We start from the raw sequence: 71,505 nt of genomic DNA, 5'->3' as shown, positions 1-71,505 counted from the left end.
CTCTCTCCAGTGCTTGTTTTGTTCTGAGACAAAATCTTGTCAGCAGTGGGAAATGTTGTTAGCTGTACTGGAGTCCTTAAGTCTCAGCTGGTGGGAGACTTTAGCCAGGCCCTGGGGGAGGGGCTCTCCTCTCTTCCCAAGTCTCCTAATTTCTCCTGTCTTACAATCCTGCTTTACCCTCATGTAGCCCAGGCTTTCCCTAAACAGAAAGGCACATCTGCTTCTCTAGAACTGGAATTATAGTCAGTTGTTACATGGAAGCTGGGAACCAAACACAGGTCCTCTGAAAGAACTCTACGCAGTCTTCCCCTCTAAGCTACATTTCCAGACCTAATAGGAGTCGATGTGGAATACTCATTAGGGTGAGCTGTCTTGTCAAGCGAAAGGAGTCGGGTGTAGAACAGAACACACAGTCATTTGTGTGTCTAGGGTGTACAGAAGGTATATCGGGTTGGGGACTGCCGGGAGAGATGGATACAGCTGGATAGGAGGACAGTTCAGGAGCGACAGAAGATGTAGGTTGGTCTACGTTGCCTTCTTTTGATAGCTTGTTTTTGAGACATGTCTCTCTGCTGTGCAGCCTTGGCTGGCCTGATGCTTCCTATGTTTACCGGACTGACCTCAGTTTATAGAGATCTTCCCATCCCTCCCTCCTGAACACTAGGATTAAAGATATGTCCCACCACATTCTGCTTTTATTTTTAATCTTAATTCTTTGCAAGCTCCCATACTTTAACGGAAAAAGGTCTTGAATTGAGTTTTTAAATGAAAATACTGAGAACTTAAACTCAATGATTCCTCTTCACCCTGGGCTCAGTCCCTGGAGGGACAGCTGATAACTATTAAATAAATGCTCTGGGATTCCAGACTAAGCTTAGGGCCTTCAGTTTGAGGTCTAGTGAGAAAAAAAAGAAGAGCATCGTACTCGGAGCCGGAGAACTGAGCATAGACCGTGGCTCAGCTGAGGATTTGCGCTTGACCTGGGAGTCTGTCTTAGCCTCCATTTTCTGATCTCTAAGTGGGTATATTGGTCTCAGGAGGTGGAGAAAGCGCAGTGCCCGGTAAATGGGCATCTCTGCCCCAGACTATGGTCATAGAGGTTATTTACCCTGGGATAAACTCATGGTCTTTCCTTCATCAGGTTTGGGATGAACAGCTGGCCAGGTCTGCTGAAGCCTGGGCCACCCAGTGTATTTGGGCCCATGGACCCTCACAGCTGATGAAGTACGTGGGCCAGAATCTCTCCATCCATTCTGGCCGGTGAGTGAACCTCTACCCTCTCTCTTCATTTAGTCACTGGACGAATGTACCCTGAGTGCCTACTCGGGGCCCAGGCACTATGCATGGAGGTGGATACTGTGATTAACCGGGCAGACAAACTCCGCATACATGGAACCCGTTCTAGTTAGGAAACACAGGCAGCACAGGGTGGACGAATCAGAGCTCTTGCTACTTCAGAGAGTGTGGATGGATTGAAAGACTCATGTGCACAATGAGGTGATGAGGGGTTCTGGGAGTGGAGGGCTAGGGAGAGGCTCAGCTGGATAAAGTGTTGTCTTGCAACCTCAACGATCTATGTTCAATTCTCAAAACCCATGTGAGAAAGAGGAGCACAATGGTGCGTTTCTGCAATCCCTGCACTGGGGAAATCGAGGCAGAAGGGTCCCTGGGGATCACTGGCTAGGCAGACTAGCATAATCATCGAATTTTAGGCCAATGAGAGACCCTGTCTCAAAGGTAGATTGCATCTAAGAAATGATACCTGGGGTTGACGTCTGGCCTCCAAAAGGACATGCATGCCCCACGTGGACATATGTGTCTGCACCTGTGCACACAAACATACGAAGCAACATTTAAGAGATGCCCATAGGGTGCATTTTTATTCAACAGAGTAAGGACACTAGGAAAGCATGACCTTCCCTATCCTACCAGTTTGCCAGAACCTGAGCAGGGTCAATGGTGGTCCTGACAGCTCCTCGGACCACTGGGTGCATCCTCACCTTTGCATGTCAGCAGCTGGTTGGAGGCAGTGCTAGGCCCTGGTCCCTCAGAGCCCTGCAGAGCTGATTTGATGACCATGGCCTTCCCCTGGCTCACGCACCCTCTTTTCCTGCTATGAAATTCTCCCCGTCTGACTCAAATTGCCTGATGGCCGGCCCTTCTGGAGCTTACAGAGAAATTACGTTGACAATCAGAGGCACTGTCACATATTGCCAGTGAGTGCTCCTGGGCCCACTTACTGCTCTTTTGGTTTTATACCTACCCGCTAAATACAGTCATGAAGAGTAAGACAGAACACTAATGGGCCGTCTGGGAAAGGAAGGCTGACACACAATCCCCTTCAGAAAATACAGCTTATTTGGAGAGAGTGGTTGAGTCAGCGGTTAGGAGTGAGTACTGCTTTGGGAAGAACCCAAATCGGATGGCTCACAGTTAGCTGCGACTTCAGCTCCGAGAAATCCAACACTCTTTATTGGCATCCCTGGACGCTGCACTCATGTGCACACACACACACACACACACACACACACACACACACACACACACAATTTAAAATAAGAATAAAATCTTTTAAAGATCATTTTACATTTAAGTGTATATGTGTATATATGCCACAGGTGTTCTCCTGCCCTGAACTTGGATCCTCTCCAGCTCCAAAATGTAGTCTTTTTTAAAGCAGGGGAATAAGAGAGCCAGGGAGAGCCAGCTGTGGTGGCAACATCTTTAACTGAGGCAGAGGGGCAGAGGGGCAGAGAGGCCAAGGCCGATGCTGGCTGATTTCTGTGAGTTCAAAGACATCAAGAGTTAAGTAGCTGATGCCATTGAGAGAATTGGTGAGGAGAGGCCGGAGACAGTCTGCAGAGAAGTCACCAGAGAAACACCCCAGAACAGTCCCAAGAACAAAAGGAACATCATGCTCTTTTAAGTCTGGGGGGACTGGGCCGGAAGTGTCCTGTCACGTGATTTAGCTCCGTACACCATCAAGCTACAGCATTAAACTGCTTCTAAACTCCATCCCAGGGAGAGCTGCTTGGGAGGTGGCCTGATCTCTTCAGGCTGTGGACATTGTCAGCTTTAGCTGATGGGGAAAGTCCTCAGACCCCATCAGGTACTTTAGCCTTCAGAGAGCTTCCTGGGTTGGTCTGATGAGCCAGCATGTCTCTCCTTCCCTGGAAACATGAGCTCTGAGATGCCCCCACAACCTGGCTCTTTGCATAGCTTTACTGAGCACTTATTATGTGCCAGGGACAGGAGAGCTCTCCATAGCTCTTCAGAACAGAACCGTGAGGTAAGTTTGACGGTCTACAGTCTATTGTTTTACAGATAGGGACTATGGTGGAGAAATGAAGTGACTCACAAAACCAGCTGGTGACGCAGTGACTTTTCCATCCTCCCTCACCTTCTTCCATGTCCTCGGCCTCCCTAGGTACCGCTCTGTGGTAGATCTTGTGAAGTCTTGGTCTGAGGAAAAGCGCCATTACTCCTTCCCAGCTCCAAGGGACTGCACCCCACACTGCCCGTGGCTGTGCAGTGGTCCTGTCTGCTCCCACTACACCCAGGTACCTTCTTGTCTGCTGGGAGTGCTACTGAGTAGACAGAGAATGATGGGGGGAGGCGGGATGGGAACTTCTGCTCTGGGCCCCATGGGCTTTCTTTTGTTTCTCTTTTTGTAGACAAGCTCACTACCTACTTTAAGTTGGTCCCTACCTAACTCTCCATCCTCCTGCCTCAGCCTCCTGAGTGCTGGGACCGCAGGTACTGCCTCCATCCCCTGTGTGTGCATTTTTCCTTTACATGAGGTGTGCGGTCCTGGAAAGTTGTATGGACAATGAATTGAGATAAACGCTATTGAAACACACTCTCTCGGGGCCCCGGAAGTCACTACAGACGCTCTATCCTGCCACTGTTTTGTCTGAAATATTTGGGGGGAATTTTCTGTTTCCCAAGACTTCTACTGTCTGTTTTGTTCTAAGGCAGAGCTACGTGTCAGCTCGTTCCAACTATCTTAATAGATAAAATTAGCTGGGTGTGGTGACTCATGTCTCTAGGCCCAGCACTTGGGAGGCAGAGGTAGGCAGATCTCTGTGAGTTCAAACTCAGCCTTGTTTACATATTCCAGACTATCCAAGGATACATAGTGAGGCACAGTCTCAGAAAACAAAAAACAAACAACAACAACAACAAAAACCCAACAAAGTCATGGGGGAATTATTACCCCCTTCTTCCCAATGAAGCGCAGTGGTACAGAGAGGGTTAGAGGCTCAGTCAAAATCCCACAGCAGGCAAAGCCGATTCAAGTGAGTGTGACTCAAAGGTTTGTGCTTAACCTCTTGTAGTAGTGTTGTGGGCTCCTATTTCACTGTGTAACCATGTGAAATATATCCCTTACTGTTGGTTTCAGTAAAATGTGATTTTTTTTGAAAGACATATTTCATCACAGAATAAATACCTCAAGCCATCTCCCACAGCATGAGGATGCAGACCTGGCCTCTTCCCTGGTCCTCCAGTCCCCAACCATAAGACTTCATATAATATAGTCAACTAGAATGGGGTCCGGTAACCATGCTGCCCAGGGTTCCAAGTCTCAGCTTGCCTGTCTCTGTGCTTCTACAGATGGTATGGGCTTCCTCCAGTCGGCTGGGATGCGCTGTTCACACCTGTAGCAGCATCAGTGTGTGGGGCAGTACCTGGCAGCAGGCTGTGTACCTGGTCTGCAACTACGCCATTAAGTACGTACTCCCCTGGGTTCCTTCTATTCAATTCTATGGTGGTTTTAAATCTTTAAGAGAGTCACCTGATAAGGCGGTTAGTTGGTTGGTTGGTGCAGGGACTAGGTCTTGCACAAGCTAGGCAAATGTTCTACCATTTAGCCACAGCCTTCGACAATAATCCTTCTTCTGAACCCGAGGAGAGAGAAAGAGACCAGAGAGAGAGAGAGAGAGAGAGAGAGAGAGAGAGAGAGAGAGAGAGAGAGAGAGAGAGAAGAGAAAACCAAAAGGCAGGGCAGGGGGTTGTGGCCTGAATTGGCCCATTTGTCACCGCCCTGAATGTCTGTGCTAATACTTCACCAAGAAGCTAGTCTTTCACACCAATGCCAGCCATTATGAGGCATATGCAAGTCTCTCATGGGTGCAGTGCCAGTCCCCTGTGCTCACCCCAAGAAACAGACAACTAAGAAGCCCTGCCCCCATAGGAGGGTACACTGGGTGGAAGAGCATGCTCAACTCTCTCTCTGACTCAGTAGTAGACCAGGAGCCATCTTTATGAGGGAAATGGCAATAGAGTTTCCCTCCAGTAGCAGTGTTCAGGCTCGTGAACATTACAGATTTTCATTTCAGAAGGAGGAGAAAGGACCTGCTTTGGTGCTTTGAGACAGATCTCATTCTGTATCCCAGACCGGCCTGGAACTCGATGCTTAGCCAAGAGTGGCCTCGGACTTGCAGATTAGATTCTGCCTCAGATTCCCCAGTGCTGGGATTAGGAAGCATGGCGGCCCAGTTTTGCCATCATTTTTTTTTTTTTTTTTTTTTTTTTTTTTTTTTTTTTTGGAAGCAGGACTTGTCCTCAGATGGTTAAACAAACAAACAAACAAAACAAAACAAAGTCCCAAAGAGCTGCACATGTGGAGGTCAGAGGAAAATTTCTTGGAGTTGGTTCTCTCCTTTTACCTGTGGGTCCTGGGGACTGAACGCAGATCACCTGGCTTGGCAGCTGCTTTTACCTACTGAGCCATCTTGCTCTCTCTATTCTTCTTTGAGACTCCTCTTGTCCAGACCGGCTTTTAACTCATTAATTAGCTAAGGATGATCTAATCCTCCTGCCCCCACCTTCAAGTGCTAGAATTATAAGCGTGTACCTCCCAACCCGTTACATGTGGTGCTAGGAACTGAACCCAGGGCCCTGTGCATGCTAGGCAAGATCTCTACTAACTGAGCCACATTCATCCCCATCCCTTTTAAACTTTTTTCATTTTTCATCAGCCTATAGGAAACTTTGTAACCATTAGACAATGAGTCCCGATTCCCAGTTCAGAGCACCTAGTCTCCAGGGAGACTGGGAGGAACAAGAGAATACCAAAACTTAGATGATGTCACTGTTTGCCAAGCACAATGCTATGCACATATGCACAGGCTGCATTTTTGCTCTTCTCTGCATCCTTCTGGGGAAGAGATCTTCCCCTGGGTTTGCAGAGAAAGACACCAGGACTTCCAGAGATGCCACACTCAAGGTCACATATGCAGCTAATCCTAGGGGCTGAAACATGAAAATCTGTGAAAGCTATTTGTCATAAACTCTTCTGTTTCCTAACTCTTCTGTTCTCTTTTAGGGGCAACTGGATTGGGGAGGCACCCTACAAGACTGGGAAGCCATGTTCTGCCTGTCCTCCCAGTTACCAAGGCAACTGCAACAGTAACATGTGCTTCTCTGGACTCAAATCCAACAGGCTCCCATGGGTCTGAACTGGCTCAAAGTTATGTCGCCTCCAGCTGTGCCTGACCCTTGAAAGATTCCTCTCCAACACTGAGAAGGAGAACTGGAATTGGCCAGCCCCAAAGTTCTTTATAAATTCCTTTACTTTAATGTTCTGTATATACTAAAGAAGTCTCCTCTTCCTTAGAAACTCTTTGTTCTCTCAGCGACCTGGAGAGATCTGCATTTTTGTTTGTTTTCTTTTGTTTTTCAAGACAGCATTTCTTTGTGTAGAGCACGTTGGCCTTGAACTCAAGAGACCTACCTGCCTCTGCCTCCAGAGTGTTGGGATTAAAGGCTCGCACCACCAGGCTTGGCAAGTTTTCATTTGTCTGATTATCTTGAGCTGGGAACAGAACAGGAAGCTCAGTTTGTGACTCTCAGACTTCTAACCCAAGACTTTCCACCTAGTGAAAGGCATTTACTGAACATTTACCAACCTGTATGTAGCTCAACATTTGAGTACATGCCCGAGAAACACCACACTAGCCAGGTGGGGCGGTGTACACCTATGATCCCAAGGTTCAGGAAGGAGAATCAAGAAGTTTAGCAGCTGAAGGTCACCCTCTGCTGCATAACACAAGTCCTAACTGATTTATTTTTTAAAATACTGTGCACATCACATCCCTACCCTTGGTACATTTTCTAGAACAACCATAGAACTCAGGCTTGTTTCCTAGAGGAGGACACGGAGGGCTAAATTCACCCTTCTTTGACCTTTCCTGGAATCTCTCCAAAGACACAGCCGCAAGCTGACCAAGGAACTATACCTCTGCCTTTCTTCCCCCCAGCATTCCATCTGCCCCAGTCTATCTTCTGATCGTTCCCCACTGCACTCCATTGTCTTCTCCATCTTCCCTGGTTCACCTGCCCTGCTCCATCTTCCCTCGTTTGATCTTCTTGGTCTGTCTTCCTTCTGTCCTGTTCTGTCTTACCTCTATCCATCTGTCCTACTCCATCTTCACTCGATCCACCTCCCCTCACTCCACCTGTCCCAGTTTTCCCTTGCTTGACTGCTGCCCTCTCTCTGCCCCATCTGTAGTAGTTTTCCATCCGAGGCTCTACAGGCAAGTTCTCTCTTCATTCTCCCTTGCAATGTCATTTTCATCCCAATAAACCATTTCCCCTCTCCCCACCCCATCTCACCCATAGATCATAAAACACAAAAGTCCTTTTGTCTCTAGAGACAGTAAAAAATCTCCCCCTTCAGACCTTGCCCTCATGCTGGGGCCCACTCCCTTTAGGCTAGAGAAGGCCCCATTCACAGAAAGTGCCCAGACTGGATAGAAAACCCACCCCTTCCCCCTGAGCCTCTCTGGAATCCTGAGTCTTCTCTCTGGTCATTTCCACCCAGGCCGTGATTGGTGCTGGACACTCTTCCCACTTCCTGCTACCGACACAGTCCTTTGATCCTGGGCTGTGGCTCTTGTTGGTTCTCTTTAGCTTCCAGAGGGTCAAAAAAACAAGAGAAGAAAATTGAGTTGGGTGAAAAGGGGTGAGGGTAATGGGGTTCCCCTGGGAGCAGGAAAGGGGGGTGAACATAGTAGAGCAACACAGGCATAGATATTTTTACTACTCCACTTGGCAGAAGAGAAAGGGTGAGTGTTGATTTCCAAATTCTGGAAGTGAGTGAAAGAAGAAAGCCAAGGAAGGATACAGCTGCAAGTTTGTTATTCCAGATCAATATCCTACCTGGGATGGCGGTATTAAAAGTCCCTCCTGGGCTGGGGATGTAGTTCAGCTAGCAGAGTACTTGCCTAGAATGCAGAAAGTCTTAGGTTCTATTGCTAGCAACACATAAACCCCCTACCTCTGATCCTAGCACTCTGGAGATGTAGGTGGGAGAATCAGAAGGTCAGGGTCATCCTTGGCTACAGAGAAGTTTCAAGATTTCCTATAGATACTGCTCACACATATAAAAGCATCCTCCCATTACCTATATCAAAGCAAATTTTTGTTTAATTTACTTTTTTATTTTATGTACACATGTATGTACATATGTACATAGCTTGGGAGCCTGGCACCTACAGGCCAGAAGAGAATGTCAGATCCCCTGGAACTGAAGTTATAGTTATGAGCTGCCTGCCATGTGCTAGAACCAAACCTGAGTCATCTGCAAAAGCAATAAGTGTACTTAACTATCGATCCATCTCCCCAGGCTCTTTCTCCGAAGGGATGGTTGAGTCCCAGAGAAATGAGTTAGAGGAAAGGGTGTCTGGCAATGCCAAGACTCAAAAAAAAAAAAAAAAGCCTTTTGTGTGTGTGTGTGTGTGTGTGTGTGTGTGTGTGTGTGTGTGAGTGAGTGAGTGAGTGAGAGAGAGAGAGAGAGAGAGAGAGAGAGAGATGGCCCACATCAAGGTATGGAGGGGGGCGGGGACAATCTTGGGGATCCATCAGGAGCACACTAAGATTCTATCACTGGAGCCAATTGATGGCACATGCTTTTCCTTAATCCCAGCACTCAGGAGATAGGCAAGAAGATCTCTGTAAATTCAAGAACAGTCTGATCTACATAGCAAATCTCAGGCCAGCCAAGACTATATAGAGACCCTGTCTCAAAAAAACAAACAAACAAACGCAACACCAAGATCCCATCAAGGAATGACACCATCAGGTTTCACTGGAGAAGACAACAGGGGCTACGATGATGAGAACCAGATTTGTTGAGGGCCACACTGAATTCTGGGAAAGAGCAAACAGCTATTTAGGTAAAAGAAGTTAAAAAAGGAAATCGAGTGAACTCCCAAGAAGAGATTAAGGGACTGTCGACACCGGGCCCATGATGAAAGTCCATGAGAAGTCAGATTGAGAGTTTACTAATAGGCCTCTGAGGGCTGACCCTAGCTCTGCTTTCCCTGAGGAAGGCCAAGCTCTTCCTGTTGAGGAGGAAAATGGGAAATGTTCAAGGAAAGGAAAGCCTGGAATAGGAGAGGAGGGAGACCCAAAAGAGGATTCGAGGCAGTCCAAGGGAATGTGCTGAATGGTTGGCTGGGTGTAGACAGGAAGGAAACAAAATCCTCAGATCCTTCCTGGCTTTGAGTTTGAACATCGACGGGGATTGGGAGAGAAACAGAGAAGCTAACATAAGAGTCTTGGAGATAACCTGGATGAGAAATTAAATGTAGGCAGGAAGACACTGTCATAGGTGGGAGAACTCAGGAAGCAGAGAGCCGGAGACAGCTGGTGCCCCTCACTAACAACTGGGGGTCTCCTGGAATTGGCTGGAAGAGTGCCCTGGAAGGAGAGGCTGGGGGAGACTTCAGCTCGTTTTGGAGGTGGGAAACCCACCATGGGAAAATGACTGTAGGGAAACAGGAAGAACTTAGCAAAAGGATCACCAAGAAAATCTCAGAGCTGGGGTCGCTCACTCCTCTGAGTATCAAGTTTGTCACGTGAACCTGCTGTGATCTAGATGGGCCACCAACAATGGTTGGGAGATCCAACCATTGGCCAAATGGAATGGTTATCAGCAAAAAAACAAAACAAAACAAAACAAAAAAACAAACAAACAAACAAACAAACAAAAAAACCAAAACGGAGAACCAGGTGGTAGGTTGCCACGTGTGAGAGAAGGTTCAGACCAAACTCCAGGGGTCCACAGTGGGTCTCCCACAGGAACGAGAGCAGGGCCAGCAGAAGGCTGTACCACTAGGTGGTCCATCTCAAATAGCACCCACCCTTGACTGATAATGTGACTAAGGTTCATCTCTGCCATTAGTCCACAAGTTCCGTGTATAGAGGGTGACATCTGCTTGGCCCATTTCTGTCACTGGAGTTTAACACAGGACACCACACATAGTAGGTACTCAGTTGACCCGTGAGATGAACGGTGGACCAGCGCTGTGACCCCCAGATCTTTCTCTGCACCCAGTGAGACTCCAGGCAAGCAAGGTCTCTCTCTCTATGCCTCAATGTTCTTCATTTATTTTAGATCTATTTTAGTCTATGTGTATTATGTGTATGGGTGTTTTACCTGAGTGTATGCCTGTATATTACATGTGTGCCGGTTGCCTATGAAAGCCAAAAGAAGGTTCTGGATGTCCTGGAACTGGAGTTAAAGATGGCTATGAGCTGCCATGTGGATGCTGGTAATCAAACCTAGGGTCCTCAGAAAGAGTAGCCGGTGATTTTGACCACTGAGTTCTCTTTCGAAACCCCTCAAATGCCTTTATCTCAAGGCTTAGTTAACCCAAGCAATGCCTATGTCCAACTCCCAGCATCCAGTCTGGTATGCAATAAACTTAGCTCTCCACCCTCCCTCCCTCCTTTACCCCTCCCTCGACTTCCCCACTTTTTCAAGCACTTACCGCACCCATAGTCCAGAGCCATAAAACTCCACCCATCACGGACTCTTGCCAACTCCCTAGGCCCTCTGCTCAGCCTTCTCTCTCAAGTTGGAGGGCTGATGTTTCCAACATCTGGCTTTAGGTTCCCCTAACCCTAGAATCCAAGATTGGGGCTGAGTGGACTTCAGGTCTAGCCAGGTTGCTGTTGCCATGACAAAAGCGACAATCCCCAGCCACAGGTTCCCTAAGTGACTGGTTACTCTTTAACGTATCCACCCACCTTAGGTGATTAGAAGAATCAATAAGATAACCGGGCGGTGGCAGCTGGCTGTGCTCACTGCCTTCCTGGTGGACCGGCTCCTGGTGGCCCCGCTCCTGGTGGCCCCTTTGCTGCCGTGTGTGGGCCCCAGTTCCTCCATGCCCCCCAGTGTCCAGCTGGATACACTTGGTCATGGTCAGTATGAACGCGCCCCTCGGGGCTCCAGTGGCAAGTCCTTATGGTAAGTAAAGGCAATATCTGGGGCTGGGAGATGGCTGGACAGGGTAGGACCACGGTCGGGCTATGGACGCTACAGGACAGCAGTATGTTTCTGATGGGCTCCCAGACCCGCTGTGGGTCCTTTTAGAATAACTGGAAGCTCAGAAGATGCTGGGCCTTGCTCCGGTCCCTGACAAAGGGATGGCTGTGTGGGAAGGGCTGGAAAGGGCTGCAGGAGTCTGCAGCAAGGGTTTGGCTCTTTTTGAGGGGGAAGAGATTTTTGAGAACCTACAGCCAGGGAGTCTTTTCATAATTCTATGGAAAGGAAGGGTTCCCCATAGAGATGTTCAAAATCCTCTGAAAGTGGTGCTGAGCCTGTTGATGTAGCTAGCTGGGGTGGAACCTCAGTGGATGAACCACAGGGACAGCATGTTGGTTCCTCCTGCCAATGAAGTCGAAATCATAATCCTGCAGGGTCTAAGGGAATTGAATGTGATCTTGCACTGGGTGTGTGAAGCTGGGAAAATGTGCTGTCCACTGACTACAAAGGCTTCAGTGACCAGCAGACTGGCAATATATAATGAAATAGGAATATGTAAATCAGAATTTTTAATGCAGTGATGATGTGTACACAGATAGAAAGTCTCAGTTGCAGAAAAAAAAAAAAAAAAACCACGGATGTTTCTGATAACAAAACGGATGTAGTCCTATATATGTACACACATTTGTATTTGCATAGAAAATTCCGTGGGAGGACACAGAGAGACTGGTGACGGTTTTGTTTCTGGGGAGAGAGATCCAAGAGAATGTTTTTCCTCTTGAGACAAATTCTAAATCGAAAAAATAATAAGTTGGACTGTTTCATGGGGCTAAATTACACGTGCACACACAGAAATAGAGCTTGGCCTCTGGAATGCTGTGCATGTTGGCTGTGTTTCTGGTTGTGGGATGATCATCTGAGGCAGTTAATGTTTCTGTGCCTCCACTGTTTTTATTGACATGAAGACAAAGTTAGAGTTGTGGATCTATAAGGGGTATAGGTAGGACATAAGGCTCATGACATCACGAAGACTGTGTGGACTCCACAAATACTGCATAACAGCATTCTTTTTAAAAGTGTACATTTATTTGTTTATAAACTTGCTTGCATCATGATGAGCTCATGGAGGCCAGCACACCACCCTCAGGAGTTGGTCAGTCCTCTTCTTCCATCACATGGGTCCCAGGGATTGAACTCGGGTCATCGGCCTCATCAGCTAAGTACGTTTAGCCACTGGACTGTGTCTTCAGCCCCTTGATATAATTCTTAGCTGAGGCTATATGGCCAGTGACTTGTTAGAGACTAGTCTTCTGACTGGGCTGGGGATTCTTTGCTTTGACTCACCAGTAAGCAAGAGAATGTGACACAGAGGACACCTAAATGTGCTAATCAAATGGCCTGGGACTCATCCCATATATCAGTGGTGTGACCTTGGAAGAGTCACTTCCCCCTCTCAACCTACTTCCTCTTTTGTAAACTGGAGTTGATTTCACTGGATTAGAGATTACAGGAGCACGCTTAAAGGACTAGATATACTTCCATTTGTAGCTGTAAGACTTGGTTGAACCTATGGCCTGAGGAATTGGCTCTCCAGGGGCGCAGCACATGGCTTCTGCAAACTCTAACCTTTCTATTAGCATAGGCTAGAGTGGAAAAAGAAGCTCCTAAAGGATAATGTAGTAAGAGCATCACTCAACAGTATCTCTGTCTCCCAGGTCTGTACTTAGGAAGATGTTCATGTGTCCCTTCTCTTTAAATCCTTTGCAGTATTTAACAAGTGCTGGTATCAAATATAGGGTTGCTGGCATATACATATGGGTGGTTGGTTGGATGGATAGATGGTTGAATGAATGAATGTAGGTATAGATCAATGTTTGCATGAATGGATAGTTAAATGTATGTATAGACAGAAGAATAGAAGAATGATAGACGGATAAATGGATGGATAAGTGAATACATGGATGGTGGAGTAAGTTGCTATATGAACAACTGGATGGTTATATAGATAAATAAATGGATGTATGGACAAATGCATGGTTGAGGAATGGATGATTGGATGAATGGATATATGGTCAGATGGATGGGTAGAGGGTTGAATGAATGGGTGGATTACTTTATAATAATTGGATAGAAGGAAGGATGGAAGGATGATGGATGAAGGAATGGATGGATGGCTGAATAGTTGAGGGGATAGTTGGATGATGTGTGGTTGGGTGAATGGCTATATGAACAGTTTAATGGTTAGTTAAACAGGTGGATGCATGGATGGCTGATGGAATGTTGGATGTGTGTTTTGATGGTTGGATGAATGGGTGGGTGTCTTAGGGTTTTATCGCTGTGAACTGACATCATGACCAATGCAAAGTCTTATAAATGGCAACATTTAATTGAGACTGGCTTACAGCTTCAGAGGTGCAGTCCATTATCATCAAGACAAGAGCATGGCAGCTTCCAGGCAGAGATGGTGCAGGAGGAGCTGAGAGTTCTACATCTTCATCCAAAGGAAGCCAGGAACAGACTGAGCATCCTCAGGCAGCTAGGAGGAGTGTCTCCAAGCCCACCCCCCGAGTGACACACTTCCTTCAACAAGGCCACACCCTGGGCCAAGCATATGCAAACCATCACATTCCACTCCCTGGCCCCTATTGGCTTGTTCAAACACATGAGTCTATGGGGGCCATACCTAAACATAGCATAATAAAAAGTACATTTAGAACCAACTTCCAAAGTCCCCATAGTCTGTAGCAGTATCAACAATGTTAAAAGTCCAAAGTTCAAAGTCTCTTCTGAGATCCATCCAATCAAATAACTGTAATCCTTGAATTAAGTCAGGCAACCAGTTAGGCAAACTCCAAATTCTGCCATCTCTATGCCTGATGTCAAAGCAGTCTTCAGATCTTCAACTCCTTTTTCATCTTTGTTGATGGCAACAAACTTTTTTCTCCTGGGCTGGTTCCACTCCCTGGTAGCAGCTTTCCTTGGTACATATCCCACCGCTCAGGCATCTTTAACATTTTTGGGTCTCCAAGGCAATTTCAATGTTACAGCTTCTCGTTTCAATGTCTGGGATCCACACATGACATTCTGGGCTCCTCCAAGGGCTGACTTCACTTCTCCAGCTCTGCCCGCTGTAGCACTTCAACCTCAGATCGATCCACTACGTCTTTGCTGTTGTTCTTGGTGATCATCCCATGGTACTGGCATCTCTAATATACTGGGGTCTTCCACTGAAACTAGGCTTCACCAATAGCCTCTCATAGGCTCACTTCATGGTGCCAAGCCTCAAATCCTTTGCATGATCCCTTCAATCCTGGATTGTCAACTACAACTGCGGCTGAACTTTCACCAATGGCCTTCCATGGTCTCTCACAGTCCCAAGCCTCAGCTGTTCTTCATGACGCCTTCATGCCTTCAAAACCAGTACCACCTGGGTGATTCTTACACATTACCAAGTACAGCTGCAGCATGAGGTACAACCTTGGCTATCTCTGGAACACAGTTTTTTATCCTCCCAGAAAACACTTCCCAGAAGATTTCACCTCAGTGATGTTGGTCTCTTCTTAATCACCACTAATTTCTTAGCTCCAGCTAATCAACATCAATTGTCCCAGTGGTCTCCTTCTCCTCTTAAATATAAGGCCAGAGTCACATGGCTGAAGCTGCCAAGTTCTGCTGCTTGCAGGAGTTGGAACATGCCCCCTTGTTCTATTACATTATCACTAGATTCCTCTTTTCTAACTCCTTCACTACCTAAGCTTGGCTGTCCTGGATCTTTCTCTGTAGATTGACCTGGAATTTAGAGATCTGTATGCCAGTCTCCTGGGATTAAAGGTGTGTACCATCACACCTGAATTTCTTTGACTCCTAGGATTAAAGGTTTGTACTAAGTTGCCTGGAGCTAATTTAGCTGGGTGGGGTCTTGCTTAATTCAATTTGAAATTCTTGAACACAGGATTTAGCTCCATTTCTCCTCCTGATGTCCCTTTAATACTCAAACCATATATTTTGTATCTTTCCTTTCTCAACTTGCTCCATTTCATTAAAATGCTCTTCATAAGGGTGAGCTTTAATAACCACACAACAGAATTTATACCAGGCTGTTTTGGGGCCTCTTTTTCAAAGCAATTAATCTACATCTCTTCATCTTAAACTCAGGCAGACTCTTTGGAGAAGGGCAAAAAGTAGCCATGTTCTTCACCAAAATACTACAAAAACACTCTCTTGGCCACATACTGAAATTTCCACTGAAACTGCTTGATCCAAGTCAGCACATTACAAATCACTCTCAGTAACAAAGTCTTCCATATTCTTACTAGGATAGCCCATTAAGCCCCATTTAAAGCCTTCCACAGCTTTCCTAATGCAAAGTCCCAAAATCCACATTCTTCCAAACAAAAGCATAGTGAGGCCTATCACAGCAATACCCCAGTCTCTGGTACAAACTTCTTAGTTAGGGTTTTATTGCTGTAAACAAACATCATGACCCAGGCAAGTCTTATAAAGGACAACATTTAATTGGGGCTGGCTTACAGGTTCAGAGGTTCAGTCCATTATCATCAAGACAAGAGCATGGCAGCTTCCAGGCTGGGATGGTGCAGGAGGAGCTGAGAGTTCTACATCTTCACCCAAAGGAAGCCAGGAACAGACTGAGCATCCTCAGGCAGCTGGGAGGAGGGTCTCCAAGCCCACCCCAAAGTGACACACTTCCTCCAACAAGGCCACACCTTCTAATAGTGCCACTCCCTGGGCCAAGCTTATGCAAACCATCACATTGGGTAAATGTCTATATGGACAGATGGTTGGATGTATAGTTAGATAGTTAAATTTAAGGATGTATGGAAAAATGGTTGGTTGGATGGATGGATGGATTGAATGTTTATGAATATATGTATGTGTATATATAACATATATGTAGATGGATAGTTGAATGTGTATATGCATGTGTGTATGAGTGGATATATATATATATATATATATATATGTATGAGTGGATATTCTGTATCTATTGTCCCATTTAATGGACACAAAAGTTATATGAATCAATATTGTTATCTCTGTGGGGGGGAAGAACAACAACAAAAGTCATATGTTTATATGACATGAGATATGATGTAGACAGCTGTTGTCAGTCCTCATGCCATGCCACATATGTGACTGACTGGTCAGAGAAAGGGGGCTCCAGTGGCTAGAGTCACGCACCTCCAACAACAACAACAACAACAACTGAACTGTCCCAGGACAGTGGAACATTTTCAGTGGTGTGTGTGTATGTGTGTGTGTGTGTGTGTGTGTGTGTGTGCACTCGAGCATGCGTGTGTGAGTGCATGTAGGGGTGGTGGTTAAAGCACTCCATTTTATGATAAAATAAGTCTCAGTTTGCCCAGTTTTGCCCTTTCTTCAAGCTGTACCATTAACTTCCCAGAACTTCTGAGAGTCCATCTGTAAAGCAAACCAGGGAAACTTGCTGAGCAACTCCAGGAAAAGTTCTTATTCTGACAAAAGAAAAAAAAAATACTTAAAGGAAAAAAGTGAATTTTCTCTTGAGGACAACAGTAGCCATTCCTGAGGTTAACACAGCAGAGGGTGGCCCTTGGGTGAAGGCTGGAAACAAGAGACAGTGAAGGGCAGGGGCTCCTGGATCAATGAAGGAGCACTCGAGGGCTTAGACTTCTGCCAGTCCAGTCTATCCACAGTGCCTTTGCTTTTAACCTCACACTTACTGCCTCTTGGATCAGATGTGAATTGTAACATCTGTCCCCTGACTAGACTATGAACTCCAAGAGGTCAGGGACGATGATGGCTTGCTTGGTCTTCTTTGTCTCATAAAGTCTCATGCAATTGACAAGACACACGGATGCATGTGTTGGATGACTCTATCAGGACAATCTTAGCAAACAGCCACAGAACAGTGACCCTCAAGGCCAGTCAGCTCTCAGTATTTCCTGTCCTTTCTATCATCCTCTGATGGGCTTTTGTACCTTGTGCCTGTCCAATCTAGAACCAAAGTGGCCCAGCATCAGGCACCACTTCCCTGTTAGATGTCCGAGACTGCAGGAGACTGGAAGAGTTCCCCTCAGCACACTTGGGGTCCCCTTCTTTTTTTTTTTTTTAACTAACACTTTTCAATTTAAAAATTCAAGTTCACCCAGAAATCTCCCAACACACTTTCCTCAATTAAGGAAAGCTCCCAGTCAATATGGGAAGCACCAGAAACCTGAGGCTGCTGGGCTCTGCTCCTCTCTTGGGCTCAGCACACTATTGCTCCACACTGTTTCATTACAGGTTTCTGACCTCATCACTGTCATCATTACTTTGGCTTGACAACTGTCACAGAGGGCTATCCTGCATGCTGTAGGATGTTAAGCACCAACCCCGAACTCTGCTCTACTCAATAGAGGCAAACAATGCCTCTCCCCATCAGCTGTGGCCATTAAAGTCTCTAGATTCTAAACAGATGTCCCTCAGGACACGTTACATCCATGTGTTACATGAGATCAGGAATAGCTGCCGGGCAATGTCTGGGACAGGGGAGAGTACTGGGACTCATGGGTTGGTGTTTGTTTTTAGGTGCCAGGGTCTAGCTCCTAGCTGTCTTTGAGGTTGTTCTGGCAACTGTGAGGATAAGATGCTGTGGTTGCACACATTGTGTGCTAATCTGGCTCCTGGCTTTGTTTATTTCCTGTCTTTGTTTACCTTGATTCTTACTGTGTCCCCTTGGTAGTAATCTTTTCTGTTGCTAATCTGATCTCTTTGAGGGCCAAGTCTGTCTGGTCTGATACTTTTTCTTGTATTTGCAAGATTTATACAAGATATTTCTATAGGGTAGACTTCTATGTAGTCTTTGGGGAGGCTAACTGAATGAATGAGTCAGTGGAAAGTTGGATGGATGGATGGATGGATGGATGGATGGATGGATGGATGGATGGAAGGAAGGAAGGTGGGATGGAGGGATGGATAGATGGATGGATAGAAGGAAGGTGGGATGGAGGGAAGAAGGAAAGGAGGGATGAGCAGTATAGTATGCAAGTGCTTAGGTCAGGAAAGGCAAGGAGAGTGGAGTCATTTTGCCACTAGACAACAGGCCTCCATCAGGGTAACATACCTGTTTCTCAGTGTCAAATGAGCCTCATTAAGTTCATGGGATAAAAGCCCCATCTTTTTGACCATTAGCAGCAACCCTGGCTCACAGGCCATTGTCAGAGGCACCTGCAAACGTGGCTTTCTCACGTAAAGTCATGCAAAGATGGGCTCTTTCCTTCATCCCTCCGACTGCCACTCCGGGATCATGTGGAAGATCTCATCCTACCCTGTAGCCCTAGTTGGCCTGGACTTGATATGTAGAGCAGGCTGGTCTCCAACTCACAGAGACCCACTTGCCTCTCTCGAGTGTGCTGGATCAAAGGTGTGTATCACCATACTCAATTTGGGATTTTCCTTTGTAGCCCAGGCTATCCTGGAATTCTATAGCCCAGGCGGGCTTTAAACCTGCAGCAAGTATCCTGCCTTGGGGGTGCTAACAGGTGTGTGCCACCATGTCCAGCTTAGATTTCTTTATCTATCAAGTAAACCTTGGGTTGAGCTAATGAAGCGAGATAGGTTCAAACTATAGCAATGTTTTGTGGCTTTAAAGAGTAATAGGCCCAAAGTTAAATAGAACCTCAAATGCTAGCCAAGGATGGGGCCACCATGTCCAGTATCTAGAATGTTTTAACCCCTCATTTCCCAAGTATAGTCTTTCCCACCACTCTCCCAACCTCCTGCGGACATCTTTCCACCTTACCTCAAAGCCTCTGAGATTCAGGTTCACAAACTTGACTGCACATGGGAAGCTCTCGTTTTTCATTTTAAATGTGTGTGAATGCACGAGTCCGTGTGTGCATGAATGCATACGAGTGCTCCTGCACATCCGTGTGTACATGTACGTGTGTGTGTGTGTGTATGTGTGTGTGTGTGTGTGCTTGAGTACCACAGATCACTGAAGGGGTCAAGGGACAATCTTGGGTCAGTCCTTCTGCCTTGTTTGATACAGGGTCTCTGTTATTCACCACTATTTGCACCAGAAGACCCAGAGCCCCCGGTGAGTCTTCTGTGTCTCCTGTAAGTGTGCTGGAGTCACTGCTGCATGCTGCTGGCTTCACATGGGTTCTGGGGACTCAAACCCCAATCCATTGTATAATTAAACGCTTTATCCACTGAACCATCTCTCCAGGCCGAGGGAGACTTTCTTAAAGCTCTACACCTGGAAGTTGAGGGCCTCCTGGGATGAGTCCTATGCATCTGACTTATTTTTATTGATGTCTGTGTGTGACTTTAGACATGTGAGTCAGCTGGGATTTGGAGGCTCTTGCTTCATTTCCTCCCATGTAGCAAATCGAGGAATGAGTTCCCAGAGTGCATCCTGCTTCCGCCATAAAACCTGTACCGCCATCACTTCTGTGCTCCTTTTCCTTCCTGTCTTCATTGACTAGTCAATGAGGAAGAGTGTGCCAGACACGGCTAGCCTCCGGGAACACAGGAGGCAAAACGTGGTGTCAGAGCTTGGCTCCATGGGTGGTGGACAAGCCAACTGGGGCGGAAGAGGGGGAACCTGCTGTGGACAGAAATCTCTAGAAAGGAACACGGAGCTCTTAGAGGAGAGGGTCCTGGACCTCTTGTCTCTGGGAGAGCAGACTGATAACTTATCCAGACCGGTTAGCAGGAGTCTTGGGGGAGGGGAGAGGAGAGGAGAGAGGGTTCCAGCTGAGGAGACAGCCCATACAAAGGTCCAGAGCCTCGCTGCCCACTGCGCAGTCTTTATCGGCGGCGCTTGGCCATGATGGATTCTAGTGTTTATAAAGAATATCTTGGCTCCGTCTGTTCTGTGGCTGGTTTATTGTTCCCAGAAGCAACCTGGGGTACTGAAGTGCAGAAGTTGGGCCTTCTATGTTTGTTTGTTTGTGACTCAGGCGTTTCTAGCATGAGAATGGACCTCCAAAAAGGAGAGAAATGTTCCCCCTTGGGCTGTGATGAGGGTGGGATCCAATTCACCTATGGTGGATTTTTGTAATTGGTTAATTACAAGGTTCATTTTAACATTGATTTTTGTTGTGCATGCTAGACAAGTGCTCTACCACTGGGCCGAAGCCATAACCTGCATTGTTGCTGGAAGGGGCTGCCTGGTAGCCCGTGGAAAGGGTCGTGTGCATCTCAACCACTTCTGTTATTCCTGTAGCTACAGAGAGTGCACCTTACACCTGCGAGGGACAGCGGACCTGCTTTGAGTTAAACATCTTTTATCTGTCACGGAGTAAACAGAGGGTAGGGGGGAGAGGTGACAAGGTTCCAGGAAGCAAGTGTTGGAAGGGAGTGTATGCTTGTATCATACTGGTCTAGCTATGCACAATTGTAATCTCCAATTATGTACTACCAAGTATGGTTGATTTCAAAGCCAGCCCCTGAGACATAATGAGTTCAAGGCCACCCTTGAGACTCGGCCTTAAACATAAAACAAAGACACCTATGGTATGTATGATATACTGTAGTATACTATAGTATAGTAAGAGTGAGGGCTCAAAATTCTCAAAAGTAACCCTTCAAGGTAAACGGTACTGCTGACCATTTTACAGATGAGGAAATGGAGGCACGGTCTAATCAGGTCACTCAGCTAGAGTGACCAAAGGACGCCAGGTTTGTGTTTTATCCTGACTCAAATGTCCCTGGCATCTGCACAGTATATACTTCATGCACTGTGTCTCCGCAGTATATAAAGTATATACAGCGCAATGTGCTCCGAATAGAGGCCGGTAATCAAAGGAGTTTTAGAGCCACAGGACAGAATGTGCAAAAAGGTTCACGACCACACTTCCAAGTAGCGCCGCTTTCATGGTGTCCACGGGCAACAGGGCTGGTTGTATCAGGACATGGATAAACACTTTAAAATCTTTCTGAATTTGCTTTACATCGTGTTAGGAAGATTTATAATGGGTATATTAAGACATCAATAGAAAAGCTTCTGAGAGGGCTGGCGAGAGGGTTCAGTGGGTGAAGGCACTCGCTGCCAAGCCTGGTGACCTGAGTTTGACCCCCCACCCAAATCTGTAGGATGGAGAGAGAGCCGACTCCAGCGAGTTGTCCTCTGACCTTCACACATACACAGGTGCACACAAAATAAATAGAAAGCTCCCAGGTAATTCATATTGGGGCTCCCTCCCTGCTGCTGCTGCTTCCCCCTCAATTACCTTTGCTTGCTCTTCAGAAACAAATTTCCTTGTAAATTAGCGTGTGTCCTGCTTGGTTCAGTGGCGCATGCGCTGAAGTTGGACCAACACAGTGAGGATGATACGCGAATTCATGAAGCGTCTTTTAAAAGTCTTTAAAGTTCTATATCATGCTCCTCCTCCTCCTCCTCTTCCTCCTCTGCTCCTCTTCCTCCTCCTCCCCCTCTTCTCTGGAGTCCTGTACACCAGGCTAGATTCAAACTCAGAGATCCCGCCTGCCTCTGCCTCACAAGTGCTGGGATTAAAGGTGTGCGCCACCACTGCCAGGCCTTTATTCCTTTTCAAAGATTAACATGTACCTTCAAAGAAAGACAAATACTTTCTCGCATGTAGAGAAAGTACAGCCAGTAGGCTACTGAGTGAAGGGCTGGGGCAAGGACCGATGCAGGGCGGATGCAGGGCGGATGCTGGGCGGATGCAGGGTGGATGCTGGGCACCTGAGGCTGACTCTGGCGGCCAAGGCCGCATCCAGCCCCCAATCATCCATTTCCTAGCTGCTTATTTCATGACTCCTTCGGGACTTCCTACTGTTTAAAGCACTTTGTAAAACTCCAGTCTTTCGTACCTCTTAACCACCCAATGAGGCAGGCGCCATAATGATACTATTTCTCAGACAAGATAGCAAGGCTGAGGTTAAATCACACAGCCAAAGTGAAGGGACTTGAACTCCAACCCAGTGTGTATGAGGGAGCAGAGCTAGCTGACCGTAACAACCAAGACTAGAGAACGTACTTCCTTTGCACAGCCATCCAGGGACCACCAGTGTGCCGTCTCTCTCTCTCTCTCTCTCTCTCTCTCTCTCTCTCTCTCTCTCTCTCCTTTCTTAGTACTTGGAAGGTGCTTCTCCACCCACTCCTCCTCCTTCTCCTCCAACCCCATCATGCTACCGAAACTGGTAAACTGGCTGCACCCCGCCACCCCCCCCATCTGATGGCTCTGCGGACAGAGGGAATTCTTCTCTGATTCTCCAGATTCGTTTGTGGACTGAAGAACTGTTCTGTGTGGAAAGGTGTTATATAGGGGTTGATGCAGATGACGCACAGAAGGCCATGGCTGGCACCTGACAGCTTCTGTGAAGAACAGTCACACCAGTGAGTGTTCCTTCAAAGCTGGTGGACTTGCAGCTGGGTGGGGGTAGCTCACATCTGTAATCCTAGCTCCTGGGACAGTGAGGCAGGAAGATCACAAGCGTGTGGTTAGCCTGGGTGACAGGGACACCCTGACCCAAAACAACAACAACAACAGTCACAACAAACCCAAACTAAAGTCACCCTGAAGAGTGGTTGTGCACCTCTGTAATACCACCTTCCCCCACCAGGGGCGCAACAGGGAAGGAGAGGCGGAGTCTCTTGTTCTGATGGCGTTTGCCCTGCGGTGAAGACTGGGGGCAAACTGCTCTTGAGTAATTTCACACAGCCTTAGTGGAGAATGGGATTGATGGTGGTGGACGGGGGTGAGATGGTCTGAGATTTGATGGTCAAGAAGAGCTCTGAGTGGAGGGCATATGATCCATATTATGAGACGAGCTGCGAAGAGCTTGGGGGGGGGGGGAAGGGATCCTTGGCGGAGGGAGGAATGGATGGATGAGTCCAGCACAGGGTGGCGGTGGGGGTGGGGTGCAGTCAGGGTAATAGGAAAGCCAGTGTGTCTGGAAAGAGCTTAGAGCCAGGGGGAAAGAAAGCCTGAGTGCAAGCCCAGATCTTGTGAGGTCTTTCTGACCACAACAAAGACCTGGGATTTAGTATCTGTGTAATACCGAGTCCCCGACGGGGTTCAACAGGAACAGGCCTGCAGCCATGATGACCAAAGACTTCTCTAAGGCTGGTCTTTACCCCATAGCCTGCTCACATCTGTTCCAGCCCCCCTTTCTTTCTTTCTTTTTCTCATTCCTTTTTTTTTTTTTTTTTTGCTTTTAAATGTATTTAGAAACAAGTTCTGAGGGTGCCCGGGCTTGTGGCTGAAGCTGGTTTTGAACTCTGCTCTCCCCATCACCTCGCACCTCTTAAGCGTGGGATTCTAGGTGCAAACGACCAAGCCCAGCCTTTTCTGTTTACCTTTGAGACTGAGTCTTGTGTAGTCCAGGATGGCCTTGAATTTCATGTCCTCCACCCTCAGCCAGAATTACCGGCACGCTCCACCCTGCTGGCCTGATTCTTGTTCTCAGATGTCAGTGGGGTTTGAAACCGTGTGTACCACACATAGTAGGTGCTCCATAGACATGTGCGGACTGTGTAAACGAAGACGGGAACAGTGGAGCCTATGTACTGAGCAACTGGCTGGACTCATGGTGTGGGAAGGAAGCCACTGCCCCTGCCTCGGCTCTGCCCTAGGTAAACATGCCTCTCTCTGCCCAGACAGCTGCTGTTTGACAAGTGTCTGTTGTGGGATTGGCCAAGGCTGGCCAAGGCCCCAGGATTTCCCAGGACAGCAGCAAAGGCAACCACACCTCAGGCAGGGCCTGGGGGAACCACACAGAGATCTTTGAACAGGCCTGAGAAAGGCTGAGAAGGTAGAAAGAACCTGGGAGTAAGTCGGAGGAAGGCCTGTGCCCCTGCAGGGCTTAGCCACACGAGGAACCAAGAATCAGTCCCCGTGCCTCAGGCATCTGCCTTGTCTGAGGCTCAGTCTCCCCGCCTGTAGTTTGAAGGGCCGTGTGTGGGTTTCTTTATTTGACACAGGGCTTCATTCTGTAGCCCTGCTACAGAAATACAGAACTCAGTATGTAATTCACTGCAATCCTCCTGCCTCTGCCTCCTGAGTGCTGGGATAAAAGGTGTGCACCACCCCCCACCCAGCTAACCTCAGTATTATCTTTAATTCCAACACTAGGGGGAATCTGATGCCTCTGGCCTTTGCTTGGCAACAGTGTGTGTGTGTACATGTATGCATTCATGTGTGTGTGTGTGTGTGTGTGTATGTATATGTGTGTGTGCATGTATATGTGTGTGTGTATGTATATGTGTGTGTGCATGTATATGTGTGTGTATGTATATGTGTGTGTGCATGTATATGTGTGTGTATATGTATATGTGTGTGTATGTATATGTGTGTATGCTTTAAAAATATAAAATTTAGAGTTAACTAAGGTAACAAGAATAACATTAATAGTTTCCCTCTTCTTCTCTCCCTCTCTCCCTCCTTCCTCGGCCAGTCAGGGTCTGTCCCAGCCCAGGCTAAAATGATGTCTGGTGGAACCTTGGAGGAGCCTTTAAGGTCGCCTGTTACCTGCCACTGTAACAGCAAAGAGCCTGTTGTCGGGCTTGTGAAAAATGTCCCACTGCAGAAGCTGGGACTTAACGAGAACGCAGAGCCCCTTACACACGGTCACGTGTCAGGCAGGCTGTGCATAGGCGCCCGGGTGAGTTATCCCCTCCCTCGGAGCTCCTGTGGAGCCAGTGCAGACCCCTGCCCCCGGCTTTCCCTGGGAGTGCTCTCTCTGTTCTTAGATATGTTGTCACATACGTAAAACCTATTTTTAAAAAATATTTATTTATCTATTTAACGTATATAAGTACACTGTCTTCAGACACACCAGAAGAGGGCATCAGAACCTACCACGGATGGTTGTGAGCCACCATGTGGTTGCTGGGATTTGAACTCATGACCTCTGGAAGAGCAGTCAGTGCTCTAACCACTGAGCCATCTCTCCAGCCCCCTAAAACCTGTTTTTAAGAACTAGTTTTCACTTTGGTTTGGTTTTCTCTCTCAGGGTCTCATGTAACCCAGGGTGGCCTTGAACGCACTATGTAGCCAAGGATAACCTTGAACTTCTGATCCTTCTATCTCCACCTTCCAAGTGCTAGCAAGTGTGCTGAATACAGTTATGTGGTACCGTGAGCGCTGATGAGGATCCAGGCCTCTTTCCTGCCTCTTAGACAAATAACTGGAAACCAGGGATCACACAGATATGGAGAAGTGGCGAGAGAACTTTATTTGAAGCAAAACAACAGTGTAGGTTATCCAGGGAGACATTTGTCAGGATGGACAGTGGGCTGCATGAATGAAAACACTCAAGAACCCTGAGTGTTTATTGTTCCAGGCTTCCTGGGGCTCAGGAGGAGGAGGAGCTTGTTCCTAACATGCACACTGGGGTGGCTCGCTATTTTGATTGATAGATTGGGTTATATAATCACTACTTTGCATGTCCCTTCCCATAATGCACCTTGTTTTAATCCTATGCCACCCAACTATACAGAGATGAGGTGGGGAGTGAGGGGATTCTCCATCAGAGATTAATAGAGGATAGTGTTTGCCTTCCTGCCGTATACCCAAAACCACCGCAGGCCAGATCAGCCCTTCTCCCTGATGTGCAGAAATACACTTGCACAGAAGCTGTCTAAATCCAAACGTTACCAGGGGTGGGAAACACACAGAGGTGGGGTGCATGTAACCTGACACAGTTGGAGACCCTCGGGTGTTCCAAAGTTGCTGGATGCATTTCTGAGGAGTGTGTGTGCTTGTGGTGCGTACAAGCAAAGGAACTGCCGGGTGCGTTATTACACTGGGGTTCTGTACAACTCTAATCCAAAATGGACCCCAAGCCAATCTCTCTCCTATGGTTGCTGGCCTCCCTGGTTTATGTAAGGCCGAAATGGAATTCACGGCCTCATTCACGTATGCCAGGCAAACCCTCTACCAACTGAGCAACATTCCCACCCCAGTTTTCTAGACATTTTAAACAATAGGGTTATTAAAATGGAGTCACGTATGATGTCACACTTCTGTGATACGAGTAATTGGGAGGTGGAGACAGGGAAACCAGGAATTCAAGGCCATCCTTGGGTGTATAATGAATCTGAGGTCAGCCTGGGCTACACAAGACCCTGTCTCAAACAAGATTATATTGCTGAACTGTATGTTGATTGCTGATGCACATTAAGTCGGTAGATCAACCTTCCGCCAAGAGGCTCTTTCTTTTCCTAAGCAGAAACTGTTTCAAATGTGGAGGAATTCCCGGAAGGTAATATTTTGTGAACAAGGATATACACCCACCTCACTCTTAGCAAATCGACGATGTGGCTCTGTCTTCCTTCCTTGAGCTTAGTTATGTTTGTTTTATTATTTTATTGATATTACTAGTGATGTGTGTGCGTGCATGTGTGTGTGTGTGTGTGTGTGTGTGTGTGTGTAGGCACACATGTGCCACAACACAAATGTGGATGTCCTGGGATAATCCTCAGGAGTTGATTCTCTCCCATGGGCTTTTGAACACATGTGTAAGTGTTTTTAGCTGTTGAATTACCTTAGTGGACCTATTTATGTCTGTTATAATCCAGGCTCATGGACCTGATGTCCTATGCAGATCTCTTTAGGTATCAGGCACACATGGTGCACGGACATATATTCGTGTAAAACGTGTATACACATAAAATAATAAAATTTTACAAGGGCCAGAGAGACAACTCTGGTTGCAAGCACTTGAGGCTAGGACTCAGCTCCCAGAGCCTGTTCTGACTTCCAGACACCCATAAAGTATACATGTACATACACACAAAATACACAATAAAATGAAATTTAAACACCTAGAAAAATCTATCTGTCTGTCTGTCCATCTTATGTGAATGGAGTGAGGGAAACACATGCATGTGGAGGTCAAAGGACAACTTGTGAGAATTGGTTTTCTCCCTCTCCTGTGTGGGATGAAACTCATATCATCAGGCTTGGCAGCAAGCTCCTTTACCCGCTGAGCTGCCTTGCCACCTTGTGGTCATTGTTGAAAGTTTGTTTTGTCTGTTGTCCCTTTGAGACGGGTCTGTCTAGATAACCCAGGCTGGCCTTAAGCTTCCATTCTCTTCCAAGTTCTGGAATGTAGACTGAGCTACCGCATCCAAGCTAAGAACTGTGGTCCAGTTGGCCCGAGGTTCTGAGGTGGGAAGTCTGTGGTACTGGCGTCTCCGGAGGACCGTTCAGGTGTCTTATCTTCATGACCCGGTCAAAAGCTAAGTAGCTCCCGGAGGCTCTTCCTCCAGAATATCATTAACATAGATATTGGTGATTAGGTTTCCGGTACCTGGACCCCCGAGGACGGATTCAAGCCCTCACTGACGTCCTTACACTTTTTTGTCATGTGGATGAACATTGGTCCAACTTGAGTCTGAGACAGGCTATGCCTTTTTGACTGGTTATAATGTCACACTTTTTTTGTTTGTTTGTTTGTTTGTTTTCAAATATAGGAAGATCTGCCTGCCTTAGGTTCCTATTGCTCTAACAGAACACTCTGACCAAAGCAAAAGGAGGAAGAAAGGGTTTACCTCATCTTATAACTCACAGATCACATCCATCACTGAGGGAAGTCGGGGCAGGAACTAAAGAAGGGACTTGAGGCAGGAGCCATGGAGGAGCACAGTACAGCTCAACCTGCTTCTTCTTACACCATTTAGGCAACTGCCCAGGGGTGGTACCAACCACACTGAACCGGGCCCCACACATTTGCCAACAAGCAACAAGAGGGTTTTCTCAATTAAAACTCCCTCTTCCCAGTCATGTCTAGGTTTGCGCCAAGTTGACAAAAACCAACCAATGCACTGTGCTAGGCTCAGTAGCCATATTTAAAAATTCTTGAAAGGCCCAAATGAGGTTGGACATGGAAGTATGTGTCTGTAATTCCAGCACGTGGGAGCTGGAGGCAGGAGGATCTGGAGTGGATTATTAGTCAGGAGTCTCAATCAGAGCAGAACTGATAAGAGAAAAATATGTGTAATGGTTTAAATCGTTTTACATAGAAATAGTAACACCCAAGGGACTGGGACCCTGGGAGTGGCTCTGTCCTAGAGGTGGGTGCCTCCACTGTCAGGGTGGTTCCACAGTGGCTGTCTCACACTAAAGAGGCCCAGAATCCCATAGTTGCTTAGCCCCTGAGGCTGGAAGGCTCGGCAGTCCCAATTAGTGTCAAACCCTGAAAAGGGTTCCCGGAGAGCAGCTGCTCCTTAGTCTTGATGAGTGTGTGGAAATGCTGATTTTGGTGTCCGGGAAGGAATCAGCAGCTTCAACAACAGGGATTGTTAATTTGGCAAAAGGGGAGGCCAAGAGAGCCCAGGCCAAGCAAGCAAAGGTTCTTCCTCTGCCACGCTCTTTTAAAATCAGGAATACTCCCAAAAAGTTCGCCCACATGTGGGATGGGTTTTCCCACTTCACTTACAGCAATAACACAATTCCTCAGTTAAGTCTCCCCTCCCAAGCTGACATTACTCCTACCATCACCCAAGTTCAAAGTCATCCTCAGCTATACAGCCAATTTGAAGACTGCCTGGGAGATTTATACGTGTGTGTGTGTGTGTGTGTGTGTGTGTGTGTGTGTGTGTATGCATAGGTGTATGTGTGTATATGTGTGTATATTTATGTATATATGTATATGTTCAATAAAATTTGGGTCTGGAGGTATGGGGTTGGCTAGCTGGTAGAACATTTGCCTTGCGTACATGAAGCCCTAAGTTTGTGTTATAGAATTTGTGTCCCCTGGAAAAAGACAATAGAAAATCCATTTATAATTAAAAGATTTCTTGATTAGCTGCTAGCAGGATGAATAATCTCTGAGACAAATTTAAGACTGTGGTAATGGAAGAATGTGGGGAAGGACTTTTAAAGGGGAAAACCATGCAAAGACCTTTGATATCTATACAAGTCAGCCAAAGTTATTCTGTTCTGACAAGTTAAGTGATTAAGGCAACTCGAAACAATCTTTGGGTATCGGCATAAGCAAGTTACGGATTTGGAAAAAGCAGCTAGTCCTATAATAGTAAATGGATAGTCATAGGTTTACATTTTTGAGTGTGTGTGTGGAGGAGGGTGTTACTGAGTCAAGGTTACTGGAAACTTAGCTTCCAGGGGCTGACGTCAGAGGCACAGGGCTGGTGGGTACCAAGACAGAAGCCTAGCTTAGGGAGCTTCTACAGCCATAGCATTTGATCCGCCATATCGTATAAGAATAAACTTGTAAACCCAGAGACAGAATCAAGGCCAGTGTGAGGATGGTGGATACTCAGGAGGAGGAGCTTATTAGGTCTCACCCCTCTGTAAGGATGTGTTTGGAGTTAAATTAGTCGATGGAGAACAGAAAAACATTTTCTTCAGTAGTGTATCCCAGGCAAGGTGCTCATACTTTGGCAAATAACTCCTATGTGACTGGTCACACACACACACACACACACACACACACACACACACACACACACACACACAGTATATGAAAGTAGAAAGGAGATAGTTAAGAAGAAAAGGCATAATGGGAAGGGGAGTGGGGCAGGAAGGGGAGCGGGGCAGGAAGGGGAATGGACAGAGAGTGAATATGACCAAATTACATTATGGACATGTTTGAGGAACACCACACCACTTTCCACAGAGGTGACACTACTTTATGTTCCCAACATTAGTGCCCAGGGATTTTCATGTCTCTACATCCTCACAGACTCTCTCTAGCCAAGGCTGGCCCAGAACTCACTATGTAGCCTAGGCTGGACTCAAACTCAAGACAATCTTGCCAGATCTTCCCAAGTGAGGGGATTGCAGGCAAAAAGCCCACACAAGGCTTCTGTTTAGTCGTTTTATACTATTTGACGAGAGAGGCTGTGTTCTTCCTGTTATTTGCCTTTTTCTTTTTAAGACCGGGTTTTATTATGTAGCTCTGGCTGTCCTGGAACTCACTATGTAGATAGACCATGCTGGCTTCAAACACACAGAGATCCCCTTGCCTCTGTGTCTTGGTTGCTGGGATTAAAAGTACACCATCTATGCCTGGCTTGGATTGGGTTTTGAGGCAAAATATTGATATATAGCCCAGACTGGTATGGAACTTTCGGTCTTCCTAACTCTGCCTACTGAGTTCTTGGATTGTAGACATGCACCCCTCTGCTGGCTTTCTTAATGTTTGTGGTTTTGTTTTGTCTTTCACTAATGCCTGGTGATGCTGGTGTTCCCATGGTTACAGCGGTCATTCGATCATTTCTGTGGAGGAAGTGTCTATTCCAGCTCAAGTGAAGTTGTTTGTCTTCTGACATCAGACTGTCTGTATTCTCACCAGCTAGATTTACAGGCATTACCCTCACAGCCTGTGGACTGTTTTTGATGTGGGTTCTTTAGGAGCCATGGAACCTTTCTTAGCTCTTACTAAGTTTAACCCAGGGACCTAGGGTGCTGGATGATCCTGGTAGCCAAATCTGTCCTGAACCAGTGGGAACTGGGCACATTGCCTCGGAAGAACAAGAAATGCAGACCCAATAAAGAGACTAGGATGGCCATACATCTGTTAAGAAAAGGAGAAAGAGCTCACACCTCCTTGCCTGGTGGTCTTTCGTGGGTCTCATGGTGGGAACTGAATACACACGGAGGGATTCTTTATTAGGACTGGTCATCTCAGGTGTGCCATGGTCTGAAGCTGCGAGGAGCCCACATGTGCTACGAAGCCCTTTTGGCTCAACCAGAGAAGTCCTTGTGTCCTGCAATGATCTTGGACCTCTGGTCTTTCTTCTGCCTTCCAAAAGTTGGCATCAGTAAGTCCAGCTTATCAGCCTCCTTCTTCCACACGTGGAGACCCAGTTTCCCCACTGTGCGGCAGTTCGGTTGGATTTCGTTTGAGATCTCTGCTCCCTGGGAGTATCTGCTTCACCCAGCATCTGAAACTCATCTTCCTTGACACCGTGGTTCCCAGGTTTGTGTCTGGGACCCCCAGAGACAAGAAGCTAATCCGGATCCATCAGGACTGCCCCTGGTAGGATAATCATATCAAATAGCAAGGTCTTTATTCTGGGCCCAAGTTTTTGTCCCATCTATCGGTTCTGGCTTGCTCTTTGAGATCATAGGAATCAGCAGATTCTTTGTTTTTTTTTTTTTGGGGGGGGGTGGTTGTTTGTTGTTATCTTTATTTTGTTTTTTTACGACAGAGGTTCTCTGTAGCACTGGCTGTCTTGGCTAGCCTCAAACTCAGAGTTCCTCCTGCTTTTGCCTCTCGAGTGCTGGGCTTAAGGGCATGTTCACTAGGCTAACAGTGAGTTCTTACTTCCCAAGAAACAGCTCATTTTGCATTTCTGGAATAAGACGCAGGGCTTTTCATGCACTGGGTAAGCCGTCTAGCAAGCTCCGGCCTCAGACCCGTTTTGAACCCAAACATAGCTGCATCCTGGGCACCTGCATACCAGGTGTAGAAAGCTTATCACATCTGCTCCACAGAGTGCTCTATAAAGAGGCCCTATTGTTGAGCCCTATCTCATAGGAGAAGCAAATAAGATCTGAAGAGCTTGTAAGTTGCCCAGGATCAGACAGTTCAAAGGCCACAGCCGAGAGCACCCGACTGAACCGTCTCTCTGCTGCTGATCGCACCCAGCCCAGGTCTCTCCGCCCAATGCCAGTGTCCATATATGGTCACTTCAGCACAGTGTGCAGGGAGGGGGCTTTGGCTCTTCTGACCTGGGTGCTGGGTTCTCATGAGTGACAGTTGACATAGAGCTGGAGTAACTGCCTCTAAATAAAGCAAAGGGCTGTGTGACATCACCTGCCACCGATATAGACACGTAGCTCTGCCCATCCATGCTCTCCCTGGGAATGTATGTCTAACCTGTGCAAAAGGTGGGCCCATACTCTTATTCAGAGACATTTGGGTCACAGTTGTGTTTTGTTTCTTTGCTTTAAGTCCATTTCATGTGGCCCATGCCTGCTGCCCTTTGCTCAGCCTGGCTTTGAACTCCTGACCCTCTGCCTCAGCTACCCTGGTGGTGGAATCACAGGTGTGTGCCACTGTGACCAGATGGTGTTTGGATCTTTGTAGGGCCTTTGTTTTGCAGCTGCCATCTTTGTAGCACCCACAGTGTGCCAGACACCAACAATTCCCACCATAGCCCAATAGCCACTTACTGTTTGCAAGTAAGAAAAAGGACACAGGACTGAGGGTGCGGTGGCAGAGCATTTATACGAATTCAAACCCCCAAAGTTAAGACCCAGTGTGTGTTTATTCAGCCTTGACACGGTGCTGGCTGCACTTACTAACCATGCCTACTAGGTGTTTATATTACATGCTGATGGGAGACTCCCCCCCCCACACACACCTCCTTTTAACAACAAGGAAACAAGCCAAGGGCACAGAAGTCTTGAAAGGCATGTAATGGTAAGTCAGCATGTAACAAAATGGCTTATTTTATTTTGGTTATTTTTATTACTTTCTAAATAGGAAATTATATTCTACTTGATACAAATAACATTTCCTTTGAAAATAAATTTAGGAGCTGGAGATGTAGCCCAGTCAGTAAGGTGCTGGCCTAGCGTGTCCCAGCATCCCTTCTCTAGCACCCCATGAAAACTGGACTAATGGCACATCCCTGTAGTTCCATCAAAACCAGGAAGGAACATAAATTCATGCTCATTCTCAGCTGTGTCGTAAGTTTGAGCCAGGCTCAAACATGAGACCCTACCTCAAAAAAAAATTTTAAGACTATAAAATAATTCTAAGTAAACAAGGAATGACCTGGTGCAAGAAAAATTGTATGTATATAGCATTAGAGGTGGTTTTCAGACATGATCAAAGCAATAGTGGTCTTGGGAAAACCTGAGATGCTTTTGGAAGTCTATCCCAATCTGATCAGGTATGCGTGCCGTGTGACAAAACGCCCCCAAGACTGGTTCCATTAGCGGGCTCTAGGTCTCTTACAGTGCATGTCCCTCCTTTGCCAGCAGAGGGCGCTCTTCACCACGGTGACTCTACCCATCCTTGTTTTCTGTAAAGACGCACCTAGTCTCCAAGCTTCGGACTGGGGCTGGCACAGCTTGCTTTTCCTCACATCTCACTGGCCATCACACCCAACTTCAGAGAACAGAGCAACTATGAAGCTACCCCCTGCCTGAGAAGAAAGTAGACCAATGTGAATAACCCCGGATAGACTAGAAGCAGACTGGTTTAGAGAAATGGGTTGAGCTTGGGCCCTTCGATTTGCCTGTCCTTACCTACCAATGTCCTGCACGTGGCCCTCGAGCCCCTAATCCTAGGGAAGGAAGAAGATGAATCTGGCAGCCTCTCTCAGAACAGATAACTCATGACTGTTGTAAGGGTGCCGTTTCTTCATTAACTGGCCAGACCAAATCTAGGCTCTGAAGGGAGTTGGGCTGGGGATAGGGTTTGTTTCGAGAGGACACTGAAGCAAGGAGGGAGGGTAGGCATCTAGAAAGGGGAGGAAGAGAAGGGGAGGAGCCACAGCTGACAGCTGTGTGGATCAGGAGGCTTCAATCGCCAGGAGACTGCTGAAGGAGATTTCCTCTTCAATTTTTAAAAAGTTTTATTTATTTATTTATTTTATGTATTCGAGTACACTGTAGCTGTCTTCAGACACACCAGAAGAGGATTTGAACTCAGGACCTCTGGAAGAGCAGTCGGTGCTCTTAACTGCTGAGCCATCTCTCCAGCCCCACTTCAAAATATTTTAAAAGACATTTTATTTGTATGATAGTTTATCGATTTCTTTATCAGTATGTGTATGCCCATATGCACATGCCTGATCGCACGTGGAGGTCAGAGAAGCTCCACGCCCTGCCGCGCATCTGCTGTACCCGTGTATTATGCCTGTGTGCACATGCATGTGTGTGGGCAAGTGTGGCAGTGTGCAGCTCGGAGATAACTAATGAGAGTTAGCTCTCCCTTTCTGCTAGTTCAGTTTCTGGCTATTCTCTGACTCATGAAGTTGGTCCCTTGATGAACTCCTTTTCTTTTTCTTTTATTTAAGATTTTATTTATGTATGTGAGTACACTGTCGCTGTCTTCAGACACACCAGAAGGCATCAGATCCCATTACAGATGGTTGTGAGCCATCATGTGGTCGCTGGGAATTGAACTCAGGACCTCTGGAAGAGCAGTCAAGTGCTCTTAACTGCTGAGCAATCTCTCCTTTTCTTTGTTTTTTTTTTTTTTTTTCTGACACAGTTTCAGAATTTTATGGAAGATTTCACTTAAATTCACTATGTATCCAATGATTGCCTTGAATCCTTCATCCTCCTGCCTCCACTTTCTAAGCACTGGGGTTTTAAAGCGTTTGCTACCGTACCTGACTAAATAATTTATGATTCTCAGACTGTTAACTCTCAAAAGACCCTCTACTGTAGTATAGAATTCTCTTCACTAATTGTCTACTATGTACTAGGCACTTAATGACACTCTCTTCCTTAAACATGTATTATGTGTTGGGGAAGGGTGCTTACGGTGACCACGTGGAGGTCAAAGGGCAAGGGTCACTTCTCTCCTTGCACCATGTGGGTCCCGGGGATTACATTCCAGGCATCAGGCTGGGAGGCAGGCGTTCACCTGATGATTTCATGGTTAGATACCCATCAATTTCACCTCAAAGGCCTCTTCATCACGATACCAAATTCCCGTTCGTTGCCTCTTCTTTGTTTCATTTGAACCTGTTCAACCTTTGGGGTATACTGTGAGGAATTCAGCCAGCGGGCATCTGCACAATGGGGGCTGGAGAAATGTGAGTAGGAAAAGAGAGGAGGGAGCTGAGGGTGGGGATGTAGGGATGTAGCAATAACATCTCTGCGGCAGGAGCCCTATAAGGCTTATAAATGCACTTAATGACATTCTCTTCCTTAAATATTCTGTCTGCCTGTATGTATGTATGTATATATATGAGTATATGTATGTACATGTGTATGTGTATATGTATATGTATACATCTGTGTGCATGTGTGTATGCATGTATGTGTGTGCATGTATGCATGTGTGTATATTTGTATGTATGTGTGTGCATGTGTGTATTGTGTATATTTGTATGTATGTGTGTGCATGTATGTATGTGTATGCATACATATGTATGTATGTGTGCATGTGTGTATGTATGTATATTTGTATGCATGTGTGTATGTGTGCATGTATGTATGTGTATGTATGCATATGTATGTATGTGTATGTGTGCATGTGTGTATGTATGTATATATGTGTGTATGTGTGTATGTATGTATGTGTATTTGTATGTGTGTGTATGTGTGTATGTATATGTGTATAATTATGTATGTATTGGGAAGGGTGTTCTACAGTGATCACATGGAGGTCAAAGGGCAGGAGTTGCTTCTCTCCTTCTACCATGTGGGTCCTGGGAATTGAATCAGGTTTTCAGGCTGAGAGGCAAGGATGTTAAAAGTTTAACGAGGGAAGAGGTTGGAGGCAAGGTATGTTTGCACATGATCACAGCTCAGCTTTGGGTGAAGAGAAGATGGCTCAGGAGCCAGAGTGGGCAAGGAAGAGTCGTGCACAGATTTCTGCTGGCTTCTAGAAGACATGGGGATTTTGCCCAAGTTAGCTGTAGTGGAGCAGGGGAAAAGTCTAGCTACTGTCAGCAATAGGGTAAACAGGTTTTTGATGAAGATGAAGGTGGATATGACATGTGGTGCTGGTGATAAGAACTTAGGAATGGAACAAGCCGTCCTATTGGGCAAAACTTCCAGTTTGCTTAATATGAGCCTAATTAACAGAGCTGATTTCCACTCATATCTCCACGCTAACTTTTATCTTTATTTAAATGTCAGCGTGTGTGTGTGTATGTGTGTGCGTGGTGTGTGCATATGTGAATGTTTGAGTGACTTTATTTGGACCATGTGTGTAGAGGAGTCATGGAGGTCAGAAGAGGGCATCGGATCCTCTAGGACTGGAGGTACTGTTGTGAGCTACCCCATAGGTGCTGGGAACCCAACTAGGGTCCTCTGCATGTAAACACTGTTAACCACTGCCTTCTCTACAGCTTCCGTACCAACTTTTATGATTAGGGAGTGGTATTCAATGTTATGAATACCATTCTAAATGACGGTGAATGCAAACAAAGGCTTCCGTTTGATGCCAGCACAAAGCCTGGGAACTTCCTCAAAGGTGCCCGCACACTGGCTCCTGGGGTTGGAACCAGAACTTTCATGGAAGCTGGAAATGCAGAATAGATTCTTGTTCCATTTAAATCTTGCATTCTGGTTGGTGCAGTGGCAGCGAGCTGTGGCTGGATTACAGTGAGGCTGGCCTCCTGGGATGTATGCGATTGAGTCTCTGAGCGCCAGTTCCCGAATTGGCCACTAGGAGGAGCCCTCGAAGGCCAAATCGCAATGCTGGATGCTGTCAGGGGAAGATAGGCCGAGCTGGTTTTTGTCGCCCGGTGCCCTGCTGCAATCGGACGCGACAGGGATGGGCTAGAAGAGGAGATCGGGACGCTGAGCTCTGTTAGGTGGCCACGCTTCTCTGCGCAGCTCCTTTGGCCCCTTTCCTCTGGCTCTCGGCCCCGCCGAGGACATTGGCTGTCCTGGGGGGTGGGACCACGGGTTTACGCAGGATTGCGAAGGCCCAGATCCAAGGTGCAAAAATGCAGTCTAGCAAGTGACTCAGCAGCCAGTAGCCCCCTGCCCGTCCTTCACGAAGTACCACGTGCATTCATTCAGCTTTTCCTATAAATGCCTCACTAAGGTGTACAATTGTCTCCTCGCAGGAGAGGGCCACCCTCTCCAGAGGCCGAGCCACCTGACTACCAGGTACTGCCATCTCTCTTCCTTGTTCTGGGCTGTTACTTACTATTTAAAATGTACTTCCCTTTTTGATTTACCTCCCTTACTGACTGATATGCCAGGCTGAGAATGAGGTTTCCAGACACAGCCTCAGCTCTCAGTGACATCTGGACTTGGGATAAACCACGCCCTTCCTTAAACATTTTTTTTTTCTTTTCTCTTTTTTTAATTTATTGTGAGTATATAGGTGGCCACAGGCTTCTGTGGAGGTCAAAGACAACTTCCTAAGACAAATTCTGGTGGGCTCCTAAGCCACCAGAGTCAGGCTAGGAGCCAGATGCCTTTACCTGCCGAGTCATCCCTTATTTTGAGTATCAGTATGTCTCAGGCATTATTTGGGATATACTTATGCTACAGAGTACAAGGTGGTTGTCTGAAGTTGCAATTTCACTGGATGTTTTGTTTTCACTGCTGACTATACTCCTGTAAGGGAAGGCCTCCCCCTTCCACCCCACCCCAGGGACCCCACTGTCTTCCTTGCTGAGTCTACAGCCTCCAAGTAACAGTGATGATAAAGACGAATGCTTGGGTGGGTGGATTCCTTTCAATATTCATTTGTTTATCCGGCTAACACATTTACTTTAAGCACCAGTCCCTGAAAAACCCCGGTAGACAGGTAGTCCAAAGGAAGAGGCAGTCACCATGACAGATAACCATGATAAATACATCATGTATAAAGCTCTGGGAGCTGGGAAGGGACAGAGGAGGAGTCTTCAAGCCCAACCAGGTCATCAAGACTTGCCTGGAGAAAGAAAACCAACATAGACATGGAGGACCCGTCAGAGAGTAGGGCTGGGCCGAGAGGTTCCTTGGGTTGCTGGGGAGGAAGTGTGCAGAGTTGTTAGACCGTCACCCACACCCACTGGGTGTCTGGTCCCCACCAGACCCTGAGCAATGCCAGGGTGGCTTTTCGGTACTCATATACAGGGAAACTGAGGCCTGGAAAGTGAAGTGCCTAGCCTGGGCTACACTGGGAAGGGAAAGCAGAGAGCTTCAAGCTCAAGTCTGACAGACTCAGAAGGGAGCCTTGAACACGTCTAGAAAAGCGCCTTTGCTGATGAAAGCCAGAAACCTGGGGCTCAAGAGGGGAACAAGACGCTCTACAAATGTGGCTGGCTCCCAGCTTCGCAGGAGAACATGGAGACAGCAAGAGGCCTTAGCAGGTTCCCAAGTGCAGATTCCACACCTCTTCTGCCGTTCTAGGCTAGGCCTTCAGGCCCTTTGTTGAGGCCTGTGGCTAATTATTCCCATGGGTCCTGGAAAGGTCTTTGGTCTCCATGGTGACCACCTCCCAATGTCCCCGAAATCTCATTGTGACCAGTATTAAGAGATTAATTCGCCAGCAGTCCTCACAGGGTCTTGGGTGCCAGAGTGGCAGCAGGAAGGTAGTTCAAAGATGAAGAAGTTGCCCACCGTGTGTGACCCCATAGGACCAGGAGGAGGATGTCGGAAAGGGGCCAGGGTTTCCCGCAGGACCCACCAGGTATGCTCTTGAGTTCTCATCTCTCCAGAAGAAAGCCCAGGGTGGTAGAAGAGAGACCGGGGACTCAGGGAGAAGCTTAGAATTCAGGGTGTGTGGAGATCTGATCTTCATCCCAGCCCAGAGGGACAAGAGTCCTGATGGGCGGATGACATTTGACCAAAATATGTTCCAGATCCCCAAAGACTCTTCAAGACTACTGCAAGGCTGACCAGCCATCTCCTCTTCATTTTGCAGTTGGGGAAACTGAGGCAGAAAGGGGCAAGTGAGCTGCTTAAAGTCAGTAAACTGAAGCAGGTGAAGAATTCAGAGGGGATCTCAAGGTGATCTAAACAGAGAATTGATAAAAAGAAACAGAACAAAACCCGCTGTCACTCCTGTCTTGAACTCCACATTGTCCACTCTGTCCCCAGGAGCTGGAAGCAGCCGGTCTTGGCTCTGCTTTCTCCCCTCCTCACTGCTTTCCCCTCCTGACCTTCCCACCCTATACCCACTCCCTCTGAGGCTGGCACAGAGTTCTAGACAGTCTCCACAGGGATGGAAGGCTTGGCCACAGAGCCCTGGCTATGCCACCCGGGAGACGGTCTCTGGGTTCCGGTTTTGACTCACCCTTTAGCCTCTCTGGGGTATTTCAGACCCCAGATGTCCTGGCGATCCAACAACCAGGAGCCGGGGACACAGTTGGTAAAATGCTTGCTTGCCCGCTGTGCATGAAGCTCTGTGTTCTGCATCCGGCACCAAATAAATATCAGACACAATTGTGCACACCTGTAACACTAGTTTTTAGAAGGTATAGGCAGGAGGGCCAGAAGTTTAAGGTCATTCTCCAGTAGTTAGGGAGTTTAAGGCCAGCCTAAAGTACATGTACAAAACCCTACTGAAAACTAGAAACCTGACACTTGACTCCCTGGGAAACCGAGGCTTCTTGGCTGAGCTCAGCCTTCCCTAGCCAAGGCTTGCCCTAATGGTGTCAGATATCCTACTGACCACTGCAGAAAATGAGAAAAGCAAAGTGTGGACAGTGCAGGGGGCTGTGTGGAACCCAGGAGTGCACAGGCCCTGGACATACAGGCAAGGCTTCTGGAAAACTTGGAAGACAAGAAAAAGTAAGAAATGGCCTCAGATGGTGCAGATTCTGGGAGCGGTGACAGAGTGAGGGGAAGCAAATCTCAACAGGTGGTGCCTTCTTTTAGTTTTATTTTGAAACACAGCAACATAGCAAGGATTTAAGATGAAAGGCTTAAACAAATGAGATAAAATGTAACAACAACAACAATAATAACAACAACTACAGACACTTCCATAGCAACAGGTGTGCAGTGAAGATCCCAACACACATCCTAGGAATTAGTTCCAGGTCATTTCATCCTTGACCTGGAAGCCAATATGCTATTGCCAATAATAACAGTAGCAGCCATTGGTGCCTGGAACTGGAGCTGTCCACAAACTGGAGACTGAGCCAGGTGTGGTGCAAACGTCACCCATGAATCAGCATTCTGACTCTGAGAGGAATTTATCACGGATCCACCTGCTAGATGGGGAAACTGAGCTTCACCAAAGGTTTGACTTGTACATAGTCAAACCTGAACCCACATTAACATATTTTCAGTCTTCCCAGACCCCACAGAGGTTCAGAATTATGGCCTTCCACCAGATTTCTCTGGAAATTTCCAACACCCAGCACTGCACTTCCTATTCCAAGATTTTTTTGTTTTGAGATAGAGTGTCACTACATCAGTCGAGGCTGGCCTTCCTCTCACCAGGATATAGCCCAGGTTGGCCTGGAACTCCTTCCCAGTTTGCCTGCTGTGTTACCTTACCTGCCTGTTATCTTACCAACCCCAAGATTTGCCTGTTGGATTGTGACAGGGTTTGGGAGTCACTGTTTTATCTCTGCCTTTTTGTTCCCTGCGTGGTGCTGGGGAATGACCAGGCTCCATTACATCCTAGGCAAGCTTTCTACCACCAGGTACACTCCAGGGCAAGCTCTTTAAGAACTGGGATGGAAAAACCTTTTACAGTCTCAAGTGCTTCCATTTTGCAATGCCCAGAATGAAACCTTCTGCTCGGTTTTCCAAAGACCAAAGAGGGAAATGGCTTTTCCGAGGACCAGGTACAGCTAAAAGCAAAGCTGGGACAAGCTATTCAGTGGTTTATGTGGAGCATTTGCTCAACTAAGAAACTGTATCCCTTTTGGATAGAGCAGGCCCTGGAGCTTTGGAACAAGGGCTGGATTTCCACCCCCTGCACCATCCCCCCCTCAGCCTTCTGGACTGGAATATTTGTGTAACTTGTGAAACTATACACAATGATCCTGCCCTGTCTCCCCCAAATATTTCACCCTGATGACATCACACAAATCCCTGGGGCCCCTCCAAACAGGAGTCAGGGGGATTAAGGATAATTTCTGAATAGCAGTTTCATTCCTCATTCCCAAGACCGGGACTTAGGGTGGCAGGGACTCCCCATCACCCCTCAGGCCCCACACAGGCCAAGGTCACCCTCACAGAACACAAACAGGACAGTGGCAATGTCAGCTCAGATGTCATAAGCCACCTGGCCGTAGGCAAACAGACCTCAGGAAACACCGCCCACAGGACCCAAATCCTGGCTCCTACCCCATCATCACAGACCATCCGCTCACCAAACCTCCCTATCAGAACTCCCACAATGCACTGCTGTCTGTTCAGAGCTGCTTCCATACCCTGTATTGCCGGCCTCTCTTGAGCATTGCATTAACATCTGGGAAAGTCTTGAAAGAATAGGGGTAACCTCAGAAACAGGTTCTGGAGTTAGGTTGGATTTTAGTCCGACATCTTATTTCCTATCAGCGTGTGAGCTTGGGTACAGAACTCAACCTCTCTGGGCCAGCCATCTTAACAAACTGCTCATGAGAACACCCAGCATCAAAGCAGTGTGAGAATTCATGAGCAAAGCTCCTGACACAGATGTCCCTGCATGGCCTATGTCTCTGGGGCTGCTCATCCTCACGGGAAAATTAGAATTTAGGCATTTTCTCAACTTATGGAGAGGAAACCGAAGGGCTCTGGTTCCTGTGTGTCTCTAAGGGCCTGATGCTTCCAGAGATAGGACATAGCCAAGGCTAGGAGGTACCCCAGGTTCCTGCTGCTGGGACTACTCAGAAGCCTATGGGACACAGATGACATCCCCTAACTTGGGCCTCTGGTGGCTCTCAGAGATCTGTCTGCTCAGCAGAGGAAAAGACTTCTTCTTTGATGTCCTTCAACACATCACTTAGGCCCAGAGACACTTGTCATCTCTGTCCCAAGAGACCCAGATTATCTAGTATAGCCTGTTCTTGGGCAGGCCGCATCCCCTCCTCTGCCTCCATCCCCCACCTGCTGGGTCTGGGCCAGCATTTTCCCAGCTGGAAGATGAACTATTAAGATCTTGCCTAAGAAGGTATCATGTGACCCCCCACCTCCCGTGGTCCCCTGGGAACCCCAGGACCCAGCTTCAAAAGTTCCCTTTTGCATTTCCCCTGAGACTCCCTGGCTTGGACATTGGAGCCACAAGCCCCTACTTCACATCCCCCTTCGGGATGTTTCCAGCTAACTTTATCTCCCTGTGGCAACAGAGCAAATATACTCAGGCCCTGGAGCAGAGCACATGCAGGCTGTTGACTCTTTGAGCAAAGTCTCCCCTCCGGAGGGCGCAGCCCAGGCGGCTGGACATGTGTGGGGAGGCCAATGGCCTCTTGCATAACCCAGGAGGCCTCCTGCCCACCCGGGGCCTTTTCGGGGTTAGGGGTGAAGCAAATCGCAAACTCATGCCCAGTTAATTTTTTAAAGCAAGACCAACAGGCTCAGCAATGATTAGCAGGCCGGTAGGTTCATCGCAATCACACTGAGGACATAGAGGGAGGAAGAGGCTACTGGAGGCCCCAGGGATGGGGCCCAGTTATCAGTTAACCACATAAATGTTTCCTTCTAAAACCGCTGGCCTTCAGACCCCAGCTCCCTCCTCTTCCTCTCCGAGATACTGTGGTCAATGAGCAAGCCAGTGGCCAACAGTCCCTGAGTAAAGGGACATGCAGCCATCCACAGTTTGTGGAACGGAAAAGCGGCAGAGTCCCCTTTATTAAGACAGAGTTCACATTGCCACCACTAATTAGCTTGAAGCAGGTCCCTTCTCCCCTCTGGGCTTGGGGAGAGGCCTCAGGTCTTTGACCCAACTCCCAAACTGCAAGAAGTACCCTTTACTTGAAGGATTTAAGGTTTCCATCTGCCTTAGGGTAGCTTAGGAAGATGTCTTTTCCAGCCTGAAGTTCCAGGACGTCCTGATGGGACTTAGCCATGGTGGGACAGAGAAGACACAGGAGTTCACAGAGGAGCAGAAAGGACCAGAGACGGTACCCACCTGGCTTCAGTTGTTGGCACAAACAAGTGTCAGGTTCCAGCTTCAGGAAGAGGTAGTCCTCTGAGAGAGTAACGGGGAGTCCCTGGGCCGTGAGCTGAAGGATGACCTGCTAGGTCCCAGCAGCCCAGGACTCTTACCCTCAGGTCTTGGGAGCTGCCAAAGGAAACGGCAAAGCCAGGCCAGTCTCAGGCCAGGTGGCTGCTTGGACTGGAGTTTGGTCAGCAGTTGGGGACCTATATTGTGAGATAGTTAGGACTTTGTCCACAAACTGGAATTTGAAATTTCAAAGGGGCGAAGCTGAAGGCCCTACCCCAGAGTAGACATGGCTCTTGGCTCCTTGCCCCCACGACTTTTGTTCTTTGTCTTGATAAGTGCAGGTTTCCCCTGCACTGCACCCTGGGTGGTAGGTGGGGGAGGAAGGAGAGGAGATAGGGGTGAGGTGAGCTCCAAAAGAAGCCCAGGCGCCAGGTGGCCCCAGGTGGCTGGACATCTGCAGATTGCCTCCAGACCTGCACGTGGCCAGAAACAGGGCCGAGGCTACTCAGGTTCATGACAACACCCCTGCTGTGCGGAGATAGGAAAACCAGCTGGAGCCAGACCCAACCTCCAGGATTCTGTAGTTAGTCCAGTGACCCCGGGTGTGGGGGCAACACAGAGGGAGGGACCCTCGATCCCTTAGCCAGCCTCGGTCCAAATGACAGACTCTTCTGTTACATGCTTCGTGGTCTTCAGGCAAATGCACTTTACCTCATTGAGCCTCCATTTGGTCTTATAAAGTGAGGATATCCTAGATTTCAGGAAAATACAAACAAAACAAAAACGAGAAGAGTAGCGGGTTCTTATTATGAGGCTGAAAACGTGCTCCCATAACAAAATGCTATTACTGCAGTTTGGTTAAGGGCTGAGGACGTAGCTCTGTCAGTCCAGGGCTTAGCTAGCATCCTCGAAGCCCTGGGTTAACTGAGGAACCAGACATGGTGGACACACACCAAGTGATTGCTGTGGCAATCCCAGCACTCAGAAGGTGGAGGCAGGAGGATCAGAAATCAAAGTCATCCTTGGCTATGTAGATAGACTAGACTACCTGAGACCCGGTCTCACAAAGAACGATCAAGGGAGAAGGAAATGGCCCCATGTGGCAGGGCATAAACCTGTGTTCACAGCAGGAATGGGGGCTCCCAGCCCACCTCTTGGCTAGCTGCTGCCTCTTTGGACCATTCTCTTCCCTGTTCAGGCTCCGTCTCCATCAGCAAGCTGAAGGAGTCGGGTCTCCAGGCGAGCTCCGAATTTGTCTCTTCCAGAGGCTGTTACCCTGTGAGCTGGGGCCTGACAGCTCAACAAGAAAGGATGGAGTCAAACGAGTTCCACACGGATGGTATCAAGACTGGGTAATGTCCTACCTAGGTGCTCCCGAGACTAAGGGTTCTAATGCCCAAAGATCACATGGCCCACGTAGCCAGGAGTCACTAACCGGTGTCGATAATCACTACTGTTGCACACATCTCTGGGCATCCGTAAGGGAGGTCCCCGCACCCTCCTCAGATAGCCAAACTCACAGGTACTAGATATGAGTGACTGTCGCATTTGCCTATGAGCCATACACAGCCCGCTATGTTTCCGGTCATCTTCGGATTATGTATGTCGCCGTGGGAGTGTGATGTCACTAGTTGTCTTGTTGTTCAATTAGTTTTGTTAAGGAGTCAAGAGAATGCACTTTATAACAGCGAGACACGTGCTGCTTGCCTGTGTTCCGGCTCTCTGGAGGCTGAGGCAGAGGGATTGCTTGAGCCCAGGTACTGAAAACCAGGTTCGGTAACACAGTAAATCCCATCTTGAATAAATACACATCCGGATTTGAGCATGTTGAGGTCAGAAATAATAAAAGTATTGCGTGTGTTCGTATGTTGTGGTTTAGCTTATGCAGTTGTGTGCATGTGGGGGGGGGGATGAGCACTCACGCGCATGTGTATGTCTGTCCGTGGATCTGACATCTGTTCCCTCCTCTGCCACTTCCTACTTTGCTTATGGACAGGGTTTCTCACTGAACCCGGAGCTTGCTGCTTGGTTAGGTTGAATGATCTGAGAGCCATGAGATCCTCCTGTCTCTGCCTCCTAATACTGACATTAGAAACATAAACCATGGCAAGTTCTCGTGTGGGTGTGGGTGCTGAGGATTTGAACTCAGGTCCTCTTGCCTGAGTGGCAAGCACTTTACCCACTGAGGCATCTCCCCAGAACCCTTTTGTTGTTTTTAAATAAAAACTATGTATTATTTGTGGGTAGAAAGACATAGAGAGGTGGAATGGGGTAGGCACAGAGACAGAGAAGTAGATTGAGGGTAGGCATGATCTTGCTAAGGTCAGAGGACTGTGCTTAGGAGTTGGTTCTCTCCCCCTATGGATTCAGGAACTGAACTCGGGCCAGCACTTTTGGGAAACAAGCACCTCTAAGCCACCTCTCTGGCCCTTTTGTTGCTGTTGAAACAGTTTTAATTATCCCAGCCTGGCCTTAACTCCATCCAGGTCTTCTTTGCCTTCATGTGGCTCAGACACATTTTCCTCTAATAGTTTCCATCCAAAGTTCCAGGCCTAGAATGTAGAACCTGTGGGTGGGCAGGGGCTGGTTGACATTCTGGTCATGTACCAACCACAGCCACCCTTCTGTAGGAAGGATCTACCCCATTTTCCTGATGCAGAAACAGCTGAGAAAGGCAGTATCTGAGATGATAGAGATTCTTGACCCACATATGTTGGACTCCATGATCTGTAGAGGCAGTGAACAGGGACAAGTGTGATCTCACTTAATTGTCGCCAAAACAACCACAAACTCCACCGGTTTAGGTCCATTTCACACATACTAGATTCAAACCCGCTTATTCCAGGACCATTAGAGCACACAGGTGTGACACATGTAGGCCAAGGAAGGATGCTGGGAGGGTACTGCTCGGAATCAGCTGAAGGCGGAGGGAATTATGAATGAGACAGTTATGCAGTTTATGATCCGTGAATGGGTAGGCTGCTGTGGGTTAATTGTGACTGGGGGGGTGGGACTTGGGTGTGGGGCAGGCAACAACACCATGGTTTGTGTACCTAGCAGCTCTTCCCATGTGAGCTCTTTCCTCTTGATAGCTCTGTCCATACGTGATGTGTCCTGGCCAACCCTAGTCCATAACAGACTGTATTTAGTGGAATCTACATTGTCATCCATAAAAAGACTCATTGGGTTGCTGCCCCAATAAAACTCTGACTGGCTAACAATCACCTTCATGGAACTGTGTCTTTTATGAGGAGCAAGCATCGTGTAGGACAGATATGCTAAACGCTGTGTCGTGGCCATGGGTGGTCTATCACACGCCATCCCTTTCCACCCAGCCCGGTTCTTCTCCCAGGATCACTGGGACAAGATGTTGCTAACTGGAGTCAGATAGGGCCCGAAAGGGTCAGAAGTCAAGTTCAGACCTTTCTGGGATCTTAAGGTGTGGGCTGGGAGCTCCAACCTTTCCTCTCCCTTCAACCAAGACATGAAGGATGAGACCAGGATCTTCGCCGACTGTAATGAAAGTTTCCCAGAGAAGGACCGTGAGCCACAAATCTACTTGAAGAGTGATAGGAATGTTTGTTTTTACTCATGTGCGAGTATCCATGATAGAAGCAGGGCATGCCAGGTCAAACCCATCACCAAGCTTGCAAGGCAAATGCCATTACCTGCCATCCTGAGGGTCCCAGAGATAGCTTCTAAACCCAGGGAACTTCCCCTGAGGCTAATATCTTTCTTTCCCAGGATGGCCTCCCACGTTCTCTTCCACCATCTTGTCTCTAGGGACAGGATGGAAGGAGTAAGCTAAGAAGTACAGAAAGAGGGCTTCTAATGGTATCACTATGGTGTTAAGATACATCTACACATCCATTCAATCATTCACTCACTCATTCATTCACTCATTCACTCGCTCATTCATTCATTTACTCATCCATTCATTCACTAGTTCATTCATTTCTTTACTCATTCACTCATTCATTCATTTACTCATTCACTCACCCATTCACTCACTTGTTCATTCATTCGCTCATCTATTCATTCACTAGTTCATTTATTCCTTCACTCATTCATTCATTCACTCACTCACTCATTTATTTCTTCTCACATCCATTCACTCACTCATCCAGTTACCCTTTTACATACTCATGAGTTTCTGTCATTCACTCAGTAATTCACTGGGCCTCCTAGTCACTCACTTTTCTGGTTCAGTCACTCATTCCAAAGCAGACTCCATTTGTCATTATTGCTCTGTGTTGTAGCCATGCCTTCTGAATTGCTCTTTCAACTAGCTGAGCAAGGCTCTGAAGCTTTCTCAGCTCCTTCCCTCACACTCAGCTGTCTGTGACTCTCTTTCCCCAGCTAGTGGGAGTCTCAAAAGTGTCAGCAGAGAAGGACACAGAGGGGGACTGCACAAAGGGACAGGTGCCACAGGTCCAGAGTCAAATCTCATAAAGGATGTAGACAAGGAAGTGGACATTAAAAGAAAGGGGGTTTTGAAGGCTAAAAAAGGTGGGGGTGGCTCAGTGGTTAAGAGCACTGGCTGCTCTACCAGAGGACCAGAGTTCAATTCCCAGCAACCACAGGGTGGCTCACAACTATCTGTAACTCCAGTTCCAGGGGATCCCACACCCTCCTCTGGCCTCCACAGGCAGCAGGCACGTGTGTGGTATACATAGACATACACACAGGTAATGCATTTTTAATATAAAAGGAAACTTTAAAGGGATGGAATGAATATTGATCCACACAGAGAATCCAACCCCAAAGAGAGAAGAGGTGAACAGAAAGAAACAGGGAGGGAAAAGGGAAGGAGGACCCCAGGTGAGAAGAGGGATTCGTTGGGCATGGTGGTGGCACATTCCTGTTAACTCCAGCTCTTGGAAGGCTGAGGCAGGAGTGTCAAGAATTTGTACCCAACCTGGGCTACATAGCAGAACATAAACGATGGTTTGGGGCTTGGGGGTTAGCCTGAGCACCTTGACAGTTATTTTTATTTCTTATGCATTACCCAACTACCCTTCCAGATGCCCCATACATTTTATGACATGGAAACTGAGGCTTGGGAGAAGAATCATTTACTCAGGGTCACTAGCAGGTGGCAAGTATCTGAGCAGAAGCCCAGGTCTATGGGCTGCAAATCTTGTCCTGGGAGGGGTAGGCGCTGTGGAGGCATTCAGTGTGACAGGGAACCATCCATGATGTTTGGTCCAGCTGGAGCAACCAGGAGCTATCAGGGGCTAGGGAAGTGACTTGAAGGTGAGTTCCAGGAGTTCCTACGGCAGGTGACAAACCAGAAAGGAACCAGAAGAGTTCTCATCAGCAAGGATCCAAAAGACCCAAGTGTGGGCTTGGGGTTTAGGTTTCCAGTTCAGTTGAGGTTGGAAGTCACTGATTTGGGAAGTGGTTGGTTGAGGGCTTCATGGTGGTAGACTTGACCATGTCTGAGCATGTCAGCTGGGATGTCCAACTTGGCAGGACTTGAGGGCTGCTAAGGCGACCTCCAACCAGTACCAGTCCTGTTCTATGCCTGCCTTGGAAGATTGGTAACTGAATATTAATGAGTGGGGGGCCCAACAGTTGTAATTAGCACCCCAGGTGTCAGTCAGAAACCAACAAACAGCCAAATCCCTGTGGCTCCGCCCTGCCTACCCAGCATCAGAGATGATTAACCATTAACTCCCACCCCTCCCCACAGAGCCTCCACCCTCTGCAGAGGCTAGGCCAGGACGCCAGGCTGAATCTCCCAGAGGACAGTTTGAAACAGAGGAAGGCAGAGAAGGGACCTGGGAGGAGGCAGGAGGAGGGCGGGGACGGAGGGGCTGGGGCTCAGCCCAGGGGCTTGGGTGGCATCCTGGGCAGGGCAGGACAGGGGGCTGAGGGGTGGGTAGAGGAGAATGCGACTCTCTAAAACCCTCGCCGACATGGATATGGCTGACTACAGTGCTGCCCTGGACCCAGCCTACACCACCCTGGAGTTTGAAAATGTGCAGGTGTTGACCATGGGCAATGGTAGGTGGGGGCAGATGTGCCCAGGTATGGAGCAGATCTTTGGCACTGGACTTTGGGATGGGAGGGGAAATACAGAAAACTGTACGTTGGTCCTATAGGCTCGTACAGCTCTTGCCAGGTGAAGCAAGTGGGCCTTCGTACTGTGGCCAGAGGCATTCTGGGTGACCGAGGCCTACAGAGGTGGATTTCCAACAGAAAAATTCCCCAGATCCTCCCTACTTAGGCCCCGGGTCTTAATGCTGTCCTGCTTACCATGTTAAGGAAATGGGACCATGATGGTGACCTTCCTCCTGGTGGCTGCAGAAATCCTATCCAACATGGCCCTATCTTCAGGCCCCTGGGCCCTTTCATGGGCCAGCAACCAAAGGTCTGTCTTGTCTCTAGAGCTTGTGACAGGAGGCATGGTTACGTTTCAGACTTTGGGAAACTGGGGTTCAGGAGAAAAGTAGAATTTTCGGGCTTCCTAGCTAGAAGGCCAACACAGTGGTGTGCGTTTACATGTACGGTCCTGGGTGTCCTCATAAGTGGCACAGCGAATGCAGGAATACAGCTGCGTGTCTGTTCCCCTTTTTGAGCTTGTGTCCGGCTCCGTCTGTGTGTGTCGAATGCTAGTTCGGTCTCCAGGACCATTCTGGTTTTGGTTTTTGGGTTTGTTTTGGTTTTGTTTTGGCTTGAATATATGTGTGTAGGTATAGTTTCTGTAAATGTGAGTGGCAGACGGAACACGCTTTTAAATGTGGACATCCCCTGTGCTTTCGCCTGGTAACCCTAGATGACATGTTGCCTTTTCACATGTGCCTACAGCCCCTGTGCTACTGGGCACCGCTCTCTGTGGGACAAGATCTTGTAGTGTCATTTGAAAGGCCTGTTTGTTTGTTTGTTTTGTTTTGTTTTTGAGATAGGGTTTCAACATAGCTCTAGCTATCCTGAAGCTCAACCCATAGACCAGGCTATCCTCAAACTCACAGAATTCCACCTGCCTCTGCCTCCCAAACACTGAGATTAAAGGTGTGCGCCTGCCAGACCCAGCTTGGCTTTTGTATTTGTTTGTTTTTTGTTCTTTGATACAGAGCGTATGTGTTCCTGAACCTGCCTGAAACTTAGAACATGTTCCCAGGGCAGCCTGGAACTCGGGGTCCTCTGCTCCAGCCCCCTGAAATTCCAGGGTTATGTTGGGAGGGTCTTAACTGTAACTATACACCAAAACTTGGGACGCACGGCAGCGGGTGTGTGTTTGTGCCCGGTTGCCCCTGTGTCCATATCATTCAACCATCTGCTCCAGTATCTCCAATAATAGGTCTGTGGGGTGGAGGGTGTTTCCTTTGCCAGAGGATGGGAAGCTTCTGGAAGGGACAGGACCAGCTTCCAGGCTAGCACTGGAGAGATGGCACCTGGCTGCGGCTGGCCTGCCACCACTTTCCTTCCGTGACTCCTCCTGTGCAGCTGCGTTCAGGTTTCAAGGCTTAGGTCTGGAAAGCCTAGCCAGAAGGAGGAGGCAGCTGCGGGCTCTGTCCATGGTCAGTCCCCTGCCCCCGTACCCCCCCCCCCCCGCCTCTAGTATTTCTCACCAAGTGTCCTGTGACCTTGGGCACTTTACCTCCTTCGTTGTCTCTTATGCAATTGGAAATGGGCTCCTTTACCCAGGCCTTATTGGCCGTGGGTGATTCAGAGAAGGTGCTCAGGGTGAACAAGCTGCTTCTGCCCGGGTATGGTAGCACGTGACCCCACCCCCACCCTACCACCCAGGGACAGGACTTGCTGTCACACTCCTGGCCACCACACAGCCCCTTCAGTATCTAAGCGTTCTGTGCTCCTGTACCCGCCACCGCCAAGCCCTTGATTAAGTATCCTGAGGACACACTAGCTCCTCCCCAGCCTCAGTTTCTTCATCTGTAAAACACCACAGACAGGTTAGACAGGGTATAAGGTTCACAAGGGCTTTCCTTGTGCTGCCTCAATCCTTGCCACTAGATGGGTGGTCTCCAGGACCTGGGATGTGTCAGAAGGTTCCATATGTCCTTCTGGAGTTCACAGAGGTCTGGGAGTTATGGTTATAGGAGATTGTCCTCCAAAGTGATTGGAGTCCACCCTGAGCCAGACGTGCTAAGGACATCTGTTCCCACGTTCCATCCCCGTTTCACAAACGGCAGAAGGGGACTTTAAAAGTCCCCACAGATCTACAACCATGGGGAACATGGCTAGACCACAGTATACTAACCCACAGACCAGCCCCTCTGACTGGCAGCGCTGTGATGATACTGGGCAAGTCCCTTCCTCTCTTTAAGCCTCAGTCTTCTTAACTGGGAAATGGAAATGACTGGCTGACCTCAGGGGGAGGTGACCCATGCTGCCTAGCAAAGGGACACCTTGCAGGCCTCTGCCCAAGTTGCGGGCTCAGCTCTCCCTGGGGGTCAAAGGAGAAGAGGATGAGGGAGAAAGAGCCAATGAAGTTTAACAATTATCCCCGCCTTGGGAATAATTCACCAGCCGGAGGGGGCTCTGCTCTGAACACTCAGAAGTCCTAGGAGCGGTTCAGCCAGAAGACAGCAGAAATGAGGAACAGCTGGGGGACACCTACCGGGCAAGTTCCCTTCTGCAGAGAAAGGTTTAATTCATAGACAGTTCTAGAACTTATTGTATGCCAAGCATTTCCAGCTGACTACAGACAGCTCCAAGAGATGAGGATGAGGATGCTGTGTCTGACTGGTGGAGGGGACAACGACATAACCCAGGGCCACAAGACCAGTGAGGATTTAATCCAATGCTGTGAAGCTTCAGGGTCTTGGTGTTAGCATGCCACAGCCTTCTCCAGTTTGCAATAACGCATTCCCTTAGGAATCCAAGGTCATATGCCGAGTTTCTATGGAAACCCGTGTGTGTGTGTGTGTGTGTGTGTGTGTGTGTGTGTGTGTTGCACACATGCATGGACTTCTGTTTGGGGGCTGGATGATTATAGAGTTTATCATCCCCGCTGATTTTTTTTTTTTTTTTTTTTTTTTTTTTTTTGAGACAAGGTCTCAGGTAGCCCAGACTGACTTGGAGCTTACTATTTAACTGAGTCTGGCCTTGAACCCTTGATTCTCCTGCCTTTACCTCCCCAGTGGTGAGATTTTTCTAAAGAGTTTATATATGGTGGAAGATTTGCTTTTAGAAAAAGTGTGATCTTTTGATATATGTATGTGTGTTAAAATATAGGTACACTTATTTTTAAAACCAACTGAACCAGTTAAACTGATTCCCTTACAGCTGGGGTGATTGAGGCTAGGAAAAGGAGCTGGTCCAAGACCAGAGCTGAGTTAAGGTTAGCACCAGTACAAATTGCCCAGGACTTTTGGCACACAAGCTGGAAATCTCCTTTGCCAGAGGTTTTGAGCCTGTCCTCCTCACACTCAGATGGGGAGATGGTTTCTGGTCCGTGGTAAGAGGGTCCCACATCTGCCCGGACGTGGCACCTCGGTCAGCGCCCACACCAGAGGCAAAGGAAGAATGTTCTTTGGGTATCTTTATACTCTTTGGGAGGTTCTGTGGAGTCTGAAGGCTAAGCTCAGGATGCCCCGGTCCAGTTCTTCTGATGACAAAGTGGCTGGGAAGTCACTGTCCCCAAAGCTCCTAACTAGGAGTCTATACATGACTGTGGGGATGAGATTTCCACCCCTTTCTGGAGAAGCTGAAGGAAGTCCTTGCAGGTACCCCTGGAGATCAGCAGGTTCTGATTTATAGACTGGAAACTAAGCCTCCAAAAACCACCTGACACCGAGGGGAACAGGAGCTGACATAGCCCCCAGCTCAGGGTAGCCTGTTGTGAGTCTCAGACTTGGTTTTGGTTTGGCTTTGCTCTCTACCCCTCCTGGATCTTCACTGACCCTCTTTTGGTGCAGACACATCCCCATCTGAAGGCGCCAACCTCAACTCATCCAACAGCCTGGGTGTCAGCGCCCTGTGCGCCATCTGTGGCGATCGGGCCACTGGCAAACACTACGGAGCGTCGAGCTGTGACGGTTGCAAGGGATTCTTCAGGAGGAGCGTGAGGAAGAACCACATGTACTCCTGCAGGTGAGGAGCCTGCTCCAGCCTTCACTTCCTCAGCTGGGACATGGGTATATTGGGATTCATGACCTCTGAAGGTCCATCTGCCCTTCCAGACATTCAACGGCAGAGTGGTTTCTTAGCATCTGTGGATCCAGGTGTGAGAAGCTTCCTTAGCAACTGCCTAACAACCTTAGAAAGGATAGGACCAGTCCTCCGACCTCCTCTTTTTCTAGATTCTAACAAGGCACTGGCCCTAAGTCTTTCCATCTACCCCAGGGCCCCCGCCCCAAGATTATGAAAATTCCTCTTTCAAAAGCATCTCTCATTTCGGATAACAACATAAAATACTAGAAGCAGCAGTTGACTGAGCCATGACAAGCCTGTATTATGTCATTGTCACCTGCCAATGCCCTTCTGACGTGGTAACAATTATTATCCTCATAGATGGGGGAAGGCTACATCTAGGAGGGCTAAGAATTGACCTGAAGCCAACCAACTTAAATGAATGCTGGAGTCAGTATTGAAGGCCAGCCCCCCTCCCATGACCTTGCCTTTACCTGTTGTGGACCAACTACTGACTCTAAGCCATAACTAGTGGCTATGGGCTCTCATAGGATAGGGTAGAAATAGCTGGTACCCCAGAGACTAAGGTTTCCAATTCAGCTTCATCGTCAACCAGCTGAGTGATGGAAGTCACATGCTGCCTTTCTGGGCCTCAGTTTCCTATGTTGACTAGGACAAAATGGACTTTCAGACAGGCCACAGACCCCTTTGGCTTCTGGCTAACATTAACACTCCTGGGATGTAAACATGGAGCCAGGAGGCTGGGGGTTGACCGACAGATGGGCCCTGATTCTGTCCTAAGAGAGAGAGGCTATTTCTCCTCCATCCAACCATCCAACGTCCTCTCCAGGTTTAGCCGGCAGTGCGTGGTAGACAAAGATAAGAGGAACCAGTGTCGTTACTGCAGGCTCAAGAAGTGCTTCCGGGCTGGCATGAAGAAGGAAGGTGAGCCCTGCCCCCCCCCACATCCCCACCTGCATGCAGGCTTCAACCAACCCCGAATTTACAACCACAGGCATACTTTATGGCTCTGTGACCAGGCCCTGGGATGACTGGCTAATGGCTGAGAGGAGGGAGGGCCTGGAGATCTGACCACAGGGAGTGGCTGGGCTTGGTCTTGAGAAAGATTCAGAGATAAAGCTCCCACTCACTCACTTCAGCTCCCAGCAACTGCCACTGGGCCTTCCTGTGCTACCAAGGCGGCCAAGATGGGCGCTCTTTCTAATGGGCAGCGCAAGCATTAAGAAAAACACAGAACACGACACAGCAAACACCCACGGGCCTGCCACCAAGTCTTCACTAATATGAACAGAGGGCCCTATTCTGAGCTTCCTAGTCAAAGACAGTGTCAGGTCATCTCTAGAAATCTCCTTCTCCTAACATCTAATCAGCCCAGCCTGCATGGTAGAGATGGAATTGCCCTGCCAACCCCAGCATCAGACATGGAGCTGGCTTTTTCCTGTGTCACAAGTCCTTTCATTCCGGTGGCCGCTCTGAGAGGCTGGAATGAATGCTATGGGGGGTCATGGCAGAAGCCACTGAGGACCACAGTGGTTAGTCACCTTGCTGAAGTCCCCATCCAGGGCAGAGGATCCCAACTCCAGCTTTGTGCTGTGTGGGCATCTCCGTGCTGCCCACACTGAGCCCTCCAGACCTCATTTATGACAGGTTTTGGCCACCAGAGCTGGGGCATGGTAGAAGAGCCACTGTCTGGCAAACATGCAGGGCCCTGGGCCACTCTCAGCCTACAAAACAAAAACAAAAAAGAAAGGAAGGAAGGAAGAAAGAAAGAAAGAAAGAAAGGAAGGAAGGAAGGAAGGAAGAAAGAAAGAAAGGAAGGAAGGAAGGAAGGAAGGAAGGAAGGGGAAAAGAAGGAAGAAAAGAAAAAGGAAGGAAAGAATTATTTTTTCTCATGCTCAGAAATTTTTTAAAAAGTCTTTAAACTTATTTTTTCTTCTAAATAACCTGAGTTCACTTTCAAATCTCTTCCCTTCCTTCTTTCAACTTATTTTTCCCAACTAACATGTTCTTCTGACCCCACTCTGTTCTCTTCTGACCACCAGACACACGCACAGGCACATGAGTACACACACTGTCTCTCCCTCCTCTCCCCTCCCCCCTCTCTCCCTCCCTCTCTCATTCCCTCCCCCCTCTCTTTCCTTCCCCCCTCTTTCTCTCTCTTTCTCCCCTCCCTCCTTTCTCCCTCCCTCTCATTCCCTCCCCCTCTTTTTCCTTCCCCCCTTTCTCTCTTTCTCCCCTCCCTTTCTCTCACTCCCTCCCCCCATCTCTCTCCTTCCCCCCTCTTTCTCTCTCTTTCTCCCCCCCCCAATCAAGAACCTAGGATCCAGCTCATGCTGGGCTGAATCAGAAGGCAAGCTCCAACCTCCCTGCCCCGTTTCTACCCTCTATCCTGAGATCATTCCTCCCCCGCAAAGGGTCCTTACGGGTGTTCAGTGCAAGATGGGGAGTCTAAGAATTCTACTACATACCACATTCTAGCAGGCCTCTGCTTCCCTGACAAAAAGGCCTATGCCCCTCCCCCCCTGCTGTTTCCCATTGGCACACGGCTCCCTGGCTAACCTCAGCTTCTCTTTAGGTTCCCTATGTGGAAGGGGACTGTGGTACATGTGTGAGTACTGGAGACAAGATGAGAGACTCCAGTTTGTACAGTTCTAATAGCTGGTGATTCTGGGACAGTAGACACTCCATGATTACCCATCCGTTTGAGAATGAGTCTCTCCTATAGAATTTTCAGCAGGTGGGAGAAAAGCAGGCAGTCCAATGGGGCTAGCTAGTAAGTCTGCGTGTGACCACGTGTCTTTGGCTAACAGTTGTTAGAAGGGAACTGAGGGAGGTGTCCAACCCCTCTGGGCTCCACTTTTCCAGATGATCCACAAAACCAAGCAATCCTAGACCCTAGCTCCTGAGAGGAAAGGCGTCCTACCCCATCCAACCATAGCTCAGCCTTGAAATGAACTGCTTGCTTCTTTGGACTGGGAAATAAACCTACCTTCTTTCAGGTAGACAGGAGAGCCACTGAGTCACTGTCAGATAGTGCTGGCTGGTAAACCCTTGTGTGTGCATGTGTGTGTATGTGTGCGTGCACATGTGCTTTATTGAGAGATTGTAAGGTACAAGTAGACCAAGAGAGCAAAATATCCTGGGGGGATGTCTTGCGCAAGCACCAGCAAGACTATTGCTGGATCTGCCTGTCCCCAGAACCTTTCCTCAGCTTGATGGAAAGATCCCAAAGCCACTGACTAGGTGATGGGGGACATGTTTTCATTTATTTTTCTATCAATGTCTCCTGCACATGGACTTAACGAACTGGACATCCTAAAGTTCTCAAGGACCAGAAAGGGAACTGGACACAAGGCTTGCAGAGCAGCTAGGGCTAGTGAAGGGAAATCTACCTGGTTCTCAGGTGGGGAAACTGAGGCAAGAAGAGGAATGTAATATGTTGGAATGGAGTGACGTTTAGGACATGAGGCTGCCAGAACCAAGATTTCAAGCTCTCTGGGTCAGAATTTGGAAAGATCCTTTCGGGGTGGCACACTTGGTGACTAAAACCTCTGCCACAGTATTGGAGAGCTCACGGGTCCTAGACAGAGGATGTGCCACAGAGGCCACAGGGGGCTTTCCTGGAGGAGGCAGACTGGGAGTAGGGGAGCCTTGGGTGTTAGTGAGCAAGAAAACAACTGGCAGAAAGTTCTGTCCTGTGACGGAAGTCAGGGAGAGGGACACCTGCCTGGCCTTGGCTCACAGGCCCAGGACCAAAGCCCACCTGCAGGCAGCAGAGAGCCAGGCCAGAGACCACAACCAAGAAAGTACAGGAGGAGCAAGCCCACCTTCATCATAAGCCCAACTGAGCCCCTAGGGTCCACCCGGGGCTCGCTAGGAAGCCAGGCTCATGTCCTCTCCAACTCTGTCCTGTTAGTTAATATTCAATGGAAGTTACATTAGGTCCCCGACCCTGCTAATACTGTGCAAACATTAGGAAAACATCATTCCGTGACTGAGCTTGAAGGTGCTGATAAGGGCCGGCTAGCCTTGAGGATCTCTATCCACAGCTGCTGACAGCAGTCTTTCATTCCGCCCGCCTCCCCGCAGCGCCCAGTGGGGGCAGGCGACAGGGCAGGTTGGGCTGCCAGGGAGGGGTGTGGAGGGCTGGCACAACCAGTGAAGTGAAGGGACCTCTACACCTCGGGGTCTTCATCCTACCCCAACAGGCTTTTCTGTCTCTGGGTTTTTGAGACAAGCTCTTACTTTTTCTTTTCTAGATTTATTATTATTATTATTATTTATTATTATTATTATTATATTATCATTATTGGGCTCTGTGTGTGTGCAGAAGGCAGAGGAGGGCATTAGATCCCCGGGAGCTGGAGTTACAGGTGGTGGTAAGCTGCCTGATGTGGGTGCTGGGAACCAAACTCATGTCCTCTGGGTGAGTGGGACAGTCTGTCATCAACTGAGCCATCCTTCCTGGCCCCAACATGTGTCATCCAAGCTGTCATTGCCTCAGCCTCCCAAAGGCTGGGATTACAGACAGGAACCATCACGTCCGTCCAGCTGTAGATTACAACACTCTGAAATCAAGAGGGTGGAGTGTGCCTTGAAGTCATGTGCTGCCTCATCCAGTGACTTCTGTCACTCTACATGTGTTTGCTGTGTGCCTACTGTGTGTCAAGGTGTACTGTAGGGGCAAGACTGACAGTGAACAAGAGGGAGGGACGGAGGGAGAGAGGTCTGGCTTTTTGAAGCTTAGGAATTGGGTAACAAAATTTGCCTAACAGGTGTTATAACTGATACCTTGGGGGAGTTTAAAACAAAAAAAAGGGCAGAACCTAGGGCTAAATTCCATGTCAGAGGTGGTTGCAAAAGCACCTGACGTGACAGATTTTTTTAAAGGCTTGCTTTATATTTAATTTTACGTGCACACACATGAATGCACACACCGGCAGAGCAGTTGTGAGCCACTTGATGTAAATTCTGGGAACCAAACACAGTTCTTCTACAAAAGCAGGGCATGCTCTTAACCAGTGAGCCATTTCTCCAATCCCTGAAGGTGAAGGGATCAGGGATTCCAGGCATCAGGAGTAGCTGCGATGGTTCTGAGCACGTGGGTGGCCTGTGTGGGTATCCAGATATAGGGAGAGGCAGGTGTGAGCAACAAGTGAGTGACAGGGAGATGGGGGCAGGGCAGAGTCCTAAGGACTGTGACAAATGAAAAGACAGCCATCCTGAGCATGTGTTTAGGATGTGTTTAGGGGGATCCCGAGAGCAGCTCACCCCCAAAGGGTAAATCCAGGAGCCTTGGATCTCAGGACCTCTAGAAGGGCCTGGTTCAGCCCAGGGGAGAGTAGTGGCACCTTCAGGGGCAGAGCAGGGTCTTCTGTGTGATGCATGTCACTGCAGCTCCTGTGAACCAGAGACGGTCAGTGTCTGTGCAGGGGAGACACTGCCTGCCGGCCCCTAAGCCTCAGACAGATGAGGAAACAGAGACTTCACCCTTCCTCCTTCGTACTTCCATAGTGAGGCCCTCAGACTCCAGGGGACTGAAGGGACAGGGAGAGGGCCTTAGGCCCATACTGACTCTGCTAAGGGTGGATGGTAGGCCAGAGGTCTGTGAAACAAGGCTGTAGGTTCCTGAATTCTAGAGAGTTCCTGGTGAGGAGGAAAGGGACGGCTTCCTCTCTCCGAGGTAAGAGAGCAGGATTCCACCCAGCAGGCAGCCCACTGAAGCGGCTGGGTCTCCATGTTCCAACCTAGGACTTCTGCCTGCCACTTCAGGTCATTCTGTGTCACCAGGGAATGAGGTCTGCTTGTCTGGAAGGGATGAGACCATTGGGCTCGCAAGTAGGGATCGTGGGTTGGGGTGGCAGCCGATTTTCTCTCAGTCTGTGACCTGTCCACTGAGCTGTTACTAACCTGTCCCTAGCAATGACTGGTCATTTCTTCAGCCTTCTTTTGTCTGTGGGGTCAGGGGAAGTTTTGGTGTCTGCCATCTTTGCAAACTGAGTTAGAAGATCCTACATGTGACAGGCAAAATGGCTCAGTAAAGCATCGGCTACCAAGCCTGATAACACACGCACCTGATGGCACATGTATGTCAAAACACACATACAACATACATGCACACACATACACACCATACACACCACACCACACATACCACACACACACCACACACACTACACATACACCACACACCACATACACATGTACATATACCCCACACACATACCACAAACACACACACACACACATACATACACACTATACATAGTACACCACACACACCTCACACATCACACATACACCACACACACACACACACCACATACATACACACCACACACACACACCCACACACATACTACAAACACACATACATATATACATACACACCAAACACACCACACACACACACACACACACACACACACACACACACATAGTAACCGCCCACCTATAGCACCCTGGTGGCCCCAGTCCAGGTTGAACCCTCTCCTCTCACATCCCCTAACTCCTTAAGGGTCATGGGACATCTTCCCTCCACTCAGCGTTCCTCCTTACCTCTCTCTGCCTCCTCCTCATAGCTGTCCAAAATGAGCGGGACCGGATCAGCACTCGGAGGTCAAGCTATGAGGACAGCAGCCTGCCCTCCATTAACGCGCTCCTGCAGGCAGAGGTCCTGTCTCAGCAGGTACCAAGGAATCCTCTTAACTACTTGGGCTCCCTTCTAGGGGAAACTCCCGTCTACTTCTGTCTCCTCCAACCAAACCCTGGAGGCCCACATGGGCAGGGTCCCAGGTACCACAGAAGGAAAACCAAACTCAACACCACAGACTGGTTGGTCTAGCACCCTGGGGCACTGTCTGATTCATCCCAATGCCCGAATTCATAGGCCACACAAACTGATCTGGAGGCCCAAGAACAGTCCTACCAAACAGAAGTGACCATTGCAACAAGGTGGCAAATGGGCTCAGCCAACCACTGGCTGTGTGACCTCAGGCAAGTCACTGTGCCTCTCTGGGCCATGATGACCTCATATATGAGATGAGGATGATGCTCTCTTTCCCTTCTACAGCCAAGGGATTCCTGGGACTCAGGAGCTGGAAGACATGGGGCTAGGCAGGCAGCGGGCAATGCTCCAAAAGAATCCTTCCTGTCCCTTTGCTCAGAGCTTCCTACTGACCTGGCAGGACACACCATCTAGCCGCCATCAGACAAGGAGGCCTCCTAGGGTACGGGCCCTCTGTAAGGGACAAGAAGTACAGGGAAAGCCCACCACCTCCAGCATTTCCTTGTCTTCCACAGATCACCTCTCCCATCTCTGGGATTAATGGCGACATTCGGGCAAAGAGGATCGCCAACATAACAGACGTGTGTGAGTCCATGAAAGAGCAGCTGCTGGTTCTAGTTGAATGGGCCAAGTACATCCCGGCCTTCTGCGAACTTCTTCTGGATGACCAGGTAAGCATGCTGAGAGCAATAGTGGACACCAGTCATCGGGTTCCAACTGACCCCCAAAAGACATAGCCTCGAGCTGGTTTGAATTTATTCTCCGAAACACTCACATGTACCCAGAACTGCTTAAGTCAATCTATAAATATTAACTCAGTCCCCCTAAGGACCACGAAGTAGCGGTGTTTCTCATCTTCCAGATGAGGAAACTGGGGCACAGAGAGGTTAAGTAAATTACTCAAGGTCACACAGCCAACATAACAGGGATTAGGACAAGCCAGGGACGCTCCAAAGTCCAGACGCCACATCATTCTGTTCTCCTGGAGGTGTTGACAGGGACTTGAGGCCGAGGCTCAGGAGATTGGGCTTAAGCTCTGGTTTTAAGACCGGTCCGCTGTGTAACTTGGGGCAAATGACTTCTCTCCAAGGCCCAGTGTTCTTATCTGTCAAGCGGGAGTTATCGCTTCTGCGTGCTCTTGTTTGGAAAGTGCGGATGGGTCAGCAGCATGTCAGGACCTCCGCTGTCCTCCCTAGTGCTAAGCCTCGTGGTTTTCCCCCAAGATGGCTTAAGTCAGCATTTTATATTTCGAGGCACCTTCTCTGGACTATTGACACGGGTCCATGGAGGGGAAGGGTGGGGTTAAGGGGGGCAGTGTGAGTCTGGATGGATACATTTCTGAAATGCCTCGTACAATGGCTCCAGCTACACACACACCCCTTCACCTCCACAGACAACTTCGCTGCTTCCGGGAAAGAGAGGGATTGCCTTCCCAATGCTGGAAGCACCCACTCTTTGTACACAAGCCTGATGTTGCCTTGTCTCCTTTCTTAGTTTTTTTTTTTTTTTTTTTTGGTGGGGGGGGATTGTTTTGAGACGAGGTCTCACTATGTAGCCTTGGGTGTCCTAGAACTCATTCTGTAGACCAGGCCAGCCTCAAACTCAGAGATCCGCCTGCTTCTGCCTCCTGAGTGCTAAGATTTAAGGTGTGTACCACCACGCCTGGCTGCATACAGTCTCTTGAAGCTCCAGAGAAGTCCCTCAGCCCCACAGTTACTCCTCTGTGCAGAAGCCAGGCTTCCCTAGTCTTTATAAACACCTATAAGAAAGCCATGGGCCCTCTGGGTCAACACTGGCTTGGTTGCTCCCTGTCTCTCCCTGAGTCTGGAGCCTGGCTGGAGCAAGCCTGCTGACATGTTGGGGATCTCATCCAAATGGTCCCTGCTCTCTCCCACCCCTTCTCATGCTTCGGCCCCTGTCCCTCTGCTGGAGAGCCCGAATTAATGTTTAATCCCCCCTGTTCCTTCCCAGGAACTTAGCAGGACAACAAGATACCCCCAAGCTGAGCAATTGTTAACCTCTATTTCCCACCCAAACCTCCCTGGCTGGGGCTCAGAGCATTCTCTGAGGGCAGTGATGGGTGGCCGGTAACATGGGCCAATCATTAACGCCCCCTTGCCTGCCCATACCCCAAAGCTGCCATGTCTGAGGGTTGGATCTGAGAACCTATCCATGGTACAAAAGGAGCCCATCTTGCCTAGCGTGGATGAGGATGAGGCCATCTGGGAGATTTGGGGACATGGCCTTTCAAAAGAGCCACATTGCTCTATAGATCATCTTGTTATACTAGGTAGCCATTTCCTGGCTTTAGACGGCCAGCTCTGACTGGACAAGGCCTAAAGAGACAAAGTGATTGGCCTAAAGCCTCACGGGAGCACACTGGCCACCAGGCTGAGATCTGACTTGGTCCTGCGTGCTGCAGGCTGAGAGCACACCAGAGCCTACTGGGCAGTGTGCACTCAATGGTTAGCATCTCGTGTATCCCTTGGTGTTGATCACGGGAAGCAGTCTCGCCTCTGAGCCTTCCCATTCCTCTCATCTTTGGTTTCTCCCATGGGTACCAGCCATGGGGCAGTGGAAAGGGGTCACCAGTGGGCTCAGGGGGAACTGGATCTGATGAGGAATCGGGATGCTGCCTCAGTCATCCTTTCCTTTCCCCATTCTTTACTTCACTATTTCAGTAAGGGTCTGTGTGTTCCCTGGGTTCTGAGGGTCCTCTGGGCTGCACAAGCCACAGCTTTAGAGATGCTCATGCCGACCTCTCTGTCTCACTACTCTGTGTTCCCTCCTTCCCTCCCTCTCTTTTTCTCCCTCTCTCCCTCCCCCTTCCCATTGCAGCACACATACCCTCAACCCCTAGTTTATAATTTGCTTCCCCTCGCTCTCACAGCCTGACACTTCTATGGGCTCAGAGACCTTTGTGTCCCCACACTGTCTAATAGCGTGTCTAGGAAGGTTGATGAGATAGTTCAGTCGGGAAAGGTGTTTGCTGCCAAGGCTGAGTCTCAGGACTCACAAGGTGGAAGGAGAGAACTGTAGTTTTCTGACCTACACACACACACACACACACCTTTTTAAAAGAGCACACATAACCACCTGGCCCTCCCAGCATGCCTTGCTACCTGTGGCCTCCTATGGAGGTCACCACTCTGTTGGTATTCTCTGGTTATCACACACAAGCACTAAAGCCAATGGCTCTAATGCACAGGTGATGTCCCAAAAGGCATCTGGACTTGACCTCAAACTTTAGTCTCTACACAGTGCAAGTTCAGGGTCTTTGGGGACTCTGGTCTGAGGTGTTCATGCCAGGAATGGCTACACCTTGATGAAGCCAGGATACAGCTCCTTGCCCAAAGGCAGGGACACACAGGTCCAAGAACAGAGTAAACAGGAGATCCCCTACTTTGGACAGCACATACTTCCATCTTCCTGGTCTCTGTAAAATCCATTCTATACTGCTCGCTTCATGAGTCATGGAAGGAAGGCAAAGGTTTTATGATTTGCTCTTCAGAGCTCAGGTAAGTAAGGCAGAGGGTACACTGAGCTGATTGCCAAGGCCACTGACTTGACTCTGAGCAACCTACCTGGGGTGCAAATGCTAGACTTCATGCCTTCTTTCTTACAGGTGGCACTGCTCAGAGCCCACGCTGGTGAGCATCTGCTGCTTGGAGCCACCAAGAGGTCCATGGTGTTCAAGGATGTGCTGCTCCTAGGTGAGGAGGCTGCCCATCCCAGCCAGAGTCTGAGAGGTGGAACCTGGCTTGGTGTACCCATAAGGGAAGGGTTATCTCCATAGGAATGAATACACAATGACCAGGCAGGCAGATCAAAACTATCCCAAACTGGATATACTGATGTAAATTGGTAATCCCTGATACTATGGAAGCATAGGCAGGAGATTTACAAGGTCAAGACATACCTGAGTGGATTAAATAGGGAGTTTATGCCTGAGAAACATAATATAACCTTATTACCTTCAACTGAAATAACAAATCTAGTAACTATCAGTTGAAAGCACACTAGTAAGACAGTGGGCTGGCAAGATGGCTTGGGTGGTAAGGACCTCTTGCCAAGACTTACAGCTGAATTCAAGCCTAGGGACCCACGTGGTGTAAAGAGAGAACCAACGCCTGAGATTGTGCACTGACCTCTGGGAGCCCTTTGTGACACACAGACTACTCCCCTAAAATAAATAAATAAAAGGCAATTTAAGAAAACGTTGAAGGGGAGCCTGGAGGTATAGCTTGGTGTCAGAACACATAGCCACCCACACCACCGCAGCAAAATTAAAATGAGTGTAACCAGCCCTGCTCTTAGACTTGACCAAAGTTCGAGATTCCAGAACCCAGCTCTCTGATGGTTCCCCAATTCAGATGGAGGAAATACAGGTACGAGGGGGAAGGGTCCTTCCAGCCTTCAAGTTAGAGCACAGCCTGTTGTCCCCAGAACCTGCAGCACATTTCAAAGTTCTTTTGTGGCCAGGAATGGTACAGCCCCTCATCCCATGTCACCTGAGCCTACAGGACATACTTATAAATTTGGAACACCTGTGTAACATGCCTTAAATGCCAAGGACTATGCAAATGGCCAGACAAATGTCTGGTACACCTCTTTCAGTACACCACCCCCAGATATTAGTCAGATATTCTCATTTTTATAAGGAAACTGAGGGACAAGTCAGGTATGTCAGCTAAATATGCCCAGCTAGGTGACAGAGGAATTCAGATGAGGTGATCCCATCCCAGAATCTGGCCCTTAACCTTGATGCCTTAAGGCATCCTAAGCAGGCTTTGGCTTTGTTCCCTTTATCTTGAGTCATGCAGGTAAAAGGAGTTTTGGAGACATAATAAGCCTCTGACAAAGTCAAGTTATTGGCTTACCCAGGACTCCAGGCAATCACCTTCCTCACACTTGTCTCAAATTTCTGATCTGTAAAATGGGCACACTGACCTAGTAACTCCCTCTCAGGAGTACCTGGTGAGCTCTTAATTGCAAACCATAACCAGAGGGATAGGGGTCAACCAACAGGCAATCTCCTCTACCCAACAGGCAATGACTACATCGTCCCTCGGCACTGTCCGGAGCTAGCAGAGATGAGCCGTGTGTCCATCCGCATCCTTGATGAACTGGTCCTGCCCTTCCAAGAGCTGCAGATTGATGACAACGAATATGCCTGCCTCAAAGCCATCATCTTCTTTGACCCAGGTATCACCCTCACCTCCTAACCTGACCTTCACACCCTCAGACCTGCTGTCTCACTCTGTTGGACTCACAGCCTTCTACACTGTCATGACAACCACAAGTACTTTTCACTAGCCCCACTGATGAGGCAGACTAGGGTTCCCAGGGAGGAAGGACTGGGTAGGACACCAACTACAAAGGCCTGGCTTTTACTTTTCCCATTTTCCTTCTCATCCATCATCCTGAGCGTTCTTTCCCCCATCCTTCCTGGGTGCCGTTATTTCGACTGTTTCACCTCTGTTGATTACTGCTGAAGCTTTCAGTGATATTCTTGTCCCATCAGCCATGGTCAGCACCTTGTTGGATCCCCTCCTGTATGACTCTCTCTGTCCTCTCTCTGTTGACTGCCGACTCGCATCCCTTATTTTGCACAGTATATCTGTAGTTGAATCTTTGTGTGACACCTGCTTTTGTTTCTCAGTATCTGAAAGCTTGCTGGAGCCCTTTACCTGCTACAGTGTGGACCTGTTGGGCATGGGGTGCTGTCCTTGGTGCTGTCCCCTGGTTTCACAGAGATCAGCCTCTAGCAATAAAAGCAGCCAAGAGGAAAATGACGGCCATTTATTGAGGGCTTCCATGTGCACAGTTTTAAACATTTCTTGAGGATTATCTTAACATGTTACCCATGAGATAGGAGCTGTTGTCACCCCATTTCAAACAAAGAGAAGGTGATGGCGCAGAGAGACTAATTCAAGCAAGGCCACACAAGGAACTTGCAGAGCACGGATTTGAACTTCAGGCTGTTAATTTATATGTGTCTTTCCAAATCAGGGTCTTACTTTCCACTTGCAACTCCCCATTCCCCAGAGAGTAAGGGTTTAGTTCTAATTCTGCACTGCCAACCTTGGAGCTGAGCAGTGGCCATTGCTCAGCAACAGGTGTGATATCACCGGCACTAAGGTGGCAGCTTGGCTGAGGGCAGGAGACCTAGCTGGGGCTGGTACAGAATAAGCAGTCCATAGAAGATGATCGACTACTGAAAAAGGAGGTGTAAAGTGTGAGTGGGGTGTCTTTCTGCTGGAGGAGCTGAAGCTGAAGCTGAGTCCCCTGGTGACAGGTGGCAGGGAGTGGCAAATCTCTTGATGTGACAAGTTCAGGGTCTAGATGATGGGACCCTATCTGTGGACCAGGAGCCCCAAGTTCACAGCATGGCTCTTCCAGCAACTAGTTGCATGAGCTGCCCAAGTCTTCCTTATTCCCTTTGCCCAAGACAAGAAGAAGCCAGGACTCTCAATAGTTGAGCTTTTGTCTAGTGTGTATAAGATGCTGTGTTTGATTCCTAGCACAGCACAGAAAAGCATTTAAAAGAGAGATGAGATTATAAGATGCAATCATGGGCTTTGTATCTTTCTCTGCTTGGTTCTAGGAAGCCACTCTTTATTCTAGAGTAAGCTGGTTCTTGTCCCAGCACTGGTTAAAGCTCCCTGTGTTCCAAGGCCAATAAGCCATCCAGTTTGGGCCTTTTAAAGTTAGGAGACATTTGCTGACCACCCTTCCCATTGCAGATGCCAAGGGGCTGAGTGACCCAGGCAAGATCAAGAGGCTGCGGTCGCAGGTGCAGGTGAGCCTGGAGGATTACATCAACGACCGGCAGTATGACTCTCGGGGCCGTTTTGGAGAGTTGCTTTTGCTCCTGCCCACGCTGCAGAGCATCACCTGGCAGATGATCGAACAGATCCAATTCATCAAGCTCTTTGGCATGGCCAAGATTGACAACCTGCTGCAGGAGATGCTGCTTGGAGGTCTGTGCTACCAGGGGTATGCTCTTTGGGGATCTGTAGTGCTGTGTCTCTTTGGGACCCAGGCTCCACCTGCATCTGAGCTCGCTGGCCTCTAGACCCCAGTGCTTCCTCCATGGGAACCTTGGACAATCTTCCTCATCTGTTGGACCTTGTTTCTCACCAGGAAGAAAAATTGGAGAGAAGGAAGGAGGTTCATTTGTTCAGATGCCAAGGGAATAAAATGAGTCAGACAGTCTCTGTTGTAAGGTGGGGGTGAATGTCATAGAAATAGACAATAACCAAGTAGATGATAAAAAAAATTAAGTAGACAGGTCACATGGGGACCTTTAGATGAGTCCACCAAGAGATGCCTCCCTGAAGTGGTGTCTAAGACTGATGGGTAAAAAATTACTATATTTTAAAATCTTGGAAAACATTCTAAGCAGAAGTCATTTTTCCCAGGCTCTGAGGAAAGGGAGGGGCATGCAGGTGTGAGGCATGATGGCTGGAGGAGATGCAGGTGGAAAGCTGGTGGAAAGCATGACCAAAACAAGGCTTTATGGACCAGATTCAAAACACAGTTTTTAATCTAGGAGAACCTGAGCAGACTCTCAGCAACAGGGAGGCTGAGACAAGAGGATCTTGAGTTTGTGAGGCAGCCTGGGAAATATAGGGAGACTCTGTAAGGAAAGAATGAGAGAATAAAGGAAGAAAGGAAAGAAGGGAGGGAGAGAAGGGGGAAGAGATGAAGGGATGGGAGGGAGGAAGGGAGGGAGAGAAGGAAAAGGAAAGAAGAAAGAGATAGAGGGAAGGAAGGGAGAGAGGGAGGGATAGAGGAAGGGAGGGAGGGAAGGAAAAAGGGAGGGAGAGAGGGAGGGAAGGAAGAAAGGAGGGAGAGAAGGAAGAAGGGAGGAAGAGAAGGAGAAAGGGAGGGAGAAAGGGAGGGAGAGAAGGAAAGAGAAAGAAGGAAGGGACAAAGGGGAGGAAGATAGAAAGGAAAAAGGAAGAAATTGTATTTTCTGTCTACAACTTTTATGAAGAGATAGAAAATTAAAGTTTTAAGTAAGCCCATCTAACTTAGGGGTTAATAATGAATTTCAGGGAGCAGGGGAGAGAGAAAACCGCCATGAACCTTACGTCATCGGAGATGATGGTGCCTTGGACTGTGGGAATGGAGGGGGCAGAGAAAAAGGACTGTCAGGATGCAGCGGATGCTGAAGTGGGTAGAGGCAGAGAAAAAAAATAAAGCTCAAGGCTGTACTGGTGCTTTGAGTGGTGGAGACAATGATGGAGTGATTTGCTGAGCAGAAAAATGGAGAGACTTAAATCTGGGTCTGGGGTGCTAGTCCAATCATCCAGGTCTATTCTGGGCTGACACAGCAGGAGTACTGGAAACCCAAGCTGGGTTACCAAGACCATAAGTACATACATCAGATGGTCCAGCAATAACGGAAGGTGAACAATGGTGTTAAGTGGGGGTGGAGGGCTGGGAGGGAAAGGGGCATGGGGAGGGAGGGACTAGGAAGAGAGGGAGGAGAGCCACAGCATGCAGGCTTTGGTCCTTTGGTTGAAAGCAGTATCAGAGAGCTCAGGGGATGGAAACTGGGTTGGGAAGGAGTCACAGAGTAAGCAATGGCTGAATGGGAAAATGGTGAAAGCGAGAAAACATGGCAGACAAACTCCTGATAACCTTCCCCAGGAAGGGGAGCTGGGCGGAGGGAGCTGAGGTGGGCTGTGAGCGGATGGTCTTAACCATAGACCATGCATGTCTTGCTGGCTGAGCTAAAGGAAAACTAAAGACAGTACCCCTTAAACAGAAATGGGGGGTCAGTTTTAACCCCTCAATAAGTCTGAAGAACTCTTTCTGGGTCGACGACAGTCAGCAGGAGAAGCTGGAACTGGAGGCTTCAGAATGTTGGGATGGCATAGTGGCCCCAAGGTGGAAGCCAAGGATGTTTGCCTCAGCAACGTTGGTTATTTGGGAGACGTGTGATTCCTTTTTGAGGGACATCAAAAGGATGTCCTGGGTGTTGCTTAGCTGCATGTGTGTTCTCTACCCATGAGGTATGAGTAGAATTTTCCAGGAATCACAATAAAAATAAATAAATAAAAAGTCAAATTGTCAAATGCCTTCTACAGTGAGAACCACTGTCAGGCAGCAACTCACCTCCTTCTCACAATGACACCGTGGATGGGAGGTTGTTAACTCACCTCCTTCTCACAATGATGCCGTGAATGGGATGTTGTTGTGGGCCAGGTGTCACGGCTGTCAGGACCAGGAGTTGTGATCTGCTTCTCAGCACTGGAGTGAGATAACATCCCCGGATACTGCTGTCTCGTCTGTAGAGTGGATGATAACCATGTGCATTCTCCAGAACAAACAGGGGGATAAATTTATGTACAGAATAGAAAGTGCTTTGAGCCTCTACCCACATGTGAGAGGGGCCCAGCAATTAATGAATACCTTACTACACGAGCAAAGAGACCAGTCTTTGTACTTAAACTTAGAAGGTCCTGCTCTCATTGAAGTCCTAAAGCCCACAGACTCACCTGGTTATTTCTGCATTACTAAGCTAGGAATAAGCACCCAAGAGGCATTGTCAGTCTTGGTGAGAATGGGGAAATGGTGTTTCAAGGCTATGGTCCTTCTCCAAGCTTTCTGGTCCTGACAAATGCCCTCCTCTTTTTCTACAGGGTCTGCCAGTGATGCACCCCATGCCCACCACCCCCTGCACCCTCACCTGATGCAAGAACACATGGGCACCAACGTCATAGTTGCTAACACGATGCCCTCTCACCTCAGCAATGGACAGATGTGTGAGTGGCCCCGACCCAGGGGGCAGGCAGGTGGGCAGCCTGGGGTCTACTCTACAAGGGGTAAGAAGGGGGTCTAAGGAAGAAGGTAGGAGGAGATCACACCTAGAAGGGGAACCAGGAACATAGTTCTTTGTATCTCAAAGTAGGGAAACAAAGGGTCAGATCGTTGATAGTTAAAGCTGTTTATTCAGTGTGTTGGTGTCTTCAGTGAGGTGTTTGAAGATGTCTGCTGTATAAGGCAACCTGTTAGGTGAGGGGACGATTGGGAAAATATGTGTTGGCCAAGAATTCCATCTATTAGGTCAAAGTGTTCATTGAAATAGGACCGGCCAGTGGTTAAGATCATCCTTTGGGCAGTTGAGGGAGTCTAGCAACTAAGTAAGACTTAGCTCTTCCAAGAATATGGTCATCAGTGAGATGAGGTGGTCCCTGGGGCAGAGTGGATTTCATTGAGTTTGGCTGTGGGGAAGTAGCCAGTAGGGTGGAAGTTACTCACCCAACCTGTGATGAGAAAGAAGCCTTCTCCTTTGCATCACTCGTCTGCTCAATATTAAAGAAAGGCCATGTTAGGCCCTGCTGTCTCATCTGTAGAGTGGATAACGGTGTCCACTCACCAGAACTAACAGGAGGATAAAATTCTTTACAGGACAGAAAGTACTTTAAGCCTGTACCCATGTGCGAGAGGGGACCAGCAATTAATGATCATTTCACTCCTACATCTTATCTCTGGGCCTCAGTTGCTACCCTTTTTTCCAAGCCAGAGTATTTTTTACCATATATATTATTGCTTTGGGGAAGAGTCACACCTGTACCCTGGTCTGGGAAAAGAAGCCTGAGTTTCCATGTTAAGTGGTGGACAGATGGGCCGTAGGGCCTCATGAAACAGGTTTTAGGGTCTGGGACTCCTAGAAGTTTGAGCCATAACCACCTTAGAGATTGGATTCATCGTCTTATTTTATGGAATTGCCTCAGCAGATGGAAGAGCTTTTCCTTGGCTCTTCGGCTATTCCCACAAAGGCTGGGTCTTTTGAGTAACTTTCATTTTTCTCTCCTTTCAGCCACCCCCGAGACTCCACAGCCGTCACCACCGAGTGGCTCGGGATCTGAATCCTACAAGCTCCTGCCAGGAGCCATCACCAGCATCGTCAAGCCTCCCTCTGCCATTCCTCAGCCAACAATCACCAAGCAAGAAGCCATTTAGCAAGCTGCCAGGGGAGGGGGGTTCTGCTGGCTAACACCCTCAGAGAACGCCTGGGTGTAACTTAGTCATGGCAAAGAAGATGTGACAAGAGGGACCAGTCCCAGATCAGCCACGGAAAGGGTGCAAGACCCAGAAACGTGCGCTGAGGGTCACACGCATTGCCACCCCTGACCCCACATCTGAGGGCAGGGCTTTGCCTTGAGGAGACCCCGGTGGGGAATGTCTTCCACTGCCTGGACTCCTCTCAAGTTGAAGCCGCCGTCTTCATCTTCCCCTGTATCTCCCTTCAGTTTCCTCCCCCTGAAGGACGACTGTCTGCAGATGTTGCAGGACCTTGTTTAAAAACAACTCCCTTCTCTCAGCTGGGGCCTCTTCCTTCTTGGTGCTGGTCAGGGGGCCTGGAGATAAGCCTGAGGCTGGGTCAGTTTGCTTTGTAGTATTTCTCTCCTGCTGTTCCAACCTCAGGTGGCCCATTCCCTTCCTCTGCCATCTGACTTCTCCAAAGCATCTCTCGGGAGGCTGAGGAAGCCATGACAACCATTGCCCCATTCATTCTGTAAGCACTGATCTGGGTGAGGCAGGGAGTAGAAGTCACCAGCCCTCCTCTGCCAACATCACCACCATCCTTGCCTCTAGCACTAGGCTATACTCCCTATGGCTTTCCACAGCAGAGAACGAC

The 71,505-nt window shown here is 48.4% G+C and overlaps 2 protein-coding genes across 8 annotated transcripts in view; both read left to right on the top strand.

The window, feature by feature from the left end:
* Positions 1-6,461, top strand: part of R3HDML (R3H domain containing like) — a gene marked incomplete at both ends in the record, with an annotated part of 8,529 nt that extends 2,068 nt beyond the window's left edge. The window contains 4 exons of the mRNA XM_080925187.1: positions 1,142-1,260; positions 3,428-3,560; positions 4,615-4,730; positions 6,329-6,461. Of these exons, the coding sequence (XP_080781313.1) occupies positions 1,142-1,260; positions 3,428-3,560; positions 4,615-4,730; positions 6,329-6,461 (501 nt within the window). The remainder of the gene's footprint in view (positions 1-1,141; positions 1,261-3,427; positions 3,561-4,614; positions 4,731-6,328) is intronic.
* A 4,747-nt stretch (positions 6,462-11,208) lies between these two features.
* Positions 11,209-70,826, top strand: HNF4A (hepatocyte nuclear factor 4 alpha; the record flags this gene model as incomplete). Of its 7 annotated transcripts, none has more annotated exons than XM_080925172.1 (10): positions 11,209-11,257; positions 52,825-52,999; positions 53,889-53,983; positions 59,641-59,747; positions 60,362-60,517; positions 63,472-63,559; positions 64,896-65,051; positions 66,593-66,829; positions 69,503-69,625; positions 70,684-70,826. In XM_080925172.1, 10 exons carry the CDS (start codon positions 11,209-11,211, stop codon positions 70,824-70,826), a joined length of 1,329 nt encoding a protein of 442 aa, XP_080781298.1. The 7 variants fall into 7 exon arrangements, with proteins under 7 accessions (XP_080781298.1, XP_080781296.1, XP_080781299.1 ...); XM_080925170.1 differs by having other exon boundaries at positions 69,503-69,655; XM_080925173.1 differs by lacking the exon at positions 11,209-11,257 and adding an exon at positions 38,485-38,524.
* Between the last annotated feature and the right edge of the window lie 679 nt (positions 70,827-71,505).

This window comes from Micromys minutus (genome assembly GCF_963924665.1).
Source record: "Micromys minutus genome assembly, chromosome: 11".
Lineage (NCBI taxonomy): Eukaryota > Metazoa > Chordata > Mammalia > Rodentia > Muridae > Micromys > Micromys minutus.
This window is presented reverse-complemented; position numbering and strand designations above follow the sequence as displayed.